This window comes from Anomaloglossus baeobatrachus, chromosome 5 (genome assembly GCF_048569485.1).
Source record: "Anomaloglossus baeobatrachus isolate aAnoBae1 chromosome 5, aAnoBae1.hap1, whole genome shotgun sequence".
In the NCBI taxonomy this organism is placed as follows: domain Eukaryota; kingdom Metazoa; phylum Chordata; class Amphibia; order Anura; family Aromobatidae; genus Anomaloglossus; species Anomaloglossus baeobatrachus.
Genome location: NC_134357.1, coordinates 114,089,750 through 114,161,838, shown reverse-complemented (window position 1 = coordinate 114,161,838; position 72,089 = coordinate 114,089,750).

Below are 72,089 nucleotides of genomic sequence, written 5' to 3'. Positions count from 1 at the left end.
CTCCGGCGAGGCCGCGGCGGCCGCGAAGGGGGCATGGCCAGCCCGGGGCCTTCTTCTGGTGTCAGGCCTCAGGCTGGAGTGAGGAGCCCAGCGGCATCTCCCGGCTGGGAGCGAGCCCGGCGACGATCTGAGGCCAGCGGCGGCCTGGACGGAGGCGGGCCCGGCCTGCGGCCTACTTCCGGTCCCAGGCCTCGGGCTCAATTTAACAGGCCAGCGGCAGCCCGGGACCGGGGGCGGAGATCGGAGACTTCGAGAGGGGGCGTGCCCAGCCTGGGGCCTGCTCCTGGTGACGGGCACCCTGCGGTGGGACACGGCCCTGCGGCAGCTTCCAACTAGGAGCGGGCCCAGCAGTCGAATGAGGCCAGCAGTACCCCCCGTGGGCAGCGGGTGGGCCGGGCGCAGGCAGCCAGCGGGGGGACCGGTGTGTGCAGGCGGCACCTGGATACCCGTGAGGCTGCGGGGAGCGGGAGGGATGGCGGGAGTCCTGTGGTTCCCACCAGGTCCCTCAGGTCATCAGTCCTGCGCCCCGCAGCAGCGGTCTCCCCCGAGCGGGGGAGGACCCAGCGGGATGTCACGGTTGGGGCCCCTGGAGGGCTGGAGGCGACGGGGAGCCCCCTGAGCTCGGGGAGAGGCTCCTCCAGGAAGAGGATTCGGTCAGCGGCGGCCCGGGGGACAGGACGGTCTCGCGGGCTGTCGCCGCATAAGAAGAGAAGGACGCCCACCGCCAGTGCCCACGCGGCGGCCCAGGAGGGCGGCCGTGGTGGAGGGGATGCATCGGCTGCGTCCTCTGGAGCTGAGACGGTGGAGGACGACTACAGCGAGGAAGAAGAGGGAGCCCTCAGGTCGGGGGACGAATCTGACGAGCAGATGGCAGAGGACGTCGCGGTACCGATTTCCATTTCTGCGCCACAGTTGGGTGAGCTAGCCGTGAATTCGGCATTGCTTGCGGCGCGGGGTGCTGGCTTTGGGAAGGTGGCTGCAGGCACGGCAGCGCCGGAGGGGTCAGCATTGCTTAGTCAGTTGCTGGGTTGCGAGGCGGCGCCGGTAGGGACGGGGTGCGGTTGGCGGAGTAGTGGAGCCCGGGGGTAAAACAACGGTAGAAAAGGAGAAGGAAAAGGAGGATGAGGTGGTGCGTTTGGATGATAGGGCCAAGAGTGAGGTTTACGTGTGCTTTGAGGGACCGTTAGGGGCTCAAGAAAGAGGTGAGGGACAAGATTTGGAAGGGGGAGTATGTGGAGATATTTTCCCTGCTACCCCTGGAAAAATTTAATCTGGACAGGGTGAAGCCGAGCGACTCCAAGAAGGAAAGGGAAGAGGAAGAAAAACGCCGTTATAGGCTCATTCCTCGTTCCTTTTCCAATTGGCTGCAGGCGTTCGCAATTTTGGCAAGTGTGATAGGGGAAAAGGAGCCGGAGCACTGCTCGGCTCTGTTTGGTTATCTGGATGCAATTGGGGAGGCGTATCGCACGTACGGGGGCTTGTCATGGCTGCGGTATGATGAGCAGTTTAGGCAGCGGAAGGCGTTGCGGCCCGGCATGCGATGGGACCATAAGGACATTTCCTTATGGATGCGTTTAATGGCGGCCCCGAGCCAGCCCTTTCGTGGCGGCGCCGGGTGAATGGGAGCCAGGCCCTCGGGTACCCAGAAAAAGGGATTGTGCTGGCAATTTAACAAAGGCCAGTGCAAATTTGGTGCAGCATGCAGGTTCAAGCATGAGTGCTCCGGCTGCGGGGGGGGGGACATAGTTTTTCCAAATGTTTTAAAAAAGGGAAAGGCAAGGCCGGGGACGGGTCTGGTAAAAGGGAGGACGCCTGTGAAAATAGAGGCGATGGCGCCGTTTTTAAATAGGTATCCGGACGGGGCAGCGGCGTCACTTTTGCGGTTTGGTTTTTTATACGGTTTTCAGATTCCGTCGGTGGTTGAGGCATTGCCTCCGGTTTGTCGTAATTTACAGTCAGCAAGGGACCACCCTATGGTTGTGGGTGAGAAGTTGGGGAAAGAGGTTGAGTTGGGCAGGATGGGGGGTCCTTTTGAGAGCCCGCCGTGCAGTAATCTGGTGGTGTCCCCGTTGGGGGTGGTGCCAAAGAAGGAGCCGAATAATTTTCGGCTCATCCATCATCTTTCTTTTCCGGAGGGGTCGTCTGTGAACGATGGCATTGCGCCAGAATTGTCGGCAGTGTACTACGTCTCGTTTGACAAAGCGCTGGACTTGGTACAGGCGGCGGGACGCGGTGCATTGATGGCAAAGGCGGATGTAGAATCGGCTTTTCGTGTGCTGCTGGTGCATCCGGAGAGCCAGCACCTTCTGGGTTGCTGGTGGGGTGATAAGTTTTATGTTGATCGTTGTTTGCCTATGGGCTGTTCAATTTCTTGTTCGTATTTTGAGGCGTTTAGTTCCTTTGTTGAGTGGGTGGTGCGGGACGTTTCTGGCTTGTCCTCCATTATCCACTATCTAGATGATTTTCTTTGTGTCAGTCCGGCAGGATCCATGGTTTGCGCTGGCTTGTTGTTCACCTTACAGAGAGTGGCGGATAGCTTTGGGATCCCTTTGGCACAGGATAAAAAGGAGGGGCCGGCGCCGGTTATGCGGTTTTTGGGGATTGAGATTGACTCTTTGGCTATGGAATGCAGGCTGCCGGAGGGGAAGATTGTGGACTTGCGGTGCGTGGTAGCAGCAATGCTGGCAGCACGGAAAGTGCGGCTGAAGGTGGTGCAGTCTTTGCTCGGGAAGTTGAACTTTGCATGCAGGATTATGCCAATGGGGCGGGTGTTCGCCAGGAGGTTGGCTGCAGCTACTGCAGGCGTACGGTCCCCGGCGCACTTTGTGCGGGTCACGCGGGAGATCAAGGAGGATTTGCTGGTTTGGGATGTTTTCTTGCAACGTTTTAATGGCCGAGCCTTGTGGTTGAAGAAGGTGGTGCCCAATGGTGCGCTGGAACTGTACACGGACGCGGCCGGGTCAGCGGGTTTTGGCTCCATTTTTCAGGGACATTGGTGCGTTGGGAGGTGGCCTGAGGAATGGCGGCAGGTTGGTCTGGTAAGGAATCTGGCCCTGCTGGAGTTATTTCCGATCGTGGTGGCGGTGGAGTTGTGGGGGTCGCAATTTTTGGGACGTAAAGTGTGCTTTCACTGCGATAATCAGGCGGTTGTGCATGCGATAAACAGCTTGTCAGCAAAGTCCGGACCGGTAGTGGCTTATCTGCGGCATTTGGTGCTCAAGTGTTTACTATGGAACATTCATGTGGTTGCAATCCATGTGCCGGGGGTTGATAACGGGGTGGCTGACGCTTTATCTCGCTTTCAGTTCCACAGGTTTCGGGAGTTAATGCCGGGGGCGGACGAGATTGGAGCGGTGTGTCCAGAGGACTTGTGGAGCCTGGTGAGGCATTGATTGCGGGTTTAATTAGGAATTCGGTGACCGAGGTGACTTGGTGCCGTTATGCTAAAGTGTGGGTTGAGTGGCAGGAGATGCTGGGAGTGATGTTTGGTGACGGGCGAGCGAATTACTTGTTGGCGCTACTGTCATTGGTGAGCGAGGATTTCAGGGCTGGGAAGTCAGCATCAGCAGTGACACTTAGGGTGGCGGCTGTGGCCTTTTGGTTGAAGGTCAGGGGTGAGCGGGACGTGTCGAGGGATTTTCGGGTGCGGCAGGCCTTGAAGGGTTTTCATAAAGGAGCGAAGGAGCGGGACACTAGGCGGCCCATTTCTTTGGTTTTGTTACGGCGATTGGTGGATGGTTTGCGGGAAATTTGTGTCTCAGTTTATGAGAGGGTGCTTTTTGAAACGGCTTTTGTGTTAGCCTTTTTTGGGGCCTTTCGGGTCAGGGAGTTGGTGAGCCCTTCCAGGTTCAGGGGGGGTGGTCTGATGTCCGAGGATGTGGCAGTGGTGGGACGGAGAGTGGAGTGTCGGCTTCGGCGGTCCAAAACAGACCAGATGGGTCGAGGCAGGTTGGTTGTGATGTACGTGGTGCAAGGGGATGAGTTGTGCCCGGTGCAGATGGTGAGGAAGTTTTGCGGCCTGCGGGGCGGTCTTCTGGGCCCGCTGTTACAGCACGTGGATGGGACTTGGTTGTCTCGTTACCAGTTTGTGGCCGTACTGAGGAGTTGTTTGCGCTGTGCGGAGGAATGCCCGGGAGATTACGGGTCTCATTCCTTCAGGATTGGGGCGGCTACGGAGGCTTCGCGTTGGGGCCTGGGTGATGACATGGTGAAACAAATCGGTCGGTGGGAGTCTTCTCGTTTTCGGGGTTATGTGCACCCACAGTTGTTGTCCCAGTGAGGGCTTTATAGAGTTTGTTGGTTGTGGCATTGTCGGGGTTCCTTGCTGCAAGTTAGAGTTGGTGGGGTTTTTTGTTTATTAAAGTTGTTTCTTTGGTTATAGGAATCTGCCTGATATGGATTCTGGGGCACTCCTTCGTGTTCTGGGGGGCCCGTCGGGCCGACGCTCGCCCGAATGGTCGGCAGTTGGGTGTGGACAGATCGCTGGCGTCGGTCAAGTGGATCGTTGTGCGGGGCATAGAATGGAGCAGGGTCGTGCCGGAGTTTGAATACTATTGCAGGGTGGATAGACCTCCGAACGTGTTGGTTTTGCACGTGGGGGGAATGACTTGGGAGCGCGGGCATCACGTGATTTGATCAGGGACATCAAGATGGATTTTTTGCGTTTATGGACCAGGTATCCGGGTTTGATAGTGGTATGGTCGGATATTGTGGCCAGATTGGTGTGGAGGGGGGCACGGTCAGTTGAGAAGCTTAATCGCGCCCAGTCTCAAGTGAACAGGGTGGTTGCGCGTTTCGTGCGGAGAAACGGCGGTATTGTAGTGCGACACGTGGATCTGGAGTCGCCGAAGTGGCAGTTTAGGAGGGGTGATGGGGTTCACCTTAATGAGATTGGTTCTGATCTATGGGCCCTGGGTTTGCGTGATGGTGTGGAGCAAGCCTTGGGTGTGTGGAGGGTCCAGGCCACGTAAGGTGTCACGTGTCCTGTCCTGTGGCGGGGGTAGGTCTAGTCCAGAGGTGGTTGTAAGGGATTGGTGGCTGGACTGGACTGGCACTGTCTTGGTATGGTGTCTCCGGGTTTCGGTAAATTGCAGGCACGGGGTTCTGCAAAGTTTGGGGGGTATTAATCCACGGGGTGATTAATACCTCATCTCTGGGTCGGAGTGTTGCAGCCAGGGATATCGGTGGAGGAAGTGGTTTCTGGACCGGGCCTACATGGGGTTACATGTACAGTTATTATTTATGTGTTACCTATTACTTGTTTGGGGTCGCCCGTTGGACGGCGCCCCCTTGTGTTAGAATGGTAATAATAGGTAATAAAGGCTGCTGTGGCCAATTTGTTTAACCAAGTCGCATGCAGTCAGTGTGTTATTTATTAGGTTAAGTTGGGTATACTAACCATCACGACCGGAGAATCCTTCCTCAGTGGTCAAGAAAGCCATGGACCCCATAGGGGGGAGGGGCGACATGACCAGAGGGAAGGGAGGGAGTGAGGGGTTAATAAAGTTAATTAAAGGGCATCATGGGCCCTTATAGGGGATTGGTGGAATAGGGTCACTGTAGGGTAGGGAGGGGGCTAGTATATAAGCTATAGGGGAGGGGTCTTACCTTACAGGTTAAAAAGAGTCGTATGTTCTGTCGCAGCAGCGGGGGTAGGTCTGGTCCAGAGGCGGTTGTAAGGGATTGGTGGCTGGACTGAGAGGCACTGTCTTGGTATGGTGTCTCCGGGTTCCGGTAAATTGCAGGCACGGGGTTCTGCAAAGTTTGGGGGGTATTAATCCATGGGGTGATTAATACCTCATCTCTGGGTCGGAGTGTTGCAGCCAGGGATATCGGTGGAGGAAGTGGTTTCTGGACCGGGCCTACATGGGGTTACATGTACAGTTATTATTTATGTGTTACCTATTACTTGTTTGGGGTCGCCCGTTGGACGGCGCCCCCTTGTGTTAGAATGTTAATAATAGGTAATAAATAGTGATGAGCGAGTACCAAAAAGCTCGGGTGCTCGAGGCTCGGGCCGAGCATCCCAAGATACTCGTGTACTCGGCCCGAGCAACGAGCCCAATGTTATCCTATGGGAGACCCGAGTATTTTTGTGAAATCACTCCCGGCAGCATGGAGAAACCAGAAAACTGTAAATTAAAAAAAAAAACGTGCGTGTGTGTGTAAGCGTGCATATATATATACACGCGGAGTGGAGTGCGGGAGGGGCCGTAGCCGAGCGGGGAAGTGTCGGGCTAAAGGCACGGTCACGCTGTGCGGGCTGGCCAATCACTGCAATTCCACAACAGGGCTGTGGCATTGCAGTGGTCTGCCAGCCAATCCCTGCATAAGGGATGGCTGTAAAAAGAGCGCCAACATGAAGACCACGAGTACAGCACGAGTATCGCGAGATTACTCGGTCCCCGCCGAGTAGCCCGAGTACATTGATACTCGTGCGAGTACCGAGTAGTAACAAGCATACTCGCTCATCACTAAAAATAGTTTAAAAGAACTAATGCGGGCGTCACACGGTACGATCTATCGTGCGATCGCACAAGCGATCGTACCCGCCCCCGTCGTTTGTGCGTCACGGGTAAATCGCTGCCCGTGTCGCACAAAGTCGTTAAACTGCCGTCGCACGTACTTACCTACTGAGCGACCTCGCTGTGGGCGGTGAACATCCTCTTCCTGAAGGGGGGGAACGTTCGGCGTCACAGCGACGTCACACAGCCGCCGGCCAATAGAAGCGGAGGGGCCGAGATGAGCGGGATGTAAACATCCCGCCCACCTCCTTCCTTTCGCATAGCCGGCGGGTGCCGCGGGACGCAGGTGAGCTGTGTTCATCGTTCCCGGGGTGACACACGGAGCAATGTGTGCTGCCCCGGGTACGATGAACAACCGGTGCCATGAAAAATAAACGATTTTTTAAAAATAAGCGACGTGTATGTGAAGCCCCACAAGTGCAGTGTCGGTGCATTACCTTCAGGGACTCCACTCGGCTGGATCTTGTCACAGGTAGGAAATCTTCTATTTGTCGTGACGCCACTCTCAGAATTGCGGTCAGTGGGGACCGCCACTGCAGATTAAGGGATGCCTGGGGCTGATGGTGGGTGCAGTCGGTTGTAGTAGCCTCCTGAGAGTGAGGCAAGCCCCAGGGCCCTGTGTAGGTGTGTAGAACCACAAGGCGCAGAATAACTCCACACAAGCAGAATGTCTTTCAGGGGTTTTACTCACAGAAGATGGCAGAGTGAGTAACCCGGGCGTAGCTGGGATGAACCAGGCTGGAACCAGGTATCCTTCAGGCTGACTGATGAGGGTGACTACCGACTCGCCTTCCTTAGCCCTTTGCGTTTTGGGGTAACCCCGACTTTTAGTCCCTATGGGGGTCACCCAGGGAAGTTGCTGAAGCCTCTCTCCCCTTCGTTTTGTCCGTTTGCTTGTAGCCTGGACCAGGACACTCCGGCTGCTTGCCTCCTGTGAACTATGGGCCCTAACTGTGGCGACGTGGCTGCGGACTTTGTAGTGTGATCTTGGGGGTGTGAAGTGCCCCCTCAAGCAGGTTTGGCAAGGAAAGGTGGATCTATCCCTGCACTGGGACCTACTACCCGTTTGGGCCTGGTTACTCCCTAGCAGTCTCCTTACTTCCCACTCCGTTGCTCTCTCTTTAGCTGAAGATGGATTTCGGGTAGCACTACTAGGTGACCGTTCTCCCCCGTCGGTAGCCACTGCGCGGATGCTGTCAGACTGCAACAGCCCCAGGGGTCTGCTCCTGACGTCTGCTCCCCCTGAACTGCACACTGAACCGGCTCACTGCTCCTCCTCTCCTGTTCTTGCCTACGCCACCTAGCAACCAGGCTCTCCACCACACCCCTTGAGTGGAGATGGAGGCTTTTTACCCCCTCCACTATTCCAGTGGAGGTGAAGGCTTTTGCCCCCTCCTGGGATCCCCAGGGGTCCTCCCAAAGGTACATGTGTGAGACCTGATCACTATGCGCCTGTGTAGTCACACCTCGGTCAGCCTTCTGGATTACCTGTATTGTACTGTCCCCAGCATGGGTGCAGTACTCAGTGGTGCCTGACCAGGTCAGGGGCGCCACATGTACACGACTCACGATTTGTGACCGATTCAGCGTCGCTCGGTGTCACACAAAACGATGTCGCAAACGATGCCGGATGTGCGTCACGAAAACCGTGACCCCGACGATGCATCGCACGATAGCTCGTCTCGTGTGACGCCCACATAAGAGTTCTCAGTGGTTGATACCTTTTAATGGCTAACTGAAAAGCTGTTAATAAGTAGCAAGCTTTCCAGACTACTCACGTCTCTTCATCAAGCTAAGTAGAAGGCTGTATTCCGTGTTTAATCAGGTACCAGTCACATGAATGGTTATGGTCATACGTGTGCCAGACGTGTGTCATACGTGTGTCATACGTGTGACATCTGTGTTTGCATACGTGTGACAGGTACCAGAGAAAACACGGATTTGTGAAATAAAAAGATTTTCCATATTTACCTGTTTTCTCCGACTCTGCTGCCTCCTGCTCCTGACCCTCGCTCATTATATTCATCGATTATTCACCGCACTCGGGACCTGGAAGCTGGAGCAGCGCTGGGGACAGCGCCGGGCACAGCACCACCGAGAACAGCACCGCGGGGGCAGGTGAGTATTCTGCAAGCACAGTGACATCCAGGAGGTCATTGGAGTTCCCAATGAACTCTGATGACATCCTGATGACCCCCGCGATACCCGCGCTACAGCTTCACGGGTTCATCAGAGTTCATTGGGCACTGTGATGAGTCCCCGATGCTGTATCCGAGATGTTCAGGCTTCCAGGTTCTCATTACATACACACACACACACACACACACACACACGTATACACTGAGCACATATACACACATATGTATACACACAAAGCAGACACACATGGATACACTGAGCACAAACACACTCATAGTGCACATGCATGTGTGACACCCCTGGACTATCAGGTCGTCACAGGGTACTGCACAAGCTGCCCTTCCGAGCAGTATTCCGTCTCCCTCTTGGTTCTGGGTCCCTATTTAAATGGTTTTGCCTCCAACAGCAAATCAAATCCTAGATACACCCTGCACCACACCCACCAGACACAGGCACATCAGTTGGCGGCTTGAGTGGAATAGAGTCGCCCACCTGGGGGGTCAGGGAGGGGAGGTGAGGAGTGTAGTCAGTCTGTGAGTGGAGAGAGAGTTGGAAAGTAGCCCTTGAGCTGTAAGGAGCTCAGAGGAGGTCAGGAGTGGTGGCTCCTGGAAGAACTGTCTAGGTTGCAGACAGTGGTCTGGGCCTAGAGGAGTCGGACCCCCGGTCGCAGGGGATTGTGGCAAGGTGCCTGGACCTGTCGAGGAGGACAGCTGGCAGCCGAGCACTATCACCGGTCCCGTACCGAAGGCACGACGGGGTACATGGACCCTAGGTCGGGAAGTAGTTTCAGGCAACCCGACAATTCACCTGAGGAGAACGGAGCCTTTATGATCTGTTCCCACCTGCTCCAGAATCGGGGCATTAGCGTAACGAGGGGGATAGGACTTTCCAATCTAAAACGGTCCAGAAAATCCCAAGCGTGAGCACTGAGAGCAAGCTCCCACACTTAGCCATAGTGGGGAGCGGGATCAGGCTAGTTCCATACTACTGGGCCACCAAGTTGAAGTCAAACTTAGTGCCAGGAGGCAGGTCACGGATCACCAGGCAACACTATTGGGGACGAGACCCGGACGAGCTCCCCTCAGCGGCAGCGGTACCCAGAGACTTGGTTTACCCGGTTGTCAGCGTCTGCTCATACACTGAGGGAGTACGAGAGTGACCCCTGCATCCCACGGCACCCCTACACCGAGTCCTGGGGAATTCCCCCTACCCGTGAAGGGTTACGACACCTTGATGCCCCACTTCATCACTCCGGGTACTCCCAACAGCAGCGGCGGTACTCGCCAAGTTACCGTACACCACAGGTGGCGTTACGAACTATATATCAACTCCCCTGTAAATATCCCCCTTACATTTGAGTGGCCGCACGACCCCCGGGTCCGGAGACCCTCGAGCCACAGCGAACCTGGATCCGAGCAGCTCGGCTGCTTCCACGGGGGCGGCACACCTCAAATTCCTAGTGTCATGGACAGGATACGAGCAGGACTCACCTGGGTGACATGCGCCTTGAAAATCCAAACCGCGAGTCAAGAATCCCTTTTCCCGCCATTTCCGCCATCTTCCGCCATCTTTTGGCACCAAAACACCGACCATAAGCGCGCAAAGCCAAAGCCCCGCCCTTCGTCCTGAGAGTCAGCCCGGAACCGGAAGTTCGCAGAGGGCCACAGCGCAGCAGTGAGTGGTGGGCAAAAACCGAGGGGGTGTGACGGCATGTAGCAGCAGAAGAGAAGCAGGGACGCCAGGACTCTGCCATAACGTTCCTGAAAGCCGCAGAAGCAAGATGTCGGGAAGGCGTGAATACTCCGCCGAGGATGCTGCTCCGGAAACAGCTGCCTGGATCAAGATGCGGAGGGCGGCCGCAGCGGTGCGGGCCTGGGAAAGAGAGGCCCTGTGTGCGAGACGGGTAAGCAGAAACCCAGCTCTGGTTGACCTGACCAATTAGGCCGTGGAGTCCGGTCTGCCTCCGGCCACCGCCATCGCTCTGCCACCTCCGACCATAGCTGACCCTGAGACGCTGCCCACAACACCGGCAGCGAGCTCCTCAATTCCCACTGAAGAGGTCCAGATCGCAGCTCCTGATCAGGTCATCCCGGTTACAGTGGAATTGGAACCGGAGGAGATGGAGGGAAGCGATTCAGGTTCCAGTACTCCAGAGGCTGCATGGGTACCTCGTTTTGGGGGAAATGGCTATCGGATGTCCCTGTCATTGCGTGCAATACACGAGTTAGAGATGATGGAGATGGAAGCGGAGTCCACTTCAGATGAAGAGAATCCAGCCGAGACCATTGATGTAGTGGTGACCATATGCCGATGCTGTAGCTTACCAGGGCACTTTGCAAAAGTGTGTCCAGGAGGTGCCTGACGTTAGAGGGACTGGAACCTGCAAGTTTCTTAAGGTTTTGTGGGGACTGTCACCTTTGTTGATTGTTCTCCAGAGTTCCAAATGGAGGAGGCTGTCGGGGATCGGCTGAAGGGTCCCTGCTGGAAAGTGACAGGAAAGTTATGCTATAAATAGACTGCGCCCTTCTTTGTTGAACCTTTTTCCACCCTTTGTTATAGGGAAAAGACCATCAGAGCCTTGGATGGTGCAGTGCTGGTAGACGGCACCAGGAGGCCCCGGTGGGTGTCGGCGCAAAAGGGAAACGGTGTTACGGGGGGGCTGTCTGATAATAAAACCTAAAGGAATGTCAGACAGTCAGGGTCCACCGTGCAAATACTCTTCTGCAGACTACGGCAGAGGATAAGGGGTATATAAGTATGCCACTGTAAAAAATAATAGCACAAGTGCAGAGTGCAATACCTCTGTTAAACTCACAGAGGAATATAATTAGAAAATAAAGCAATTCCTCCCTTACTTGGAGGGTGTGTGAAATGGTCTCTGTTAAAGATCACAGAGACAAAAGCAGCGAGTGTGAAATGGCACCTACCTAGGTCCGTTCCTCTAGTGGTGCCAGGAGACGGACAGCAGCGTAAGCCGCACAAAGCTCCTACCTGCGTTCGCTCCACTAGTGTGCGAGGACACGAACCACTAGATATGGCACCTGCCTAGGTCCGCTCTTCTAGTGGTGCAAAAGAGACAGACAGCAGCGTAAGCCGCACAAAGCTACTACCTCTGTTCGCTCCCCTAGTGTGCGAGGATACGAACAACTGCCAGACGCAGTATAAGGAACGTCACCCTAGCGGCAACGTCCACCTACGAGTAGAATCACAAGGCCCAGCTGGACCATGTGCCTCAGGCACCTGCCTATGTCCACTCCACTAAGAGGTAAGGATACGGACTGCAGCCGAAGCTGTAAGGTATAAGAATGCTACCCTGCTGGTAGTGCTCACCTAACAGGGCGTCTACCCTCATGCATGAACCAAGAGGACTGAGCGCCGGGCGGAGTGCGTCAGGGTCTTATATAGACTCTGTGCCTCATCCAAGATGGAGGACACCAGAGCCAATCCGCTGCCAGAATGACAGCAATGACGTCACGCTGGCCTATCACCGAGCAAAGCGTCACAAGCACATGACCAGCGACCAATCGGCATAGAAGGTGTCAGAGACATGTGACCACGTGTCACAAGCACATGACCAGTGGCCAATCAGCTTAGAAGGTGTCAGAGACATGTGACCTCGTGTCAGCGACGATGTCACCCGCACATGTGCAATGGATCCAAGATAGGACTTAGTCTCCAGCGCTTGCACATGTGCAGTAGCAAGAAATCCAGACATAGTCTCCAGAGCCACAGCAACCGTAACAAACGGCTACCAGGTTGCTCAGGACTTCTAGCAGAGTCGTCTTTGCAACACCAGGGACCTTAACCTGGTCACAGACCCAAGGATAGGAATGCAGCGGGTCAGGTTCTTTGGGTGGTGGGTTGATGGGATCAGTGATGTTGGGACTGGACTGTCGCAGGAAGAGGCTGCAACGGAGTAGGTTGAGCCTCCACTACTAACATAACCGGTAGCGTTCCATAGTTAAAAGGATGAACTCTAAATAGTTAAAGTAACATTTAAGTAATGTGCCTCTCTAATGTGGGATTAAAAACTTGTAAATAAAATGTTACTCCTTTTTCTTGCAGTTATGAAAATAAACCTCTGGATGTCCTGTAGCTCGAGGACAAGCTACGTTTAACCAAGGGGGAATGTGACGCCCCTGGACTTTCAGGTCGTCACAGGGTACTGCACAAGCTGCCCTTCCGTGCAGTATTCCGCCTCCCTTTTGGTTATCGGTCCCTATCTAAATGGTGTTGCCTCCAACAGCAAATCAAATCCTAGATACACCCTGCACCATACTCACCAGACACACCAGCGGACAGCTTGAGTGGAATAGATTCGCCCACCTGGGGGGGTCAGGGAGGGGAGGTGAGGAGTGTAGTCAGTCTGTGAGTGGAGAGAGAGTTGGAAAGTAGCCCTTGAGCTGTAAGGAGCTCAGAGGAGGTCAGGAGTGGTGGCTCCTGGAAGAGCTGTCTAGGTTGCAGACGGTGGTCTGGGCCTAGAGGAGTTGGACCCCCGGTTGCAGAGGATTGTGGCAAGGTGCCTGGACCTGTCGAGGAGGACAGCCGGCAGCCGAGCACTGTCACCGGTCCGGGACCAAAGGCACGACGGGGTAGACGGACCCTGGGTCGGGGAGTAGTTTCAGGCAACCCGATAATTCACCTGAGTAGGACGGAGCCTTTATGATCTGTTCACATCCACTCCAGAATCGGGGCATTAGCTCAATGAGGGGGATAGGACTTTCCAATCCAAAATGGTCCAGAAAATCCCAAGCATGAGCCCTGAGAGAAAGCTCCCACACTTAACCATAGTGGGGAGCGGGGCCCGGCTAGTTCCATACTACTGGGCCACCAAGTTGAAGTCAAACTTAGTGCCAGGAGGCAGGTCACGGATCACCAGGACCCACTATTGGGGACGGGACCCGGACGAGCTCCCCTCAGCGGCAGCGGTACCCAGAGACTTGGTTTACCCGGTTTTCAGCATCTGCTTATGAACTGAGTGAGTATGAGAGTGACCTCTGCATCCCACGGCACCCCTCACCGAGTCCCCACCCGTGGAGGGTTTCCACACCTTGCTGCCCCACTTCATCACCCTGGGTACTCCCAACGGCAGTGGTTGTACTCCCCAAGTTACCATACACCACGGGTGGCATCACGAACTATATATCAACTCCCCTGTAAATATCCCCTTCACATTTGATTGGCCGCACGACCCCCAGGTCCGGAGACCCTCGAGCCACAGCGAACCCAGATCTGAGCAGCTCGGCTGCTTCCACGGGGGCGGCACACCTCTATACACTGAACACACACACACACACACACACACACTCTGCTGTATACTCACCAAGCGTTGTCCCCGCTTCCAGCTCCACAGTGGACTGAATATTCAAAGAGTACAATAAGCGGGGGCCAGGAGCCGGAGGCAACAGAGCCGGAGACAGCATCGCTGGAGAGAGGTAAATATAGAAAATCTTTTTATTATAAAGACCCCTGTTTTCTCCTGTACGTGTCCACTGATGTCACATGGATCACATCAGTGTGCGATCCATGTGACACCCGTGCTACCGGCGAAAAAACGGACATGCCTGCGTGTGTGCGTGCGGGGTCTTGAGAGCTCACATGGCCCTTGTGAAAACACGACCGTGTGACTACAGCATAGAATAACACGGGTACGTGTGACATCCGTTTTAAAAACGGATGTCACATGTACCTAAAACTTGGACGTCTGAAACCAGCCTAACACAAAATCTGACTCTCACCTGATGAAGAGACCTGAGTAGTCTCGAAAGCTTGCTATTATTACCATCTTTTCAGTTATCCATTAGGTATCAACCACTGAGAACTCAGTTCTTTTACACAATATTTCTCTACTGGCTAACACTGTACAAAGATATATCTTACCTGTATGCTATCATGCATTTGTGGATCCTTGCTGTAAAGAGAATCTAAAGCAATCATAAATATTTCTATTTTAGTAAGATTTTTGCTTATTATTACAATTGTTAAGAAAAAAAAAAGTGTTGGGTAGTAAACAGTTCAGTATCAGTTTTTCCCGGAGCTGCAAAATACACTTAGATTGTACAAGATCTCAGCGTTGTAAGGACATCCGTCATACAGCTCAGCTTGGATTGCTCAAATAATAGGTAGTATAGTTGATGGCTGTCTGCCCAGCAGGCAAATGCATAGATCCCCTTCTTTCTGCGTTTGGCAGGAGATCAATAGTTCCTGCTGATGTAAACTATTACCGTCCCTGATCCAACAGGTCCAAAAGAGACGATCTGCAGGAATGACATTTTATTGCTAACAATATTTTGCAGGTTTTGTTTGTCTACGACTATATACCGTTTGTCAACAATATATACTGTATTATTAAAAAGCAACAAAAACACCTATATGAGTAATTTGGTAAGATGTCCTTAATTTGCGTCATGATGGAGCTTGATGACCTTCAATAAGTGCCACAGGGTTAAAGAGCTGCTTATTACTCACTGCCGTTAAGCACAGGGCAATATGCCGTGCATTGAACTTCCTATACAATAAAGCAAGAAGCGAGGATCATAGACTGATACAATGGCATACAAAGCGGACAACAAAACAAGAAAGAGACATCATTTGTCCTGTGACAGTTCCCCTAACACCCTCTCTGTACAATGTAGTATTATGTATTAATGGTGTGAGATCCATGTGCTGCATATGATATTACGTCTGACTCAGCAGTTGGTTTTTATAACTAGAATCCCTAGTGGGCACCTCAGGCCTTAGTCTGACACCAGAGCCATTAGTCACAGATATCATCCCATTCAATTTACATCGAGCACATTTCTCAGCAAGATTTAAGACATATTTGTGAAATTGACTCCAAGTACTTAGACCTGCCGCTGGGCCCAAATTAATAAATGTGACTAAGCATTGCAAAAAATTGGATTCTCTAACTAATATTAATAGGAGGCTTTGAGTCGATGGAGGAACATGGTAAAATAGAAAAACAAGTATTACTTTTCACATAAATACAAACCTGACAGCAAAGTACGAATCAAAAGAAATAGCGCTTTGCCTAAAACTCTCTCTTCTGTAGACCGCCAAATAGAGACTAATCTTCACCAACCGTGGACAGAGACACGTTAAAACCAGGCTAGGCAGAAATAAAATCCTGCCACCGTGGTTATTAGAAGAATGACTCTATTGTCACCACGCGTTTTGGCGCAGTACTAGCGTGAAAAGAACCTTCAGTTGGTAAAGATGCCAGTACAGCTTCGAAATCTGTAGTATTAAGGGGTGGAATGATCACGGTTCCAGGGATCGCAACCACAACCTGGCCCGGGGATGCAGGGGGCCCGCCAGCCCCAGCCCCTGCTTCAGCTGGATGTGCGTCCGAGGCTGGAGACATATATACCAGTAGGGGGACTGTAGATACCAGGAAGGGGACAGTATATACCAGGAGGGAGACAGTAAATACCAGGAGGGTCCCAGCAGTGGGACAGTATACACCATGAGGGCTCCAGGAGGGGTACAGTAGATACCAGGAGGGGGACAGTATATACAAGGAAGGGCTCAGCAGCAGGACAGTATACACCAGGAGGGCCCCAGGAGAGGGATAGCAGATACCAGGAGGGGGACAGTATATACCAGGAGGGCCCCAGTAGGGGGACAATAGATACCAGGATGAGGACAGTATATACCAGGAGGGGCTCAGGATGGGGACATATATACCAGGCTGGGGACATTTTCACCAGGATGAGGTTATATATAAACCAGGATTTGGGCTAGAATGAGCAACATGTATACTAGGATGGGGGACATATATGCCAATATGGGGGACATACTTACCAGGATGGGGGACATACTTACCAGGATGGGGAACATATTTACGAGGAAGGAGCCCAGTATGGGGGACATTAGAACAGGGTGGGAGACATTACTACATAATGAGGAGGGAGGGGCAACTCGTATGTCTTTATAGGACTTAGAATGCTAAATGTGTACATACATATACAAGACACTACATCTCACCAACATAAGGGAGGGCAGGTCCAAATTTTGCACCCATCGAACTGCACTGGTAGTGACCCTTCTAATATCCACAGGAAGAGGATTTTAATTCTGCCCAGCCTGTTTTTAATGTGTCTAGGTCCACAGTTGGTGACGTTTATCCAATGTACTTCCTCCAGCCATGGGGCAGCAGCAGCTGGAACCTTAGACATGTACAACCACTCCAGGTGAGCACCACACATTTATATTGTGTCCTTCTCTTATATAGGATTTCACCCTATATGTGTGCTCTGTTCCCTTGTAGTTTTTCCTCAAATAGAGACTAATAGTGCAGCTTGGAGATTTCAAACTCACTAGCCCGGTTAATATAGTCATCAGTCTTTGTAACTCTGCTGTAACTTCCAGCACTGCTATCTTTAACATGTCTACATGATAGAAATGTACAGTATGTACATGAAATAATGTTTTGGGTTTTTTTTTAAATTGCTTTTGCTTAAAGGGGTTGTTTACTACTAGGACAACCCCTTCTGATTTCACATGTTTCCCCCAGGTAAAATAATAAAGCTATACTATCCTCTGTGGCTGGTAGAGTTCCAGGAGTGCCGGGGTTCAGGGGGGTTTGTGATGTAACACAATCCCCACGTCCAATCAGTGCTGGCTTCTGACCAAACGAGCAATCAGCAGGAAGTAATTGCAGCCGCAGCGCTCACTTTCCGTTAACTCGTTTGGTCCAAAGGTGGAAAGCGAGACGCTGGTGCTGATTGGATGCAGGGCTCGCGTGACATCACAACTCCACGTGAGCCCCGCCATCGCAAGCCTGGAACCCGTGGGAAGGGCGCTGGCTGCAGAGAGAATAGGCTTTATTATTTTACCCTGGGGAAACGTGGAATCAGAAGGGGTTGTCCTAGTAGTGGACAACCCTTTTAATGATAGTACTATTTAAAGGAGTTTTCTAGTTTGGGAAATCCCTTGTCAAGAGCTTCAAAATTTTATTTTAAACAGTGCCTTTCTCACCTTCCCCTGGACCAACAACATTGCTCCCAGTCTATGTTATTGCTTGCAGCTAATAACTGAGTGCAAGTCTCTGGTCACGTAGATAGCACGAGCTGTAGAGCTCACAGATTGGCTACAGCACTATCCAATGTGATGTGAGTGCTGCCAACAATAGGAGACATTGGGATTAGCGGAGACTCAGCGCAGGACCTAGGGAGGATGAGTAAAGCACTTTTTTATTTTTTTAAGGATTAACTATAGCCGGGGAAGAGGAGTTTTTCGACAACTGAAAACTCTTCTATTGAGAAGCCTATGCTCCTTTTGCCTTTATTTGCATCAGTATTTGGAAGACAAAACCTGAAGGGGGTCACAGGTCAACACAAACCAGAACAAAAGAATTGCAAATCTTCGCATTATACATTCTCTCTGTAGAAACATTTTTGCAAAACAATGACCAGATTACTGCAGTGTGAAACCGCCTAAGGCCTTATTCACATGTCAGGATCTTGCATCAGTATTTCTAAGACAAAGCCAGGAGTGGATCCTACAGAAAGGAAAAATCACCTCTCTCAGATTTCGAACCATTACAATTCTGACCTCCAAATACTGATAACATACTGACATATGAATGAGACCTTACATGATTTTTGGAAGGAAAAATAAACTGGTACCTTCTAGGATTTTACTTCATCTACTGGCAGAAGCTACAAACTCTATGCAAATGTGGTTCACCCAAATATATACAGAGCTGTACAGCCAAAGTAGTTATCAATTTTAATCAATTGTATCCATTAAGTGACACCAACTATGTGAAAACACACAATGGAGTATAATAAATCCAATATAAATTTATTAAGGTATAAATGACATACAAACACATAACAGAGTAAAAACCACTCTGTAACACAGTATAGATATCATAAACAATAAAAGGAGAGACAAATTCAAGTAGCAAGTAAATCTCATCAAGGTGGGGACCAGGTAACTACAGCAGTATCATCGGATCAATATTAGTGATAGTCTGAGGGAAAACAAAAAGCAGGCTGGATAAATGTTTAAATATCCTGCTCCACTCAGACCTAATATCATAGTGTAATCCTGCTTAAATCCAAATGGTTACATCCATTGTGATCCCCATCATCCTATGGTACATATGCTGTGATACCAAAATAAGGAGATCATCAAAGGTATTATGTCAAGATATACGAATTAATCACATTACATACCCTCCGGATAAATAAGCAGGATCTAGTAGTCCCCTGTCCAGGCCCGACGCGTTTTTCATGATCCTTTTTCAAGGGCCACCACACGTTGTCTGACTAAACCCAAAGCTTCTGCCTTTATAGTAGTAATTCCCCGCTGTTAACAGGGGAGCCGACTGTCTAGCGCACGTGGCCCTTGAAAAGGGATCACGAAACGCGCGTCGGGCCTGGACCGGGGACTACTAGATCGACATAATACCTTTGATGATCTCCTTATTTTCGTATCACATTATATGTACCATAGGATGATGTGGATCACAATGGATGTAACCATTTGGATTTAAGTAGGATTGCACTATGATATTAGGTCTGAGTGGAGCAGGATATTTAAACATTTATCCAGCCTGCTTTTTGTTTTCCCACAGACTATCACTAATATTGATACTATGATACTGCTGTAGTTACATGGTCCCCACCTTGATGAGATTTACTTGCTCCTTGAATTTGTCTCTCCTTTTATTGTTTATGATATCTATACTGTGTTACAGAGTGGTTTTTACTCTGTTATGTGTTTGTATGTCATTTATACCTTAATAAATTTATATTGGATTTATTATACTCCATTGTGTGTTTTCACATAGTTGGTATCCTTGCAGGAGTAGATTCCATTATTTCTAATCCTTTATTATGGGGGAGTCTATGGGCACTGGCAATTTATATGCAGTCTCCCAATCGTTCCATGAATATTTTGTTCATTTGTATCCATTGAGTATATTTCTACATTTTACTTTTATGTTAAATGCTCAGTTTTTTATGTTTTTAAGTGTTTCGTGTTATATGACTCATTTTTTTCTTCTAACATTACCTGATTTCACCACTAGATGTCACTGTGTCCCTTGGCATTCCAGTAATGAAGCCCATGTTCTTCGGTTCTGTTACATGTGTTTAATGTCTTGCCCTCATTAAAGTAAATACAAGCTGTTATTATATCAATGACAGGGCTATATTATTCATTATACGGACTAGAAGCCCGGCAGGGACGAGGAGGGCTGTCAATTTTTTTTTTTTTTAGTTGCAAAGACACTCTTACCTTCACCCTTTGGCTCCAATGGCTAAAGGCAATATAGTGATACGAGTATATATACAATTATCATGGCGGACCAATAGCGCACTAGCAACGTCATTCCACCTCTTCCTTTATCGAAAGAATCTAGTAGTGACCATCACGTGTGCTCAGACATTTCTTCAGGAGATCCTCAAACAGGGCTGTATTATTCCTAAGGCTGAACTATCGAGGCACTGTCAGCTGCACCCTAGTGAGCCAATGGTTAAAGGCATTTTGCATCGTAGCAGTAGATATAATTGGGGAAGGGTGCAGATCACAACCTTGACACTGGTGCGCTTTCACCTCTCCTGGAGACAGGGGAACCAACAGCGGACAAGCACCAAGGCTGTGACGTCACGCCACCTCCTCCTCTATTACTCTTCCACGAGCAATACAGTTTAGTCCTGACCTTGATCGTGTGTGCTTGAACGTTCCCATGGGCCGTTGCGACCAGCAAAAACAGTTATTATTTATCAATTTTTAAAAAGAACAAATGGCAGCCAACATGTACAAGCACAAGTCAGTATTTCAAAAGAGAAAAGAAAGGAAGAACAACTGAGGCGTGAGAAAAAAGGGTTTTAGCACTGCTGACAGCTGTAGTAGGGTGAAAGATTGAAGTACAAAATAACTAAAAGCCTAGGGGCCCAGCCATGGATGGATACGACTCTGATTAGCGACCTTCATGTATGCCCTATGATTTATCCTCTTGTGATCTCCCATTTTTTTGTATGTTATTCTTTATATTGAATCACTACTTATGATAAGCACATAACGTCTTCAGAGATTTGTTCAATAATGCATTGAACGCTGCGTTTTGCTGGATGATTAGCATTTCCTCATAAGGTTGTTTGTGTGGGCTTCCTCCCACACTACAAAGTCATACTAATAGGGAATTTAGATTGTGAGCCCCAATGGGGACAGTGATCATACCTCTAAAGTGCTGTGGAATATGATGGTGCTATATAAGCAATGCATAGTAATAAGTAAATAAGGTTGTATACACGCATTTTGGAACACATCCCAGTGCGTTCCATTTTTTGCTTGGACAGCACACTGACCCATAGACCCATAGGCACATCCGTTTTAAAAATGGATCCTCGTCTTTGGTCCCTGAGACACTGAGCATGTCTTATTCTCACACGATTTGTATCTCAGATTGGCCATTAAAGTATACAGGAATCTGTAAGACACAGATAAAACTAGGGAGACATACTGTGTATTGCATTACTCCATCTTTTGACTGATATATTGTTAAGAGCCAAAGGATAAAAAAAATTCAGACAGTCTACCTGCTCCAGCAAAAAAAGAGGATGAGAAAAAAATGGAAGCAACTGGGATGTCACCTTCTCTTCAGTGGTGATACATGTGTGGGGGGATGGGGCAAGCAACAGTAGTCGTGTGTGCAGGGGTCGCCAGGCCGTAGCGCAGCCGCTCGGTAACCCGGTCACTGCAGGGATGCTTTCACTACAGTCCACGCTTGCACTGAATCAATAAAGCAGACACAGGTATACTTTCTTCAAACAGCAAAGCTTGGCTTGAATTCTTTACAGGAAAACTTTCATATTGCATGACACGGGCGCCGCTTCTGACCCCGATGGGGTTCTTTTCAGACTTCGCTCCATGATAGTATTTACCGGCCGACCGCTTTCCTGGCACCTGAACTCCTTCGGATACTGCTAGGCCCCTCATTCTCCTGTCTGACTTCACACTGCACAAACCGATTAAAAAAGTCCTTTATCCTCTCCATCCCACCCACAGGGATTTAGCTGATGCTATTGAAGGGGCTTATTGCAACAGAATTCCTCTGCCCATGCTTCTGGCCAGGATATACTCTTCTCCTTTAAGAGCGCTCTGTCTTTCGGTCTCGCAGGGAATTTCGTTGGGTTTTCGATCCAGGAAAGACAGACGCCACCCCGACTGACCGGACGAAACCCCTCTTCTGGGGACGCAGTTTCAACAGTCCTCTCAAGAGCAGGACCCCACGTGTCCGGGATCAAAGGGTTGACCCATAGGGTCTTTAATTTAGTCTTTTGGCTTGTTCTCTCTTTCTCCTATTGAGGACTCTCCTACTTTCCCTCTACATCCTGTCCTATTTATTCCCTATCCTCTTCCCTTCACATAACCCTTGTTCTGCCTAACCAGGTGTTAGGGCAGGAGTCACTAAGCCACATTGCCACCTGGTGGCCATTTACAAAATACACACTACATTTTATTAAATCAGATAAACCGTTCTGTGTGCCGGTTACTTCTGCAGTGGGGTGGCGTAGCCTTAACTCCCCTACACATACCTGTGTAACAAGGTGACAGGGAGCTCTGTAGTCGTGGTCTAGTCTACAGGCAGATTGTAGGAACCGTGAACGTATGGGGTGCGTTCAGTTACTTGCTGCAGGGAATGTCTCAGCTCCTTCTCTTCTCTGGGATCCGATTCAAGCAAGCAGACGACAAACTGGGATTTCTCTTTAAATGCAACTTTACTTCACCATGTTTTCTCCCACACAGGTCACCATAAATGCAAACGTTTTCCTTTCTCTCTCTCTTTCTATTCTTCTTACACCTGTACTGTATTAATTCCTATTTTCTGGCTGTGCTTCCTTAACAGAAGACTGGCGTAGGCCTGCCTGTTTCTTAGGGTTCCAGCTCTGCAATGCCCCTTCTTTCAGGGTCCCACATACCCCTACATTTGCCCAGCAGTCCCACCGACAATGACGACCTGCTTATCGAGGAACCAGTCCGACCCTGGCATATCTCACACCGTCCTCCTTAAGCAGCCATCTTCTTCTCCTCTAACATTTTCCTGCCCCAGGGATTTATTCCGCTAAACCTTTTCTTTAACCCCTGGTGTAGTTGCTGTAGGATGCAGCTGAGATATCCAGTTCTGCATCCTAATCAACAGCATTTACTGGCACTTTTGCTCTTTGTCTAAATAACTCTCTCTTGTCCTAACCATTGTCATACCCTACTACACTGGAAGATTTCACTTCATACATGGTACATGAAATGCACACATTTACATTAAATATCTAGTAGTCCTACCAGGCGTCAGCACTAGGTGGCGCCGGCTAAAAACTTCTGAAGCTCTGCTACATTACAAGCAGCAGCAGGACTTACAAAATACCCAATATTAAATATAACATTATGGTCAGTGTCTTCAGGGGGATGTTTTTTATACGCCAACCACCTTCTTACACCTGTGTGAATGCAGCCTAAGACTAAAGGGTGCTTTACACGCTACGACATAGCAATTGCTAGCGATGTTGCGCGCGATAGCACCTGTCCCCGTCGTGTGTGCGATATTGTGTGATCGCTGCCGTAGCGAACATTATCGCTACAGCAGCGTCACATGCACATACCTGTGCAGCGACGTCGCTGTGACCGCCGAACAATCTCTCCTTCAAGGGGGAGGTGCGTTCGGCGTCATAGCGACATCACTGCGGCGTCACTAAGCAGCCAGCCAATAGAAGCGGAGGGGCGGAGATGAGCGGGACGTAACATCCCGCCCACCTCCTTCCTTCCGCATTGCTGGTGGACGCAGGTAAGGAGATGTTTGTCATTCCAGCGGTGTCACACACAGCGATGTGTGGTGCTGCAGGAACGAGTAACAACATCATACCTGTGGCAGCAATGATAATAAGGAAATGATCAACGTGTCAACGATCACCGTTTTTAAATGATTTTTCGATTGTTGATCGTCGCTCATAGGTTCAAATCCTAGTATCAAATCCCAAACGAATTCACTGCATTTGATATATGTGATGCAAAATGTGACAAATTATATTAAATAAGGAATTGCGACTATGCAATCAGACGTTTCGACCCACCTGGGTCTTAGTCAGGAGTCGCTGTATAGTGGGTGTCTGGAGGATGAAAGATGAGGTGCACTTTAGCACTAATGCATAGAAGAAGGTGCCTTGAGGATTGTACACAAGGTTTGCAGGGGCAGCAGCACTGTTGCTATTGATATAGTGGATACACCCACTATACAGCGACTCCTGACTAAGACCCAGGCGGGTCGAAACGTCTGATTGCATAGTCTCAATTTTATTTAATAAAATTTGTCACATTTTGCATCACATATATCGAGTGCAGTGAATTCATTTGGGATTTAAAGCCCCCTTAAGGCTAGTGTCATGCATGTAGATCAGAAACATGCGGCACTCACCAGTGGATCTGTGTAAAAATAGCACTTTATTGGAACATCATAAATATGATGTAGAATAAAAGGAGAGATAGCTGCTTCGCGTGTCCCCATCCTTTTTCCGGGTCACCTACTCATGAACCAGAAGAAGAATGGTGACACGCAAAACAGAAGTCACTCCTTTTATTCCACATCCTACACATGATGTCCCAATAAAGTGCTATTTTTAAACAGATACAATGGTGAGTGCCGTATATATATCTGTTCTACATGCATGAAATCTAACATGTTTTTTTGTCTGAGCACCACATATACTGCTCAATACCTGAACATATCATATTCTTTGTGTGCTATTTAATAGCTTTATTTGCTTACCATATATTCAGTGTTAACTATGTAGCAGTGCCGATAAACATTATTTTACTCAGGAATCACTATTGTAACATGGACGTATTTTGAGCAATGTTGTCCATTAGTATTTGTAGGCTAAAATCAGGAATTGGTCCAAAGAAAAGAAAAGGTGAAAATCTAACCTTTATCCAATTTCCCAGAGTTGGTTCCATTCCATTCCTAGTTTTGGCATTATTTGAACTTTTGTGTTTTTTTTAAATGTTTTTAAAAAATGTCACGCGGCCCCCCAATTTTGATAACCAGCTATGAAAAAAGCCTACAGCTGGGGGATGGTATTTTCAGGCTGGGGAGACCCATGCTTATTGGGCCCCCCAGCACGAAAATAGCAGTCTGCAGCCACCCAGAATTGTTGCATACATTAGATGTGACAATCCAGAAACTTTACCCAGCTCATCCCGATTACCCTGATGCGGTGGCAATTGAGGTAATAAGGGGTTAATGACAGCTCACAGCTGTTACTAAACCCTAGATTATGCAAAACAAGGAAGCCGCGGAGACACCATCACATGATTCTCAACGCTGGCAGGTAACTAGGCAGGTCTTTCACCGGGAAGGAAAAACCATGGGAAGGGCAGTCTCCGGTCAAGGAATCCACCTATGCCAAAACATGGTATCCATCCACAGACAGCTGTTTCGGGGTATTTGCCCCTCATCAGTGTGGAGTAGGACACTGGCTAGTGGGAGCAATGCTTAGTAGAAGACTATATAGGTAAGGATGGTTGACCTTAGGGAGATCAACATCCAGCACCGCGGAGCACCATCACGTGTTTTCTCAACGCAGTGATTCTAGAGCAATGATCCCTGGGAAATATGCAAAACAAGGAAGCCGCAGAGACACCATCACATGTTTCTCAACGCTGGCAGGTAACTAGCCAGGTCTTTCACAGGGAAGGAAAAACCACGGGGAGGGCAGTCTCCGGTCAAGGAAACCACCTATGCCAAAACATGGTATCGTAGTATTGGCATAGGTGGTTTCCTTGATCGGAAACTGCCCTTCCCATGGTTTTTCCTTCCCGGTGAAAGACCTGGCTAGTTACCTGCCAGCGTTGAGAAACGTGATGGTGTTTCTGCGGCTTCCTTGTTTTGCATATTTCCCAGGGGGCATTGCTCTAGAATCACTGCGTTGAGAAAACACGTGATGGTGCTCCGCGGTGCTGGATGTTGATCTCCCTAAGGTCAACCATCCTTACCTATATAGTCTTCTATTAGACATTGCTCCCACTAGCCAGTTTCCTACTCCACACTGATGAGGGGCAAATACCCTGAAACAGCTGTCTGTGGATGGATACCATGTTTTGGTATAGGCGGTTTCCTTGACCGGAGACTGCCCGTCCCGTGGTTTTTCCTTCCCGGTGAAAGACCTGGCTAGTTACCTGCCAGCGTTGAGAAACATGTGATGGTGTCTCCACGGCTTCCTTGTTTTGCATATTTCCTAGGGGGCATTGCTCTAGAATCACTGCGTTGAGAAAACACGTGATGGTGCTCCGCGGTGCTGGATGTTGATCTCCCTAAGGTCCACCATCCTTACCTATATAAACCCTAGATTAGTAATGGGAGGAATCTATGAGACCCTCTCATTACTAATGGGGGAGGTGTGCACAGTCAGAGGACATGACTCCATTATCTAGATAAGAAAACCGGCCATTTTTATATGCTAAATATCTCAATTTTTCCTAGATTCCCTTGAGCAGTAATGCATGTCTATGTCTATATTTTTACATTCGTGGTTTGCATGCTTTAGCATTTCAGAGCGCAACTGTTTTTTTTTTTTGCTTTTTGTTTTTTTCTGGTTCCGTCCGCAGCGTCATGATGGGGGGGAGTAACCATTGTTAAGATTATACTATAATGGTTACTCCGTATTTAAGGCTTCAAGTGGCAAAAACAGAATACATGCGTTAGTTGTGACTTGCTGAGCATGTATCCATACATTCCTCCTTAGAAGCAGTTCATTAACATATATAGCACAACTATAGCACTTTCTTTCAGGAATTGAAATATTTTTTACATAGTTACATACTGTAGGTTGAAAAAAAGATCCTGTTCCATCTAGTTTAACCTTCATTCACCAATTCTACATTTTGTCACTATGTCACTTATAACCAACAATGTTGTGTGTACTGAGGAAATCATCCAGCCCTTTCTTAAAAGCTGTTATAGTATCTGCCATTACTACCTCTTGTGGTAGTGTATTCCACAGTCTGACTGCTCTAACTGTAAAGAACCCTTTCCTATTTAGCTGCCGGAATCGCTTTTCTTCCACTCGCAGTGAATGCTCCTTGGTCCTTAGTATTGTCTTTGGAAGAAATAAGTCATGTGCCAGTCCTTTATATTGACCACAAATGTATTTATACTTATAAATGATATCTCCTCTGAGACGTCTTTTTTTCTAAGCTAAACATATCTAACTTTTACAATCTCTCATCATATGGGAGGTCTTCCATTCCTTGTAGTAGTCTACTTGCCCGCCTTTGAACTGACTCTAACTTCTGAATGTCCTTTTTAAAATGTGGTGCCCAAAACTGGATCCCATATTCCAGATGTGGCCTTACAAGTGATTTATAGAGGGGTAACAATACGTTGGGATCACGGGATCTAATCTTTCTTTTTATACACCCTAAAATCTTATTTGCTTTAGCAATCTATACTCAATGTGTCTAGATCAATTATATACTGAACTACCTGTAGTACCCGGGTGTTGCCCTGGATAGTAACTGTCTCTCTGTTTCTCTCCTAGTCTCTGTCTGTCTCTGTCTGTCTCTTTGTGTCTGTCTCTTTCTGTCTGTCTGTCTCTGTGTGTCTGTCTCTCTCTCTGTCTCTCTCTGTCTGTCTCTGTCTGTTTCTGTATGTCTGTGTCTCTGTCTGTCTCCGTCTGTTTCTGTGTGTCTGTCTCTCTGTCTGTCCCTTTCCCTGTCTGCCTCTGTCTTTCTCTCTGCTTGTCTCTTTCCCGGTCTGTCTGTGCCTGTCTCTTTCCCTGTCTGTCTCTCTCTGTTTCTGTCTGTGTCTGTCTGCCTCTGTCTGTCTTTCCCTGTCTGTCTTTCCCTGTCTGTCTGTCTCCCTCTCTCTCTGTCTGTCTCTGTCTCTTTCTGTCTCGCTATCTATCCGTCTCTCGACCGACATCATATTACCTCACATATAAGCTTCTTATACTAACAATTTATTTTGTTCCTATAGCAAACAATCACAGCTCCTTTTAATAACCTGTAGCTCGCAGCTCCATTCACTTTAATGGAGGCAGGTTTTTTGGAGAGTAACTGTAAAGCGCGAGGTTACATTTTCCGGTCTACACATAGTCTATGACGTTCCCTTAGTCACATGGGGTATCTGTGCAAAATTTCGTGATTGTAAATGCGAAGGTGCGGATTTCTTTAGCGGACACACACACACACACACACACACACACATACATATATACGCTCAGCCTTATATATTAGATTACAACTTCTGCTGTTGTGATGATTGGTTTTATCTGGAGCTGGATCAAAATTAGCCCCCTAGCTTACAAATCTTTGCGTGGTGTGATGGAAGGAATTCTACATCTCCCACAGGAACCCATTCAGATAATGCATTTGCTGGTATGGGCACTACATTGTTGATCGGCTGGGATCATGATGATGTCTATGGACATTAACATTTTACACAAATGACCATATTTTCAACCTAAAGTTTACAGGATACACGAGTAATACTTACATCAATATCACTGACAGTCTGAAAGGGGACACACCTAACCACTGAAAAAGTAATTACCAGTCTTTATTGTAGGCTACAAACAAGCAATATCTTAATAAATGCCCATGGCTATCATGCTAGTCACACAATAAGGGTCTGTTCACATCTGCGTACAAATATGCAAAGCGCAATCTAATAAAAAAAATGGCATAGCACTCGCACCACTGTTGATAATAAAGCTGTATTGTTGATTGTTTGGTCCTGAGGAAGAGGTCCCATGCCTCGAAACGCGTAGACCTATGGAATAAAAGAATTATTAGTTAATCAAGAAGTTTACATCTTTTCTGGCGAATGCATGGCGTTAACCCCTTCTCCTCTCCTGCTTTGAAGAATAGTAAAGCAGGGCTGATCTGAGGTTTTTTTCATCAGCCATTTTCAGCAGGAAACCTTTGCAGCATGCAGCATATGGTCTGTAATATGGCCAAGACTCACCAATGCAAGTCAATGGCTGCAAGAAAAAAAAACGGACAACACATGGATCATCTGTATGCCCTCTGTTTTTACAGATACATTACCATTCTGTAGCATAGAACACTGTAAATGATTGTAGAATAATAGCTGCTGAGAAAAAAACGTATTGTATATGGATGGCATACGAATGCTAGGAGAAAAAAAAAACAAAATCGCACCCTCACCTGACATATGGAATACCATACGGATTTCACCCGTCCAATTTTTATGGATGAAAATTAGAGCCATTTTTTATGTAGGGATGTGAGCGAATCCTAACAGCTGTACCTGGGGGGAAATACACAGGAGCCAGACCTACATATTCAGCCAAAGATTTTGAAGCCACATGTTGAGATCTTAACACAAGACTAATAAAATGAGGATAAAAATGAGGATGCTAGACAGAGCTGAAAACAGGAAAAACCAAAACACAGAGGGAATTGTTGCAGAACAGAGAGAATAGGATGAAACAAACACCATCATTCATTTTTTTCAACAGCGCACAGCAAAAGTCTCATAGATATACAACATATTTGTTATAAAAATCTTCCTGTTCTATACGGTGATGCGAAACTGAAGACAAAAAATATTAGCCAAAGGTGTGGAGTGTGTAGCGAAACAAGGCGAGTCACTAATATCAGGTTTATTTACTACCACAGGAATTATCTCTAATAAAACATGGTGGTCGCTAAAGAGGTGTAAGAAATGTGGTGGTTCCTAGTATAATGTGTGACACTACGGTCTGAATATTACACAGCTGCTTATTGTGGTTTTGATAAAATTACTGTTTAATCAGCAGGAGATTATCATTACAGGACTACTTGGCGTGCTGCCAGGTAGTCCAGCATATTGATGAGCTCTGTATAAGGCCGGAGTCACACTGACGTATGACTCGCACCAGTGCAGTGAGAAAATCTCACATTGCACTTGGCCCCATGTAAGACAATGCTGCAGCTCACATCTATGAGTTTTTCTGCAGCCCTAAATGGACTGAGGAATATATAACAGCATGCTGTGATTGTCTGCGAGAGATGTGTCATTCGCACCCATGCAAGTCTATGAGTGCGAGAGAAAAATCAGACTGCACTCGGATGACATCCAAGTGCAGTGCGATATATGCACAGGCTGACAATGGAGGAGATGAGGGGATTAACCCCTCCCTTTCCTACGCAGCTGTGATCCGATTTCAAGATCAGATCATAGTCGCATGACACTCGGCTCACGCTTGCAGCAGAGCCTGAGCTGATGGTCATTAGCATATTGCATTCGATGCTCTCCCATCGGATGCCATACAACAGTGTTACACAACACTGCCCTAACTGCTAGATCTGCAGCATAAACAACATTGATTTTATAAAAATGACAGCAAACAGCTCAGTAAGTGACACATCGCTGGAATCAGGGTCTCTCTCTCTAAAGTATGCTACTCTCAGATAAGATAGCAAAAACCTGGTGAAAGATTCCTTTTAATAAGAAAGAATATACATTTGTGTTCAGTCATCACCAGCGGCGGAGAGGATTGTAGCAGAATACATCTGTTTTATTAAATCTTCTTAATCATTTAGGTTTATTTTCTCATTGCTGATAATTTAGACAAATAGAACTAATTATTGAATAATGGGCTCACTATTAGGATTCGCTCATATCTTTGTATAAATACACCCCATGCAATCAGATAAAAAAAATTGCAGTGCACTTGCAGCAATGTTAACCAACGAGGCAGGGCTGACCTACGATTTTTCCTTAGCTGTTTTCGGCCTGAGAAAAAAAAATCGCAGTATGTTGCATATGGGCGCGGAAATGTCCAAAGCTTACCAATCCAAGTCTATGGGTGCAAGAAAAGAAAAACGGACGTCACTTAGACCATCTATATTTTGTGTGTTATTTTTACAAATACATTACCATTCCATTCTGTAGCTCAGAACACTGTAAATGATTGCAGAATAATAGCTGCTGACAAAAACCACATTGTATATGGAAAATGACATATAGAATACCAAAACACCTTCACTCGTCCAACTTTTCTGGATTAGAATGGGATAAATATTTTATATACAGATGTGAGTGAACCCAAGGGGTTTTTCTAGCACCAAAGTTAATTTTAAAGTTAATTTTGATCAATAGATCTTGGCATAATAATAATGTCCATAATTGGATGTGTTTTAAAAAAAATGTTCCTGTGCTGAGATAATGTTATATATGTGCCCCTGCTATGTACTGTGTAATGGCCGTGTCTGAGCATAGAGGACATGGTCTGATCATACCACATCTCCTGCGAGGACGTAAAGAAGTCTACAGACATTACAGCATGGGATCACAGATGATTCTTTTTGTGAGGTAAAACATTTCCCTGTTTATTTTTTAAAAATGTTTTACCTCAAGGATATAATTATCCCGTGCTGTAATTTTTGCATAATTTTCTACTTCCTCCCCTTCCCAGGAAATGTAGGATGATCAGACCATGTCCCTGTTGGAGTAAGAGGGTGCTAGGCCCATGTGCCCTACCCTGAAGATACGGATCATTGTTGTGTTATAATAATGTGAATTGTGATAATATAGGCAATGTGTTTATGCATAATGTGTAAATGTGGCCATCTAGTGGCTGGTTTAGGTACTGCTCCCTGGTGTCCAGAATGGATAGGGAACAGTTAACCTCCGTGGGTCTCCCACAGGAGGAGGAGCAAGCTGCAAGATTTAGGCTGGCTCCATCTTAGTTTTAGTCAGAGAGAAGCATTATGCTAAAGAAAGCTGTATTTCTGGGAGATTTAGAGAGAAGGAAAAATGTGCAAGCCAGTTAGATACCTAAGGAAGTGCATGTCTGTGGCAAAGTCAAATTGACCTGACCCTCAGGGTCATCCCAGAGACTCCAGATCATGCGGGAAGGACTCCAGTAAGTACGGGAAGAGGGTCACCTCAATCCTGCAGCAATGATTATTAGGCCCAAACTCTAGTTTCCAGGGTTGTGACTGACTTCAGCCTTACTAAACCTAGAGCGGAGGTGTGGCATAGACTTGGGCAAACAGAGTGGCACAGAATCACCAGTAGATGAGCTGTGTCCGATGGATGACAATCACTTTTATACAGATTGGGTCCCTGTGGGTGGGATGAGACTGGATGCAGGACTTTATGTGTGCCGCTCCCGTGCCAGCAGCCGGGTTGCTCGGATCCGGATCCGCGGTGGCTCGAGGGGTCTCCGGACCCGGGGGTCGTGCGGCCACTCGAAAAGAAGGGGGGGGACTATGTACAGGGGGGAATGAGCAAGTTTGTGACGCCACCCACGGTGCGTGGTAATGTGAGGGATCACCGCTGCGGTTGGGGAGCCCGGTGATGATGGTGTGGCAGCCTGATGTTTTAACCCCTCCGTGGGTAGGGGGTTGGTGTCCAGGGGCCCGTTGGACGGTTGGTGAATGGTGCCACTGGGGTAGGAGCAGGGGAAATTTAGTGTACTCACTCAGTCCAGGAATAACAACAACAACAGCTTGTAAACCAGAATTCTGAGCACCACTGCAGCTTGTAGGGAGCACGCTTGGGTCCGTGCCCTTGGTGTTGTTGTTAGTCTGTGGCCCTGTCCTTGGCACCTCTGTCTCTGTTGGACCCGTGGGTATAAAACTCTTTGGGTCCCGCTCACCCGTATGGCAAATGGAGTGAGATTGCTCTCAGAGTTCACGCTTATGATTTCTGTGGACTGTATTGGGAAAGTCCTATCCCATCGGTGCGCTAGTACCCCGATTTGTGAGCTGGTTGGGGATGACACTTGAAGTCTTCACCCCCGTTGGGTAAATTACCGGAACATGTGAAGCTACTTTCCGGCCTAGGGTCCACGTACCCCGTCGTGCCCTGGCCCCTGCACGGTGATAGCTCACGGCCGCCGGCCGCCCTCCTCGGCAGTCCGTGCCCCTTGACACTGTCCCCTGTGACCGGGTTCCAGCTCCTACCAGGCCCAGACCAACGTCTGCCACCAAGTACACAGGAGCTCTTCTCCGTGGCTTCTCCTCACGAGAGTCACCACTCCACCTCCTCTCCTTTCACTCTCCACTGCTCAACTCCAACTGCTCAACTGTCACTTTCCTCACTTTTCCCTCACCAACCCCCCATGTGGGCAGCCCTATTCCCTTCAGGCCCCCCAATGGTGTGTCTGGTAGGTTAAAGTGGGAAGTGTTCCTAGGATTTTGATTGGCTAAGCTGTTAGCAACACCAAAGGACCAGGATCCGTAACCAAGGAGGGTGGATACTGTGCAGAAGGGCAGATTGCACAATACTCTGTGACGACCTGATAGGCCAGGGTGTCACATATGAATTATTGAGTGAAACCGGGGTGTCATACAGCGAAGAGGAGGATGTGCAAACAACAGGAACTATGGAGCAGGCTGCAGTAAAAGTGTGTTTTGCCTTTGCCAAATGTGCTGTGCTGAAAATGTTCCAATGTTGTGTCCACAGTAATGATGTAACTGCACGTACCTGTTAGTAAAAGACTAAAGATGGGCGAACCTGCACATGTTTGGGTTTGGCGGATCTGGCCGGAGTTAAAAAAAAAAAAAAATGTCAGATTCTGAGCCATAGTTGAACCCAATCTTGACTCTGAACCCCATATAAGTCTATGGGAACTTGTGTGCTGTATAATGGTGGTAGTAATGTCTAGGAGGTTACAAAAGGAAGCAAGATAGAGATTAAACCAGAACTATTATACTTACCGAGTTTCCATGTGGCTGTCACGCTGCTTCCGGGTCTGCTAATTAAAGGTTATGAATATGCACTGCTTGGCCAATCAACCCTCTCAGACAGCGTCTGTGATTAGTTGCAGTCAGACTGTAGCTGTCTGGGTCCCGGAGTGGAGTGTAAAAACAAAAAATAATTATAAAACATTATGTGCAGTCCCCCATAATTTGATACTCAGCACAGATAAAGCAGACAGCTTGAGGTTGCAGCCTCCAGCTGTGGGCATAATCTTGGCTGTGTATCAAAATATGAATAATTTAAAAAATGGATTTTGTTCCTCCCTTAATTTCCCAATTTTCATACCCATTAAAGGCTCCAATCTTGGAGCTTTATATGGCTCATCCTGATTGCCCTGGAGCAGTGGCAATCAGGGTAATAAAAGGGGTTAATGACAACTGTGATTTGTCAAAAATTCACAGCTGTCATCAAGCTTGAGGTTAGTAATGGGGAGAGGTCTAAGAGACCCCCCCATTACTAATCGTGTAAGTAAAAAGATAAAATAAACACAGAGAAAAATCCTTTATTTAAAAAAAACAACATTCTCTTTCTCCATTTCATTAACCCCCAAAACATTCCTGCAGGTCCAACGTAAATCACGGACATGACATCCCACGACAATCCCGGCTCTGCTACATCTGAGTTCACAGTGCGCTGTCACATTAGAAAACGTGTCCAATCACTATGGCAACAGGAACACACTGACGAAGCCGCAGGTGTGAGAGCGGTGATGTAAGTGAGTTCGCCCGAGATCATAGCTGTCAGTTCCCATGGCATCCCAGCTGTGACCTCAAGTGAACTCAGTGAACTCAATGAACTCACCTTAGGTGAACTATATGAACTCACCTGAGGTGAACTCAAGGCTTGATTAACGGCTTAGGCTATGTGCGCCCATTGAGTAGTTGGTTACAGAAAATCTACATTTCCTGGCAGATGCAGATTTAGTGCATAAATTGGTTGCAGAAATCTGCACCAAATTTGCATCTTCTGGTAGAAAAACACACCAAAAATCATGATGCGGTTTTGACGCATTTGGCCAGGGGATGAAAAAAATTTCTGCATCAAAACTGCATCTCCTGACTGAAAAACGGGTTAAAACCGAGTCAAGATTGCATTGCATTTTTCTGCCAGGAGATGCACATTCGGTGCACATTTCTGCAACAAATTTCTGCACCATATCTGCATCTCCTGGCAGAAAAATTCATCAAAACCGCATTGCATTTTTGGTACATTTTTTGTGCATTTTTTTTTCTGCCAGGAGATGCAGATTTTCTGCAACCAAATACTCAACGTGCGCACATAGCCTATGCTTGTAATCTTATATTGAGCTCATTCAGTTCACCTGTGGAGAGCTCATAGTGTTCACCAGAGGTAAGTTCATTGAGTTTACCTGAGCTCACAGCTGGGGTAGCATGGGAATAGCCAGCTGTGATCTCATGTGATCTATCCAACATCACAGGTTTGGCTTCATCAGTGTGTCCCTGCAGCTGCTGTGATCGATTACTTTTCTAATGAGACAGTGCACTGCGACCTTAGGATGTAGCAGTGCTGGGATCGTCGTGGGACGTCGTTTTATGGATTACATCGGGCCTGCAGAGGTGTTTTAGGGGTTAATAAATTGTAGAAAGAGGGTTTTTTTTTAAATAAAGGATTTTTCTTTGTGTTGTATGTCTCAAAGACCCCTCTTCATTACTAACCTAGGGCTTAATGATAGCTGTGATTTTTTGACAAATCACATCTGTCATTACCCCTTATATTACCCCGATTGCCACCGCTCCAGGACAATCAAGATGATCCGGGTAAGCGCCAGGAGTGGTGCCTCTAATGGATGCCCCAATTTTTGGGCAGCTGTGGATTGCATTTTTTTAGGCTGGGCTTAGGCCAATAACCAACAACAGGCAGGCAGACAGGGGCGGAAATAACTAGCAAAACCCACCTCTCATCAAATAACAGTGAATTTCACAAATTTTACTTGCCTATATTTTAGAAAGTATACATCTGATCTCACAGCTAAATGTATGTATAGAAGCAGCATGATAGCACCAGCATAGCACTGGCTTTAGAGTATATGGCAAAATCCTGGTGGTTGGTTCTCTTTAATGCTCCTCCCAAGAGTATACAGCACCTCAAATTCTGGGTATAGGAGACATAATGGAGAGCTCTGGGGAGCTCTAAGCACACACTAGTTTTATAGGCATCTAATTCAAACATTGTTTAAAGTACTTCTGATGATAACACTTTAAAGGGTAAGAGTAAGAATACTTACACACTAGGCTGATTTTTACACTATAAATTTTATGGTTTAAACAAGACCTTCAACCAATCCATATCTACCAAAATATTGTATGTAAAATATAGAGAAAAATCATGATGTGAAAAATCTGGAAGGACTAGGGCTAGTCGCAAAATTACACAACAAACAGGGAAGGACGACCAAGAAGCCCAAATGCTGAAAAAGTGAAACTTTATTGGAGGGTGGGTGATGAGCGGTACAAGAACAAGAAAGACAGCAGCACCAGGAGAATCCCGGCTGAGTGAAAGATAATACAATCACTACCAAATCACAAAGGACATTAAATAGCCATATACACAGTATAGAAAAATGAATAGAAACACCATATACATAGTATGGAGGCTAAACACCAATTGATGTCAGGCATGGGAATATAGTGACTGATTCTATTGCCCAATCCAGAAACCAGTGAATCACATATATCAGTAAAAATACCTAAATAGTGACTGAAGTGTCATATATGGTATAATGTGACTCACTGGATATGGAGACCTCAGTCGAGATTGCAGACATAAGGCTTATAGGGCCAATACCCATCTAAAATAAGAGCATCAAGGTGTAGACATACCTGGGGAGGAAAAATCCGGGAAACAACCTGGTGCCGGCATCCACCCGATGGCGTTTCGGCAGGAAAAGCCTTCGTCATGAGGAAGGGGATGTTTTGGTTTGTTTCACCTCAAATCCACACCAAATCAACTGCAAAATTGTCACTGTGCAAAAGTTTTAGGCAGATGGGGAAAAAATACACTTATGTTCTAAGCAGCTCTCTGCCTGCACTGAGATGGATATTGAGCGCTTCTTTCATGATTGCTGGTCTGTAATGCGCATGCTCTATATATCTCTGTCTGAACTAGGCAAGCATTAAAGGAAGAAACATTCACCTGACAGTGCTGTATGCCTGCCTCATTGGAACATGCTGATGTTCTCCTTGAGCAGCGTGATGAGCGCGGCCTACAGTGGGTTATGTGTGTTCCTTGGTTTCCGACCCCAAAACCCAAAATCCTATTTACTAGTGAAAACCACCTGCACATGCTTGACCAAAGTAGAAGACCCTTCTACTGGATGAGCTATATAACCATAGCAGCATACAACAGGAACATTCTGTATGTTTGAAAATAGATTGAATCTCAAAAGCTTTTTTTATTCTTTAAAGCTATTTTACATAGAGTGCATTTACTGGCGTGAGAAAACCCCTTGAAGCTAATATGTTACATGTGCAGGTCAACCTAAAGAAATTCTCATTTGTTTTATTTTAGTTTCATTAATTTGATTTAGTTTTCTTTTCAGTCAGTTTAGCTATTTACGTTATTATTATTATTATTATTATTAGTATTTTTAACACCCTCACCCCTGTCAGGGGAAGTCATGTTGGTGAAATACTTTACCATCCTTTATTTTCTGTATATACTGTATTGCACTTTTTATTTGGTTTATAGCAACTGTAATAAATGGGTGCTAACGGACAGAGGTTATTACAGCCTCCGTAATGTAATAAAGTAAAACTACCTAACGGGTGACCTCAGAGTGACAGGGAAGAGGAATATAAAACCTTATCTGTGGGTTTTGCTTGCTATTCTGCCTTTTTTTATAGCTGTATAGTAGAGTTGCGTTAATATGTAAGAATTAGGGTTGATCGAATACCTCACATATTCGGCTTCGTGAATATTTCCAGAATAGGTCGCCGCTATTCGACTATTTGCGAATATTCGATGCGCAATGTAAGTCTATGGGAAACCCGAATAACAACTATTCGGAACTATTCGGGCTTCCCACAGACTTACATTGCACATCGAATATTCGCATAGTGGCAACGTATTTGGAAAATATTCGCAAAGAACGAATATTTGAGGTATTCGATCATCCCTAGTAAGAATGATGAGTTGACTCCACCTGCTTGCCCAGTCTACACAGCAAAGCTGACAAAAAATGTCACAGGAAATGTAAAGTCTTCAGTGTCGATAACAAGAGGCCTCCTATGGAAGAACAGCATGTGGGTTGCTTTCAGACTGCTTGTTTGATGGCAAGAATTGTATATTTACATATATACCTCCTGTATTTCGTTGTGATACCACAGTAGCTTACCTGATTGGACCAAGTTACAATGCCACATTAGCTTTCAGATTGAAACTACTTATGATGCTATAACATCTTACCAGAGTTGTCATGTCACAATCTTAGGCTGGGGTCAAACGAGTGTATAGCAACCGATGCGAGAATATCGGATGCAATATGCTAATTGTTACAGATATAATTGCAAATGTATAAGAAGTCCCATAATTATCATAATGATTACCAAAATAACGCTAACACTCAACCTCAACATGACGCATATGCAGCTGACCCCATCCTTTAGGAAACAGGTAATTAAAGATATAGGATATGTAAACCTAGCCTTAGGGTGAATGAACAAGAATCTGGAAAAGAACAGATTTAGGACCAATAGAGATAAGAACAGCAGTTGAACAGAAAATTAGCAGATAAGTTCAAATCCTTTGTGTCCCCTTCTAGAAGTTATGAATTGAGGTTTATGAACTGCATCGATATAAAAGACAATAAAGTCATATTTGTGAATTCAAAACAAAGTGGAGAATGCAAAACATTGATCCCCATTGGACAATGGACGGATTCCCACCAAATGGATATCGGCCAGATAGATGGCAATATCTATGCCGTGTTTTCTATCAAAGAACAGATAAAATCGTAATAGTAAAGCTGATGATAATATCTCCCGCCTGGAACCTCCATGGGTGAAGATATAGTGAAAAGTGGAGATCTCATAAAATTCTGAAGTGCCAAGCACATCCCAAATACAGCCCCCACTTGAGATTACCAAGGAGAGTTATGAGGGAGTGTTAGTTAATAAATACATAATTTTTAATTGACTCCTTGTTCAATGCCAGTAAGGTACATTGCCTGTAGGATTGCTCCAAGTTGTATTGGAGTCCTTCCCTCCATAAATTTGAAGCCATGGCAGGGATATCAGGTTTAGTAATTGTTTTTATCCCTTTTTTATGTTATATAATTGTATATTCTGTATTGTTTTGTAACATCTTTTGTATATAAACACTGCCTTCTTTCTGATTAAATACATAAAATACATAAAAAGCTTTGTTCCTCTTGATCCATAAACTGCATCTCCGAAGACAAACACTATTTGTAACGGATGTCCAATCAGCCTGTAAAGCAATTGGTGGTGGCAGCAAGTAGTACCTCTTGTTATTGTGGAGTTGGCAGTGACTGTACCAAGGTATATATATAGTCCATGCTTTGGAATCGATTGTATATATTCCATACCCTGACTGTGAGCTCTGCAATAATTGGCCTATTAATGAAAACAGCCGCAGCCTTGTCCATTAATCATCATTCAATTGCGTAATTGTCCTAATACTTGAGGGCAGCATACTGCTGTCCTTGACACTAATAACATTCTGTTCAAACTCTCCTGCGAGCATGAGCTGAGTGTAATTGTACAGTGCTCTAATTCTCTAGCATGCGAGAATTGGAGCTCAGGTGAGGAGAAGATGGAGAGATTAATCTCTTCATCTTCTTCATTGCCTGTTCCGGTTGTGCACATGGATGACATCTGAGTACAGTCCGATGTTCCATATGCACCCATAGACTTGTATGGATGATCCGATTTGCGGAGGCACTTGCAGCAAGTTGTGATTTTTTTCTCATGCCTTGTTGACTAACATTGTCCGATTTATACGCTCATGTAAGCGAGGCCTTAAAATAGGTTTAGATGGCATGACCATAACTGTTAAACGGCTGCCAATCGACTATTTGTAAGCTGCTTGGAGGTTGTTTAATAGCCTACTTCCTTTGACAGACCTATCAGAATTGTCTGCGCAGAACAATTGTTAATACGATCATTCTGCGACGTATTAAAATGTAAGCTCAAAGAGCACAAAATGAGTGGTATAGTAAAATAAGTATTATTTATTAAGTATGTAGAGCTTGACAAAACAAGGTACAATACAGCAATTCACAAATCAAACACAATGAAATACAAAACTGTCTTTGTAGTCTGGTTTTCCCCTAATGGATATTGTCTGTTCCTAACTCTGTCCTTATTGCCCTAAACACTGTCCTATAAACTAATAAACCCGGTGCTACCATAATTACCGTAGAAGTTCAACACTTATAGGCTAACCATCAACTAGCTATCCCTAATTTTCCCTGAGCCAAATAACCCTGTCTGTCAGAATTCTCAATATAACATATGATACACAAACCAGTTTACTAACTTAGACAGTATTATACACTGAGCAATATTATGAAGAATATACCAGTCTGTTAACTGAGCTGAACCTGCAAGGCCTTCCTTTGACCTCTATCTTCCGGTAGCAGGTGCCTTTTTAGGACCTATCAGGAGCCCAACATGTGCTCCTGCTAGGCTGCAAGTCTTGTTCTGTAGGCCACTGGTCTTTTTTTCTGTCACTGACCTGTTCCTGTGGCCTTCACTTCCTAAGGGGACTGCTCAGGTCCCTCTCCGCGCACTCGATAGGGGATTCTGTCCCTTTAGTCAGGCTTCCGTACCTGCTGATGCTCACTTCATCGAGGGTTCCATCCCTTTATTCAGGCCTATGTGCATGCTGCTCATTTAATCGGGGGTTCCATCCCTCTATTCAGGCCTCTGTGCCTGCTGCTTATTTGATTGGGGGTTCCGTCCCTTTATTCAGGCATCCATGCCTGCTGATAACTTGATCAACGAGGACATCCCTTTAATGAAGACTACCAGTATTCTTTATTCTTCAGGAAAGTCCTGCACCCTAGAGTTTTTCCACTACCATTTATGAATCTGTATCTCTTAACACGTTTCTCCTAGAGATTGGTTATAAGCTGGTGCACGTCCTATCCCACATACGTCTTGCTACAAGTCTGGATGAAGACTGATATCCTGCCCTGGCCCTTGTAGTTTATATATTTTCTTGCTGCACCACAGCTGATCACATGTCCCCCATGTCCATTCAATTTCAACTTTTCCCAGTGCAACAAATCCTTCTGCTTTTGGTTCCTATCTCTATCACCTCTGGTCACTAGATGGCAGCATCTTCCACAAATACTGCACAGCACATTCCTGTTGTTTCAGTCACCTCAATTATTTTCAAATATCAGCATGTATTCTGTTTATGCAGTGTGATATGCTGCTGATAACAATGATTTTTAAGCCTACTTAAAAATCAATGCATTCAGTGAACAAGTGTTTTGCTAATTTGTCAGGTGTTTGTCCGTCTTTTCATATGAGTTGCTCCCTGCAAACACTTGTTTCTTGATTATTATCTTGTCTAAATAGACCTTTATACCTCATTTAAACGTGCTTGTGATGTCATACTTACGTACATAAGTCTTCTTTCAGATCAGGTATCTGACTTACCTACTGAAAGGCACTTGTGAGGTCACAAGAAATTACCTAATGAAAACACAACTATCATGTTCAAGTAGCTTACCAAACTGAAAGTTAAGATGGAAAATCTAACTTTCTGACAGAAAGCTGTCAATTGCTACAGTATGTCACAGCAGTTACCTAAATGATGCACATTGTTTATGTCACAATATGTTACCTGTGTAAAATAATTTGTGATGTCAACTTGCCTGGTAGGAGCTTAGGGGCTTGATTCATCAAGATCACCATTGTTTATGCCAGTCTGGATGAAGGACATACTGGAGTCAGATGCTCATAATTCATGAGTGGGTACACACCTCGTCATGAATCTGGAGCGTCTGAAAAGAGGCATAATCCTCCTTGAGCTACTTCAAAAATCTCTTTACTGTCCGTTAATGGAGTGATATTTCTAGAATACAGAATGCTACAACTCATCATGAATTAATTGAGCTGTGCCTCCCGAACCTGTTACCCACTGTACGCCCCAACGCACCCCATCTTTGCCCATTTTGTCAAGCTGGGAGAAACTAGTGTGAAAATGGCAAAAGTCACAAAATGTAGGTAAAACTCCTAGTTGCATCTTAAAGTTGCAAGTTTTCACAGCTTTCACGCCAGAATTCTGGTGTGAAAGCGTTGTTGAATCAGGCCCAGATTACTGTACCTGATGGAAACACACTTGTGATGTCACAGAGACTTTGAGCTGCCCCCAATCGTTAGGACAATTATGCAACTCACCGACAATTTGTGGACGAGGCTGCGGCTGTTTCCAGTACTAGCCCGATTACTGGCGAGCTCAAAATGAGGGTATAGTGTATATAAACAACTGATTCCAACACATGGAATATACAGTTAGGTTCAGAAATATTTGGACAGTGACACAAGTTTTGTTATTTTAGCTGTTTACAAAAACATGTTCAGAAATACAATTATATATATAATATGGGCTGAAAGTGCACACTCCCAGCTGCAATATGAGAGTTTTCACATCCAAATCGGAGAAAGGGTTTAGGAATCATGGCTCTGTAATGCATAGCCTCCTCTTTTTCAAGGGACCAAAAGTAATTGGACAAGGGACTCTAAGGGCTGCAATTAACTCTGAAGGCGTCTCCCTCGTTAACCTGTAATCAATGAAGTAGTTAAAAGGTCTGGGGTTGATTACAGGTGTGTGGTTTTGCATTTGGAAGCTGTTGCTGTGACCAGACAACATGCGGTCTAAGGAACTCTCAATTGAGGTGAAGCAGAACATCCTGAGGCTGAAAAAAAAGAAAAAATCCATCAGAGAGATAGCAGACATGCTTGGAGTAGCAAAATCAACAGTCGGGTACATTCTGAGAAAAAAGGAATTGACTGGTGAGCTTGGGAACTCAAAAAGGCCTGGGCGTCCACGGATGACAACAGTGATGGATGATCGCCGCATACTTTCTTTGGTGAAGAAGAACCCGTTCACAACATCAACTGAAGTCCAGAACACTCTCAGTGAAGTAGGTGTATCTGTCTCTAAGTCAACAGTAAAAAGAAGACTCCATGAAAGTAAATACAAAGGGTTCACATCTAGATGCAAACCATTCAACAATTCCAAAAATAGACAGGCCAGAGTTAAATTTGCTGAAAAACACCTCATGAAGCCAGCTCAGTTCTGGAAAAGTATTCTATGGACAGATGAGACCAAGATCAACCTGTACCAGAATGATGGGAAGAAAAAGTTTGGAGAAGAAAGGGAACGGCACATGATCCAAGGCACACCACATCCTCTGTAAAACATGGTGGAGGCAACGTGATGGCATGGGCATGCATGGCTTTCAATGGCACTGGGTCACTTGTGTTTATTGATGACATAACAGCAGACAAGAGTAGCCGGATGAATTCTGAAGTGTACGGGATATACTTTCAGCCCAGATTCAGCCAAATGCCGCAAAGTTGATCAGACGGCGCTTCATAGTACAGATGGACAATGACCCCAAGCATACAGCCAAAGCTACCCAGGAGTTCATGAGTGCAAAAAAGTGGAACATTCTGCAATGGCCAAGTCAATCACCAGATCTTAACCCAATTGAGCATGCATTTCACTTGCTCAAATCCAGACTTAAGACGGAAAGACCCACAAACAAGCAAGACCTGAAGGCTGCGGCTGTAAAGGCCTGGCAAAGCATTAAGAAGGAGGAAACCCAGCGTTTTGTGATGTCCATGGGTTCCAGACTTAAGGCAGTGATTGTCTCCAAAGGATTCGCAACAAAATATTGAAAATAAAAATTTTTTTTTTGGGTTTGGTTTATTTGTCCAATTACTTTTGACCTCCTAAAATGTGGAGTGTTTGTAAAGAAATGTGTACAATTCCTACAATTTCTATCAGATATTTTTGTTCAAACCTTCAAATTAAACGTTACAATCTGCACTTGAATTCTGTTGTAAAGGTTTCATTTCAAATCCAATGTGGTGGCATGCAGAGCCCAACTCGCGAAAATTGTGTCACTGTCCAAATATTTCTGGACCTAACTGTATGTATACCTTGGTGCAGTCTCTGCCAACTCCATAATAAGAGCTTCAAAAAAAAGGAATGGCGGAAACTCACTGGTAGATATGAAATGAAATGCGCCATTTCATATCTTCCAGTGAGTTGCCGCCATTCCTTCTTTTTTGAAGCTCTTTTTGGATTCTCACCTGTTGACAGAGCACCACGGAGATCGGCTGGAGGTCCGTGTTCCACGTGAAAACCACAGATCAGTGAGTACACACCTGGGCTTGCAGTGCCTAGCTTTCTTTTCTTTTGACAACTCCATCTATATATATAATTGCCTTATTCTGTCTGTCTGTCTGTCTGTCTGTCTGTCTGTCTATCTGTCTGTCTATCTGTCTGTCTATCTGTCTGTCTGTCATGCTCCGAAATTGTGTCCTTAAGGTGACACAAAGCTAATTGGCCGCTGGGCTCGCCATGGCCCCGCCCCCCCACACGGATTGGCCTCTCGCCCCGGCTCTCTGCAGGCCCCGCCCCCCTCACGCAATGCACGCTCGCTCTGGCCCAACTGACACGGAGCCGCGACTCCCAGGTGAGTACACACACACACATCAGATCACACTCACTCTCACACTCACTCTCACACATCACATCCACACACTCACAACATCCTGGGATATCGCTTGCTTCTACACCGGCTCCGTCAGGATCCCAGCAGCGCCACACATAACCTTGCGATGCTGGCATCTTGACGGAGGCCGTGAAAGCTGGTAACCATTATACACATCGGGTAACTAAGGTCCCTTAGTTACCCGATGTGTATCATAGTTACCAGTGTACACCGGCTCCCACTCACTCTCATACACACCTCACACACACATCACATCGCATCCACACATCAAGGTCCTGCAGCGGCGGAAAATACAGACACATAACAGCACACACACACACATACACACACACACATACACACACACAAATCAGATCACACTCACTCTCACACACACATCGCATCCACATACTCACAACATCCTGGGATATCGCTTGCTTCTCGGCGGCGATACTGTGCTGTTGTGAGCTTCCAGGACCTGCGGGAGGATCACATGGCCAGAAGCATGTGATATCCCCGGATGTTGTGAGTATAAGCGCGTATGTGCGATATCGTCAGTGTCTGTGTGTGTGAGTGTATGCGATCGGGTGTGTGTGAGTGGATGCGATCGGGTGTGTGTGAGTGGATGCGATCGGGTGTGTGTGAGTGGATGCGATCGGGTGTGTGAGTGTCGGCAGAGGAGCACGGCGTGCTAGAGGAGGCTGGGAGCAGAGAGGCTGATCATGGGGAAGGCTGGGAGGAGAGAGGCTGATGCTGGGGGAGGCTGGGAGGGGGAGGCTGGGACGAGGGAGGCTGATGCTGGTGGAGGCTGATGCTTGGGGAGGCTGATGCTGGGGGAGGCTGGAAGGAGAGAGGCTAATGCTGGTGGAGGCTGATGCTTGGGGAGGCTGATGCTGGGGGAGACTGGGAGGGGAAGGCTGATGCTGAGGGAGGCTGGGAGGAAGGAGGCTGGGAGGAGAGAGGCTGATCCTGGGGAAGGCTGGGAACGGGAGGCTGATGCTGAGGGAGGCTGGAAGGAGAGAGGCTGATGCTGGGGGAGGCTGGAAGGAGAGAGGCTGATGCTGGTGGAGGCTGATGCTTGGGGAGGCTGATGCTGGGGGAGACTGGGAGCGGAAGGCTGATGCTGAGGGAGGCTGGGAGGAAGGAGGCTGGGAGGAGAGAGGCTGATCCTGGGGAAGGCTGGGAAGGGGAGGCTGATTCTGCGGGAGGCTGGAAGGAGAGAGGCTGATGCTGGTGAAGGCTGATGCATGGGGAGGCTGATGCTGGGGGAGACTGGGAGCGGAAGGCTGATGCTGAGGGAGGCTGGGAGGGGGAGGCTGGGAGGAAGGAGGCTGGGAGGAGAGAGGCTGATCCTGGGGAAGGCTGGGAAGGGGAGGCTGATGCTGAGGGAAGCTGGAAGGAGAGAGGCTGATGCTGGGGGAGGCTGGAAGGAGAGAGGCTGAGGCTGGGAGGAGAGAGGCTGATGCTGGGGAAGGCTGATGCTGAGGGAGGCTGGGAGGGGAAAGCTGATGCTCGGGAAGGCTGGGAGGACGGAGGCTGGGAGGAGAGAGGCTGATCCTGGGGAAGGCTGGGAGAGGGAGGCTGATGCTGGCGGAGGCTGATGCTGGGGGAGGCTGGAAGGAGAGAGGCTGATGCTGGTGGAGGCTGATGCTTGGGGAGGCTGGGAGAGGGAGGCTGATGCTGAGGGAGGCTGGGAGGAGGGAGGCTGGGAGAGGTAGGCTGAGAGAAGAGAGGCTGATGCACACACACACACACACACGCGCGCGCACTGCACAACACACCACACACACACACACACACACACACACTGGGAACCACAAACAACTGCCCTACACAGACACCCACACACACAGACAACGCTGCACACACACAACACCCAACACACAAACACCGCGGCACACACAAATATACGCACATACCGCACAACACACACATTGCACAAAACATACCTCCCCCAAAACACACCACACACACACAAACCGCGCAACACACACACACAACGCTACAGACACACAGCGCTCCACAAACAACGCAACACACGCAACACACATACAACACCGCTCTCACCCCCCGTCACACCCAGACAACACCCAGAACATGTACAGCGCCCTACACAAACACTTGTTAACTACACACAACAACATCTCTATATATATATAACAAAAATCATACATGAACTACACAATACGTAAATTCTAGAATACCCGATGCGTAGAATCGGGCCACCTTCTAGTAATAACATAATGAACTACTAGCTGTCACCACCAATCGCTTTACAGGCCAATTGGACATCCATTACAGTTACCGTTTATTTTCAGGGATGCAGTTTATAGAGCAAGAGGAACAAAGCTATTACATTTTATATACAAAAGATGCTACAAAGAAGAACAAAACAATACAGGGTATACAATTACATAAAATAAAAAAGGGATCAACAAAAGAAAATTGCTAAACCTGATGTCACTGCAATGACTTCAGATTTATGGAGGGAAGGACTCTAATTTAACGTCTAACAATCCTACACGGCAATGTACCTTTCTGGTACATTGAACAGCTGTGAATCCATACTGTCCTGTCTGAATAGTCCCCTTTGCTTCCTCCCTGGCCCAGGAGACCAGACCATATTCCTGCATGGTGAGACACAGCCAGTATACAGGTGCACATATATAAGATTATCTCAGAACAGGAACATTCTTCTTAACATATCCAACTGTGGAAAGTATTAGTATTCCAATATCTATTAATTAAGATATTATTATTTATTTGTGGGACAATCCCTTTAAAGAAAATGCACAAAAGCAGTGTCCGCTTTATGAGCCCACTTAACTTTATATGAGCTAACTGGGAGGGTAATATTTAGTTGAATGAACCTTTTCCTTCTCCAGGCCTATAAATAAAATGGATGGGTAATATACTAGAAAAATTGGTAAAATGGGTGTGAAAAATCGAGCAAAGTGAACAGAAAATAGGCTATGATCCAACAAAGATAAAGCATAAAGTACAGCGCTGGCAATGTACCAAGCATTACATGATTACTAAATTTTTCAGTGCATGGATCTTAAAACTGAAATGAAATGTTAATAATTTAAATATGTGCTATAGGAATGATATGTTTAACACCTCTGATTTATGTCGTCTATAGCTTAATTTGATGAGATGAAATAATATTAGAAAAGCCCAAGTTCTTTCAGTGGTTTCTTCCTCAGTGGACGAAAAGAGGAGCTGTCATCTCTGCTTACTTTTCTGGTTTAGTTACTTGTTGTTTTGCATGAAATAAAAATTCTGGAATACTTTTTGCACTGTTTTGTGTTTTTTCCTACATTATTTATCTGGAATTGTCTGAAGAAATTAGCAACTAGTCATTAATATTTACCCGATTGCATAGTATCCGATTGCCACAAGGGACAAGGGCAATAGTTCCACCCAGTTGACAATTTATACATACATTTACCAGCATAATCCAATGAATGTCTGATCCAAAATATTTATTTAATTGGGAATCTAAGCCTTTACTAAAAAAAAAAAAACGTGCTAGAAGAGATCAAAAGCTAATCATGTCAATTTCAAAGGAAAGACGTGTAATAACACTTGAACAGATTCCTGGAAGCTTCTCGACCAGATGTTCTTTTTTCCATTTTTTTTGCCTGCTGCCTCACCTGAGCAAGATGTTAATGTAGATTATGAAATAATGATGGGTTTAATTGGTTACACATACTGTATCTTTGTGTGTCTGATTTTGTATGGAAGAAGACAGTGATGTTTTGCCACTAATTCTTTGTAAAGCAAATATTAAAATATTGCATGCAGCACTTGCATGCTCTAAAGTGTGTGTATTGTGTATCATTAATATGGGAGAGTACAATACTTTATAGATACAACACACATAGAGACCTATTTTTCCATTCTGATAGTAAAGAATATATTTCCTTTTAGATACACTAAGCAGATATGGACCTTTAGGGCTAGGACACACGGCGAGTAAAACAGACTGAGTGGAATGCGATAAAAAAAATTGCATTCCACCCAGACCCATGTTCCGTGCTGTTCCCATCTGCGATTAGTTTTTCTGCCCTAATCGGAATGAGAAAATAGTGACAGCATGCTGCGGGGGGAATTTGATCTCTATTTACTCGCACACATACAAGTCTATGGGTGTGAGTGAAACATCGCACTGCACTCGGATGACACCAGAGTGCTGTGCAATAATCGCATCAGCTGGCATTGGAGGAGATAGGGAGATTAATCCCTCACTCTCTTCTGCAGCACCCACCCTTTCCGCCACAGCTGGGATCTGATCGCAGGATTGGATCACAGTGGCATGACACTTGTCTTACACTCGGAGCACAGTGGGAGCTAGCTATTGCATTCAATGCACTCGCATCAGATGCTATAGACTCGTGTGGCCCCAGCCTTAGGCCACCATATGGGTCTAAGATAGTCTAGAGACAAGTGTGCGAGTCTCTAGACATGTATTGTCACTGTACTGGTAGTGGAGACAATGTCCCCTATATTATTAGACCAGGTAACATTCATACTCTGCGCACTGCATATAGATTTCTAGCTGATAAAGACAAAAATGTGATTCAGACGGATCTGTCACTGGCTCCATACAGTATTATGAGGCAGGCATAGGCATATTGGACCCCAAATCTGGTGGTGTCTATCTTTTTAAGTAGACATCAAAGCATAGTCTACTATGCTATTAAGAAATATGGACACGGCCAAGCAAAGGCCAAAGTTCAAAGGCCTCAATATACTGAATTGCTCCATCTGGGGTTCCATTTGAATCCCTTTTTTGGGGGTATTTAGATAGGAACCCTGACACAAGTGCTTAGTAGAGAAAAAAAGTATTCAGCTCACCCATGTAAGGTCCTCCAGTCTGCGGTTGATGCACGTAGTCCTGCGGACAGGCAGGTCCATCTTCAGAGTAAACGGTAATAGAAAATGAGTGGGACTCAGCACCAATATGGATGAATAAAATTCTTCATGCTTTATTTGAAAAGTTTAAAAATAAAGAAAAGGGTCACAAATCATCCAAAATCGCCATGCGACTTGCCGTGCGGCTTGACGCGTTTCGGACACAAAAGGGGAATATAAAAGCTTAAATTGGCTTATGATTAAGGACTGTTTTTAAATTCCCCTTTTGTGTCCGAAACGCGTCAAGCCGCACGGCAAGTCGCATGGCGATTTTGGATGATTTGTGACCCTTTTCTTTATTTTTAAACTTTTCAAATAAAGCATGAAGATTTTTATTCATCCATATTGGTGCTGAGTCCCACTCATTTTCTATTACCGTTTACAAGTGCTTAGTACAGCACTACAGTGGGGAAATTAAGTGTTTGATATACTGCCGATTTTTCAAGTTTTCTGACCTATAAAGAATGGAGAGGTCTATAATTTTTATTGTAGGTATACAGGATCCCCTCAAAAAATCCAGAAAAATCACATTGTATGATTTTTAATGTATTTTATTGCAAAAAATAAGTATTTGATCATCTACCAACCAGCAAGAATTCCGGCTTTCAAAGACCTGTTATTTTTTCTATAAGAAGCCCTCCTACTCTGCACTCATTACCTGTATTAGTTGCACCTGTTTGAGCTTGTTACATGTACAAAAGGCACCTGTCCACACCTCAATTACACTCCAACCTCCACCATGGCCAAAACCGAAAGCTGTCTAAGGACATCAGGGACAAAATTTTAGACCTGCCCAAGGCTGTGATAGCCTACAGGACAATAGGCAAGCAGTTCGGTGAGAAGGCAACAACTGTTGATGAAATTATTAGAAAATGGAAGAAACACAAGATGACTATAATGCGGGCGTCACACGAGGTGATCTATCGTGCGATAGATCGTCGGGGTCACGGTTTTCGTGACGCACATCCGGCTTCGTTGGCGACGTTGTCCCGTGTGACACCTATGAGCAATTGCAAATTGGTGAGAAATCGGGTATCGTGTACTCTTCATTTATTTTTAAAAAATCGTTTATTTTACTTTGCGCAGGTTGTTCATCTTACCTGGGGTAGCACACATTGCACTGTGTGACACCCCGGGAACGATGAACACAGCTTACCTGCATCCCGCAGCACCCACCGGCTATGCGGAAGGAAGGAGGTGGGCGGGATGTTTACGTCCTGCTCATCTCCGCCCCTCCGCTTCTATTGGCTGGCCGCTGTGTGACGTCGCTGTGACGCCAAACGTCCCACCCCCTTCAGGTAGTGGATGTTCGCCTCCCACAGCGACGTCACTCAGCACGTGACGCGCAAACGACAAGGGCGGGTACGATTGCTCGTGCGATCGCACGATAGATCGTACCGTGTGAAGCCCGCATAAGTCTTACTCGGTCAGGGGCTCCATGCAAGATCTCACCTTATTGGGTAAGGATGATTCTGAGAAAGGTCAGGAATCAACTCAGAATTACATGGGAGGACTTGGTCAATGATCTGAAGAGAGCTCGGACCACAGTCTCAAAGATTACCTTTAGTAAAACACTTCGCCATCATGGATTAAAATCCTGCATGTCACGCAAAGTCCCCCTGCTCATGCCAGTACATGTAACGGACAATTTTGACCATCAATCTCCTTCCTTCACGGTGAGGTCTTTCAGCATGATAATGACCTGAAACACACAGCTAGGGAAACTAAGGAGTGGCTCCGTAAGAAGCATTTCAAGGTCCTGGAGTGTCGAGGCCAGTCTACAGACCTGAAGTAAATAGAAAAACTTTGGGGGCAGCTGAAACTCAATGTTGCCAAGCAACAGGCCAGAAACCTGAAAGATCTGGAGAAGATCTGTATGTAGGAGTGGGCCAAAATCCCTGCTGCAATGTGTGCAAACCTGGTCAAGAGCTACAGTAATTGTATGACCTCTGTAATTGTAAAAAAAAGGTTTCTGTACTAAATATTAAGTTTTGTTTTTCTGTTGTGTCAAATCCTTATTTCATCCAATAAAATGCAAATTAGTTATTTAACCCCTTAACGACCCATGACGTACTAGATACGTCATGGATCGTGTTCCGGTAAGCCCCGCCCCCTGCCGCCGGCGGGCGGCGGCGATCGGCACACATATCAGCTGTTATCAACAGCTGATATGTGTGCCTGCTAGCCGCGGGTGGAATCGCTTCCACCCGCGGCCATTAACCCCTTACATTTCGCTGCCAAAGTCTTGGCAGCGATATGTATATGGGCGCCGCCATTACAGTGACTTACCCCGCCCCCACCGGAAGTCACGTGACATGATCACGTGACTTTCGGCGGTTGCCATGGTAGCACAGGGTCATGTGATGACGCCTGTGGCTAACATGAGTCACTTCCTCTCAATGCCGGAATACAGCCGGCATTGAAAGTGAAGCAGCAAATCTGCAGTTCTCAGCTCTGTAGCTGAGATCTGCAGATTGTGCAAAGCGATCGGATTGCTGATCGCAATAGCCCCCTAGGGGGACTAGTAAAATAAAAAAAAAAGTAAAAAAAAAAGTTTTAAAAAATTAAAAAAAAATAAAAAAACCTAAAAGTTCAAATCACCCCCCTTTCACCCCATTGAAAATTAAAGGGTTAAAAAAATAAAAAATACACACATATTTGGTATCGCCGCGTTCAGAAATGCCCAATCTATCAAAATATAAAATCAATGAATCTGATCGGTAAACGGCGTAGCGGCAAAAAAATTCCAAATGCCAAAATTACGTTTTTTGGTCACCGCAAATTTTGCGCAAAATGCAATAACAGGCGATCAAAACGTAGCATCTGCGCAAAAATGGTACCGTTAAGAACGTCAGGTCAAGACGCAAAAAATAAGCCATCACTGAGTCTCAGATCCTGAAAAATGAGAACGCTACGGGTTTTGGAAAATGGCGCAAAACGTGCGCCACGTTTTTCGGACAAGCTTGTGAATTTTTTTTAACCCCTTAGATACAAGTAAACCTATACATGTTTGGTGTCTATAAACTCGCACCGACCTGAGGCATCATACCCATACATCAGTTTTACCATATAGTGAACACGGTGAATAAAATATCCCAAAAACTATTGTACAATCCCACTTTTTTTGCAATTTTTCCGCACTTGGAATTTTTTTGCCGTTTTCCAGTACACTATATGGTAAAACTTATGGTTTCATTTAAAAGTACAACTCGTCCAGCAAAAAACAAGCCCTTATATGGCAAGATTGATGGAAAAATAAAAAAGTTACGCCTCTCGGAAGAAGGGGAGCAAAAAACAAAAACGCAAAAACGGAAAGTGCCCGGGGGCTGAAGGGGTTAAAAAAAAACATATAAAGTGATTTCCTATTTTTTTTTTTGGGGGGGGGGGGATTCTGTCTGTCACAGTTTAATTGTACCTACTATAAAAATTACAGACCTCTCCAATCTTTGTAGGTGGGAAAGATTGCAAAATTGTCAGTGTATCAAATACTTATTTTCCCCACTATATATAAATGTGAACAAGACCTTATATCAGCATGGCCTGTTTGAGTTGATTTCATGGGCTTGCCTGAGCAGATAATAGGATTAATTATAGTAATAATAGGCTTTGAATATATTCAGTTTAGTTGAATTCTTGCTAACAACAATAGACATTCAACTTATTTTTTATATCATTGCTGCTTTCCACATTTAAAAGCCATGCAGTTATTATTATTTCATTCTGCCTCGTGCAATGTTATAAAAGGCTGGACACATAATTACTTGGTTTTCAGGCACATTGAAGCATAAATTCTATTTTGTGGTGTTTGGTCATGATGAAACAAAGTTACATATTAAAGCTCACAAGAGACTTGTGGTAAAAAGGGTTTTGTTTGTATATTCATTATTTATATGTTTGAATTCATACAGTATACAGAAAGGACTATGGTACTTATTTTATATTGATATTAATTGTAACACTTAATATTAAGCAGAATTAGGTATGCTGACAGCCACCTATATGCAGTATGAGCTCCCACACAAGCCCCTATATACAGCATCAACCCCACACAGTCCTACCATATACATTATGAGCATCCCTATATACAGTATGAGCCCCCACATAGCCCCCTATATACAGTATGAGCTCCCACACAAGCCCCTATATACAGCATCAACCCCACACAGTCCTACCATATACATTATGAGCATCCCTATATACAGTATGAGCCCCCACATAGCCCCCTATGTACAGTATGTGCCTCACACATAGTATTCCCTATGTACAGTATATGCCCCACACATAGTATTTCCTATGTACAGTATGAACCACACAGTCCTCCTATATACAGTAAGAAGCCTTGCATAACCTCTTTATACACAGTATGAGCTCCCACATAACCACTGTATATACAATATGAGCAGCACATATTTTCCTTATACACAGTATGAACCTCTACAGTGAAGGAAATAATTATTTGATCCCTTGATGATTTTGTAAGTTTGCCCACTGACAAAGACATGAACAGTCAAATAAATTTATATAATTTATACAATGTGATTTTCCGGATTTTATTTTGGATATTCTAACTCTCACTATTAAAATGACCCTACCCTTAAAATTATATACTGCTCAAGTCTTTGTCAGTGTTCAAACTAACAAAATCAGCAAGGAATCAAATAATTATTTCTTTCACTGTATATACAGTATGAGCCCTCAAATAGACTCTTTATACACAGTATAAACCCCTACATAGTCCCCTATATCCAGTATGAAACACCAATTAGTCTCTTTATACACAGTATGAGCCTCCTTATAAACAGTATGAGCCCTCACATAGCCTCTCTATATATAGTATGAATTTTACAGAACCTCTTATATACATTATTAGCCCCTAGATATATATATATATATATATGTCACGCTCCCCGTGTCCCAGCACCACTCCTTACCCACTGATCCAGTCCACGGGTCCACCGGTCATGGCTGCCGCTCCCGCTCTTGCTCCCCAGAGTCCTGTTCCTGGTCTCAGGAGTCTGATTCTGACTAATGTTCTGTATAGGACCGGGCCGCGCCCACTCACCTGGTCTTATAGCCCCAGCACTGCTGCAACAGGAAATGACCGGAGGCTGTGCTGAGTATATAAGACTGGCCTCTCCATGTGGGAGGGGCCTGATCATCGTTTGTGTTTCTATGCCTTGTCTTGTGAGCGAAGTGCTCAGGTCTTTGTTCCTGTTTCCTATTACTGCCTTAAAGTACACTGTGACCTTAGTGACCTGGTCCTGTCTTTTCTTCCTGATACCTGCACCCGTTCCTGCCACGTTAGTGCTCTAGCTACCGTGTACCCTGCCCTCCAGGTGGGGTGCTCGGTCCAGTGGATCCACCTCCTGGGCCTACCAGTCCTCCCCGGCCCTCACAATATATATATATATATATATATATATATATATAAGAGCCTGCACACAGCTACACATCTCACATAGGAAAAAAAACCACCCCATACTCACCTCACTTCTGTTCCCCCAGCAATGCGCTCTGCTCTGATCGCCAGTGCGTCTGATGTCTCAGTTGCACGCGGTGATTTGTAGAAGATGGAGCTGACGGCTTCGTCCTCCATCAATCTATTTCGGGATATCGGGATGCCCATTTCAGACAGTTTGACACCATCACTAGTATTTGCACCATGATGGGCTTTTGACATATCAAATGATCTCTATAGAAGCGCTCCCCCTTCTGTTAATATCTAGTATTGGAGCATTCTATTATAAAAAAAACCCCAGGCAGTATTATGTTCAGTAGACAGAAACACAATTGTCTGCCTCTTTGGGCACAATTGGACATATTATTAAATAATATCTAAATCTTAAGGGTACTTTACATGCTTCGATATCGCTAGCGAGCGTACCCGCCCCCGACGGTTGTGCGACACGGGCAAATCGCTGCCCGTGGCACACAACATCGCTAACACCTGTCACACATACTTACCTTTCCTGCGACGTCGCTCTGGCTGGCAAACCGCCTCCTTTCTAAGGGGGCAGTTCATGTGGCTTCACAGCGACGTCACACGACAGCCGTCCAATAGAAACGGAGGGGCGGAGATGAGCGGGCGGAATCCCGCCCACCTCCTTCCTTCCTTCTTTTCCGGTGGACGCAGGTAGGAGATGTTCGTCGTTCCTGCGGTGTCACACATAGCAATGTGTGGTGCCACAGGAACGACGAACAACATCGTACCTGCAGCAGCAACGATATTATGAAAAGAAGCGACGTGTCAACGATCAATGATTTTTGAAGTTTTTGCGATTATTGGTCGTCGCTCCTTGGTGTCACATGCTGCGATGTCGCTAACGGCGCCGGATGTGCATCACTAGCAATGTGTCCCCGATGATATATCGTTAGCGATGTCGCAGTGTGTAAAGCACCCTTTAAGCAGTGCAAACTCAGACAAGACAGTTGTAAAATGCAACAAATTTATCAGATTCTCATGCTATGTTATAAACTTGGCATATTTTTAGATTGTCTAGTCTAAGGATTCTTTTACACTAAACCAGAGGTCCCCAACCTTTTTTACCTTGAGAGTCACATTCAACTTTGAAAGTTGGTCGAAAGCCACATCGTAGAGCTGAAGACGTAGTCAAAGTCAATTTAGCAGTAGAAAACAGGAAAAAACTATTGGAAATAGAGAATATTCCTCATATTGATATCAGAGAGAAAAAGTGACCTCCATGCACAACACAATCCACTATACCAAGACCAATAATACCCCATACAAAGGAGAAATACCACCACACTGTGACCAGACAACATATTACCACCACATAGCGACCGAATACAAGCACATACAAGGGACAAATACTGTGACATTATGACCAGATAATATATTACCAACACTTAGTGATCAAATACAACCACATACAAGAGAGTAATATCCCCACGACATACCGTAATTAGACCACTTAGTAACCGAATATGAACATGTACAAGGGAGAAATACCATGACGCTATGACCAGACCACATAATGACCAAATAAAAACACACACAAAGGGCAAATACCACCACACCATGACCAGACCATATATTACTAAAAAAAAGGGTCGTATAATACTACAATAATGATCATGAATAAAAACCACAATACTAATTACACTAATATTAACATCAGTGCCATTTTACACAGGAGCTCTGTATATAGTATCAGTGTATAGGTAATACAGTGATTACCGCTGACATTATACATGTCGCGCTTCCCGGTCCCCGTGCTCCGCTCTCCGGTCCCCGTGGCCCGCTCCCCGCTTCCCGGCGGCGTCCCCGACTCACCACTCCAGTCCCGGTCTCCTCTTCCTCGCCTGCGCCCTCCATGCATCCAGCTCCCCGCTCCCGGCGCTCCTCAGCGACGTGGGACACCCTGCCGGGCACCCCTGCTTCCTCTGCACCGCTCCCTGGACTGGCTTCTGGCACACGGGCCTCGTGCATGCGCATTAGGGCGCGCGGTCATTGACCCTTTCTTAAAGGGCCAGCACCTTCAAACAGGAAATTGCATAGACAGGTACAGGGTATATTAGGATTCTCCTTCCTGGTGGGCGGGGCCTGTTCTACGTGTTTAGTAAGCTAGGAGTTCAGGTCCCCGTATTGCTTTGCCCTCTATTAACCCTGTCTGTCTCGCAGAGCCTGTCCTGCCACGCCAGCCGCTCCGAACCACGTCCATTCCAGTACCCTGACGGTGACTTCGGCGGATGTTCCACCACCTCTGCAGCTCCGCCAGTCTCCAGTCCCTGGCTCCGTTGGGTGACCCGTCCCATCGCTCAGCAGGTTCCGGATCCCGCCTGACCCTTCAACCCGGCCTTGGACCCTGAGCCTCGTCACCCGGACTACCGTCCAGAACTCTGTGTGTTCAGCAACATCCACCTTTCCAGCTCCCCTACGGACTGTCTGGCTACCAATAGTGCTTCGGCTGCCGTGCATCAAGACCCTCTGGCGGGGTGACCGGCCTGGCTGCCTCCTCAGGGGAAACCGGTGTACGGTCCAGAGTTTCCACCACCCGGACGTAACAATACACAGGAGCTCTGTATATAGTGTATAGTTTGTGTATGTGTACATGTAATACACTGTCTTACCAGTGACATTTCTAACTGAAGTTATTCATCTTCGCTTTTCCTCTTCATCTGGAGCTGACCGCTATCACGTCTTCCTGCCATAACTTGACTCTACAGAAAATAATACACAGTCACCTATAGCTGATTGCTTCCAGAGTACATTCTACACTTTTTCACCACTTTTTACACTACATCAGACTTTTGTTCCACCACTGAAGACGGTATCCTCAAAATTAAATTATATCACAGCAGTAATCTTGTCCCCTAAATTGCCCCTACAGTAATTGTGCCCCACTTGCTACCATAAAACAGTAATGTATGTCCCGCATTCTGGCCTCATATAGTAATTATGTCCCTCATCCTGGCCTCTTTTATTTAATAATGTTCCCCATCCTGGCTCCCTTTAGTTAATAATGTCTAGGGACACTAGTGGAATCAGAAGGGTTTGTTAATTGCTTCCTGCACAAAATATTGCACCACACACTGCTCCTCTCCAAAATATCCCCACAAAGTTCCTTTTTACATAATGTCTCCCCAAAATTTGCCCCTTCCATAATATCTGCCACATACTACATCTCTGCATAAATTCGCCTCCCCACTCCTCTTTATACTATGCCGCCTTTCACAATCCGCTTCCCAATTGCCTCATAATGACCCTCATTGCCCCATAAAGTCTCTCGTTGCTCCATAATGTCCAATCAATTTAGTCCATAATGTTACCATTGCCTCAAAATTTCCCTCATTGACCCATAATGTAGCAATTTGCCCCATATTGTCCCCATTACTCCATAATGTTTCTCATTCCCCACAATATCTCAATTTACTCTATAATGTCCCAATTTACTCTATAATGTCCCCCACTGCCCTATAATGTCCCAATTTGCTTCCTAATGCTCCCATTTCCCCATAATGTCCAAATTTGCTCCTTAATGTCCCTCGTTGCCACACAATGTCCCAATTTACTATATAATGTTCTGTATTTCCCCATAATGTCCCAATACACTTTATAATGTTCTCCACTACCCTATAATGTCCCAATATGTTTCATAATGTCACCCACTCACCCATAATGTCCCTCATTGCCCCATAATGTGCCCCATAAAAGTCTGTCACTGCCTCATAATGTCCCTTGTAAAGTAACACTGCTCCTCCCCCACCACAGCGCCCTCATCTAAAATTATTGTACATGTCCTCTTCGGTACCTATTCGAGCATTTACCTGTGCCTGCACAACCTCCTCTTCTCTTCTGCAGCCACAGCTCTTGTGATGCGATATGTTAGTGTGGTGCTGAGGAGCTCTTCTGCCTCAGTTCTGTCGCTGGACGCACTGTTTAAATATATGCATACCTGAAAGATGCGCATACATTTGAATAGAGGTGGTGTCTCCAGGTCCTTGGCACCACATATGTGCGAGTCTGGACTCTCACAGTGCAGCATTAGGACCTTAGGTGAGTCACATGACTGTAATGTCACCAAAGGTCATTCCGCAAGTGCAGAAACTTCAGTCATAGTACAGAACTTGTATTATCACTGAAGCTTATGATATAAAGGCTGGGGGCTCCTCAGAGCATGGGGGCTCTGAATCAGCTGCCCAGTCTGCCCACCAATAAACGCCAGCCCTGAGAAACAGATGGCCCCACGGCCCTGTAAATCTACATTTCTGGGGACCGACTGTGAGCCACATGTCAGGAGCAGGTGAGCCACATGTGGCTCATGAGCTACGGTTTGGGGGCCCTGCACTAAACAATCAGATGTTAAACCACTGTCTATTGGCTACATGTAAGTTGATTGTCAGTTGTTTAATAGCCTGTTTAGCATGGCTGATGGCATTTTCATGCTCAGAGAACGATCGCTCTGTGCACATTGAATATCATCATTCTCTGCAGCAAATACCCTGGTTACACAGGACAATGTGCTAGAAGGAATAATAATTTTTAAGCAAGCTTAAAAACTATTTCATAGGAAGAAAGGAAGGGATCCGGCACCAATTTCTTCTTAAAATCATTCAAAAGTTTATTGGATTCTTAAAAAATTCCTGTGGACACCATGGGGGGGTTACCAGGCATGGGAACTTTACGCGTTTCGGACTTACATTAAAAACACAAAAAGTCCTTATTCATAAGTCTATTAAAAACTATTTCATCTGACTAACATGCATTTTGCTTTGTTGCCGGGTGCTTGGCAGTCTGTTTAGACAGGCTGATTTTGGCATATTTTTTGTTGTATGGTGTCCCATGTTAAGGGTGCTTTACACGCTGCGACATCGCTAACGATATATCGTCGGGGTCACGTCGTTAGTGCCGCACATCTGGCGCTGTTAGCGACATCGCAGCGTGTGACACCAAGGAGCAACAATCAACGTTCGCAAAGACGTCAAAAATCGTTGATCGTTGACACGTCGCTCCTTTTCATAATATCGTTGCTGCTGCAGGTACGATGTTGTTCGTCGTTCCTGCAGCACCACACAACGCTACGTGTGACAACGCAGGAACGACGAACATCTCCTACCTGCATCCACTGGAAAAGAAGGAAGGAAGTAGGAGGGCGGGATATTCCACCCGCTCATCTCCACTCCTCCGTTTCTATTGGACGGCTGTCGTGTGACGTCGCTGTGAAGCCGCACGAACCGCCTCCTTAGAAAGGAGGCGGTTCGCCGGCCAGAGCGACGTCGCAGGGAAGGTAAGTCCGTGTGACGGGTGTAAGCGATGTTGTGCGCCACGGACAGCGATATGCCCGTGTCACACGACCGACAGGGGCGGGTACACTCGCTAGCGATATTGATACCGATATCGCAGCGTGTAAAGTACCCTTTAGTTTGTGCCTTTTTTTTTCCAGTAACCTACACTTTTTCAGTAAGACCACACTTTTAACGTCCTGGAGGTGGATTCACGGGGCCGTGCACCGTACCCACCCAGAGAGGGAACCCGGAGCTAACCCCTATACAGGGACTGTCCGGTCACCCCACCAGAGGGCCTAAATGCACGGCAGCTGGAACACTGGGAGTACGAAGTGCAGGTCCTTCAGAGGTTGGCACGGGAGATGACTAATAGTCCAACGGGAATCGGAGGCAGAACAGATGATTGGAACCGGGTACAGGTGCCGAATAGTAACTGCAGACGGGAACCGGATCCAGCGGGACGTGCAGGCTGAAGCTTCCAAGTGAAATCCAGGTGACAAGTTCAGGCTGACGGGAGATGGCGGGATCCTCAGCAAACAGTCACCAGAACACTTCCTGGGAGATCGGCAATCTTGGACCAGGTCAGAACGGCAGACGGGCTCTGCGGAGGACACAGTGTTAGTTAGGGTACAAGGTACAGAGGGACCTGAACACCTAGCTTTGGGAACACGTTGAACAGGCACCACCCACATGAAAAAGGAAGTCTTATATACCCTGTAACTGAAATCACCCATATCCTGTTCCCGGGACGCTGGCCCTTTAAGACGAGGTGATTGACCGCGCGCGCACCCTAATGTGCATGTGTGAGGCCCGAGTGCCAGAGACCAGCGCAGGAAGCAGAGAGGAGGGTGAAGGAGATGCAGGGGAGCCAGGCAGAGAGTTCCGGGTCGCAGCAGGACGCCGTGACCAGCGGACGGGAGGCACGGAGGACGCACAGGAGGGGGGAGCGAGAAGCACAGCCGCGGGCAGGAGGATCGGGGACCAGAGCCGTGAGTGACAGGTGGCGCCGGGACCCGGGGAGCATGACAGTATCCCAACCGGGACAAGAAGTCGCGTAGCAGAGGAGCAGCAATGTTCTCCCGGGGTTCCTAGGACCGGTCTTCGGGACCGTAACCCTCCCAATCAACAAGGAAAAACTGCTTACTCCACACTCTCTTCATGGCCACTATGTCTCTTACCGCATACACATTGTTGTCAGCAATAGGAGGAGGAGGAGTACCGGTATCAAAGGAGAAGGGACCAAGGATGACTGGCTTGAGCAAGGATACGTGGAAGGAGTTAGGAATCTGCATCGTGGCTGGGAGCTGCAGTTTGTATGAGACCTCGTTGATCCGTTTGACGGCCTTGAAAGGACCGATGTACCGCGGACCCAACTTGTAAGATGGAATCTTCAACATGACGTATTTGGAGGCAAGCCGCACCAAATCCCCAGGAGAGAAGTGAGGAGAGTCGAGGCGTCTCTTGTCCGCATGTTTCTTCATCTGGGCGGAAGCACGTTCGATGGAAGTTTTGACAGAACTCCATATATTAGAGAAGTCCCTGGACAGGGCATCTGCAGTGGGAACATCAGAAGTGGAGGATACTGGTAATGGGACGGAAGGCTGAAGACCGTCGTAGACAACATAGAAGGGAGAGCTGGAGGAGGATTCACTGACGTGATGATTATGGGAGAACTCGGCCCAAGGAAGTAGCGTGGACCAGTCGTCAAGATGGACGTTGACGTAGTGTCAAAGGAAGGACATCAGCACCTGGTTGACACGTTCGACTTGGCCATTAGACTGGGGATGGTTAGCCAAGGAAAAGTCCAGAGAAACTCCCAGATGTTTACAGAGCGCCCTCCAGAAGCGCGAGGTGAACTGAGTTCCCCTGTCGGACACTATATGCAAGGGAAAGCCGTGCAGCTGAAAGATGTGCTGAATAAAGGCATCGGCGAGTTCCGGGGCAGAGGGTAGACTGACCATGGGGACGAAATAAGCCATCTTTGCGAATCGGTCCACCATGACCCAAATGACCGTATATCCAGAAGGCAACGTGTTTGGGCGTCTTGTTCCGGGCACAGGATGGACAAGCGGAGACAAAGGAGACGACATCCTTATGGAGAGATGGCCACCAATAGTGATGGACGATTGCGCCCCACGTTTTCTTCTGACCGGCGTGTCCGGCTACTTTCGAAGAATGCCCCCATTGAAGGACCTTGAGTCTGTCGGTCTCAGTGATGAAGGTCTTCCCAGGGGGTATCTGTGCCAGAGTGACGGGAGCCAATGGAATGACCTTACCAGGACAGATGATGGACTGGTTCATCTCTTCCTCTTGCTCCACCGGGACAAAGGACTGGGACAAGGCATCGGCCCGCACGTTCTTGTCTGCGGGCCAGAAATGTAGTTGGAAGTCAAACCGGGCAAAGAACAGGAACCAATGGGCTTGTCGCGGGTTCAGTCTTCGAGCGGATCGCAGATACTTCAGGTTTTTATGGTCGGTGTAAATGATAACCGGGTATACCGCACCCTCCAACAGGTAACGCCATTCCTCCAAAGCCAGCTTGACCGCCAGGAGCTCTCGATCGCCAATGGTATAGTTGCGTTCGGGTGCCGAATAGATCTTGGAGAAGAAGCCGCAGGTGACCAACTTCCCGGTGGACGACTTCTGCAGGAGCACGGCCCCGAATCCTGAGGAGGAGGCATCCACCTCCAAGGTGAATTGTCGGTTCAACTCCGGTCTGTGGAGAACGGGAGAGGAGGCAAACGCCCGTTTCAGGGAACAGAAAGCGGCGTCGGCCTCAGGTGACCAGTCTTTTGGGTTGGCCCCATTCTTGGTCAAGGCAGAGAGAGGCGCTGTCAGAGCAGAGAAGTGAGGGATAAATTGGCGATAATAATTGGCGACGCCTAGGAAGCGTTGGATGGCTTTCAGTCTGGAGGGAGGAGGCCACTTGAGGACACCTTCTCGGAATCCATCTGCAGACCCATGTCGGAGATCACGTAGCCAAGGAAGGGAAGGGACGACCGTTCAAACACACATTTTTCGTACTTGGCATACAGACGGTTCTCCCTAAGCCTTTGCAGAACGAGTCGTACGTTTTTCCTGTGGGTCGGCAAGTCCAGGGAATAGACCAGGATATCGTCCAGGTACATGACCACACAGACGTAGAGAAGATCCCTAAAAACATCATTCACCAGTTCCTGGAAGACAGCCGGGGCATTACAGAGACCGAAGGGCATCACACAGTATTCGTAGTGCCCGTCACGGGTGTTGAATGTTGTCTTCCATTCGTCTCCTGGGCGAATACGAACCAGGTTGTTTGCTCCGCGAAGGTCGAGTTTGGTGAAGATACGGGCCCCCTGAGTCGATTGAACAGCTCCGGGATGAGAGGAAGGGGATATTTATTCTTCACAGTGATCTGGTTCAAGCCCCGGTAGTCGATGCAGGGGCGTAGGTCACCTTCTTGCTTCTTGATGAAGAAAAACCCGGCTCCTGCAGGAGACGAGGATCTCCTGATGAACCCCCTTGCCAGGTTATCTGCAATATAGTCCGACATGGCTTGAGTCTCACCAGGGGATAAGGGATAGATCCGTCCACGGGGAGGAGTAGTGCCCGGCAGCAAGTCGATGGCACAGTCATAGGGTTGATGTGGCGGTAACACCTCTGCCTCCTTCTTGTCGAAAACGTCCACAAATGACCAATATGCAGAAGGCAGTCCCGGTAGGGACTCCAGTGCCGGAGACTGATGGACAGGCCATACAGACTGCAGACAGTCCTCGTGACAAGACGGGCCCCAACGAGTAATCTCTCCAGTGCGCCAACAGACAGCAGGTTCATGTAGTCGTAACCAGGGTAGGCCCAACAGGAGTGAGTGAGCCAGTTTCGGGAGGACATATAGAGCAATCTTTTCGGTATGCAGAGCACCAATACGGAGGTCCACGGGTTTGGTAATAAACAACACGAGTTCGGATAGGGGTTTCCCATCCACGGAAGCGATCGCTAGGGGTTTTGAAAGCAGGATGACAAGCACCCGGTATTTGTCCATCGTAGCCTGTTGGATGAATTTGCCCGCTGCCCCTGAATCAAGGTACGCCTCCGCCGTAAACCGGGTTTTCTCCGTCGTCACTTGGACGGTCAGCGTATCCGGGTCTGAGAGAGTTCCGGTACCTAGGGTGGCCTCTCCTACCAACCCTAGGCTTTGGAGTTTCCCGGCTTCTCGGGGCAGGAACGAAGCAGGTGTGTACCACTTCCACAGTAGAAGCACAGACCCTTGGCGAGCCGCTCTGCTCGGCGTTGCTCAGCTTGTCCCAGACGATCAATTTGCATAGGTTCGGGAGTAGAGTTGCTGGGTGGCACTGACTGAGGTACGGGGGACCTCTGCGAAGTGGAGGTGTGATGTGTCATTTGTCTCTCCCGGGATACTTCCTTGGACCGTTCCTGGAAACGGAGATCAATCTGGGTTGCTAGAGAGACCAGGCCATCCAAGGTAGGAGGTACATCACGACCGGCCAACTCGTCCTTGATGCGACCGGAGAGGCCCTCCCAGTAGGCTGCTGTCAATGCCTTGTTGTTCCATCCTAACTCAGAGGCAAGTGTATGGAACCGGATGGCATACTGGCCAACTGTTAGGGTTCCTTGGCGTAGCCGGAGGAGCGAAGAAGGGGCCATGGTGGTGCATCCCGGTTCATCAAAGGTGTTACGGAAGGCCTCAAGGAATCCCCAGATGTCGGTACTCACCGGATCTTCCTTCTCCCACAAGGGGTTTATCCAGGCCAATGCTTCACCCTCCAGATGGGACATCAATAAGGTCACCTTTGCTTGATCAGAGGCAAAGAGGTGTGGAAGCAACTTGAAATGCAGCGAGCATTGATTTAGGAAACTTCTACAGGTCTTGGGATCCCCGGCGTACCAAGGCGGAGAAGCTGGGCGGAGTCACGAGGTTGAAGAGGAAGCCACTACGGAAGCCGTTGCCGTGTTCTGATCCGACAGGGATGTGGCTGTTGCTTGGAGATTATTCAGACGGGTGTCCACGGACGACATAAAGGCCAGCATGTGAGATTGGGTCTTGCGTTGTCGCACCAATTCTTGTTGAAATCTGGCCAGCTGGGACGCTTGTGCTCCGGCGGAATCCATGGCCTGTTCAAACTGTAACATCCTGGAGGTGGATTCACGGGACCGTGCACCGGACTCCCCCAGAGAGGCAACCCAGAGCTAACCCCTACACAGGGACTGTCCGGTCACCCCACCAGAGGGCCTAAACGCACAGCAGCTGGAACACTGGGAGTATGGAGTACGGGTCCTTCAGAGGTTTGCACGGGAGATTACTAATAGTCCAACGGGAACCGAAGGCAGAACAGATGATTGGACTCGGGTACAGGTGCCGAGTAGTAACTGCAGACGGGAACCGGATCCAGCGGGACGTGCAGGCTGAAGCTTCCAAGTGAAATCCAGGTGACGGGTTCAGGCTGATGGGAGATGGCGGGATCCTCAGCAAACAGTCACCGAGACACTTCCTAGGAGATCGGCAATCTTGGACCAGGTCAAGACGGCAGACGGGCTCTGCGGAGGACACAGTGTTAGTTAGGATACAAGGTACAGAGGGACCTGAACACCTAGCTCTGAGAACACGTTAAACAGGCAGCACCCACATGAAAAAGGAAGTCTGGCCCGAGTGCCAGAGACCAGCGCAGGAAGCAGAGAGGAGGGTGAAGGAGATGCAGGGGAGCCAGGCAGAGAGTTCCGAGTCGCAGCAGGACGCCGTGACCGGCGGACGGGAGGCACAGAGGACGCACAGGAGGGGGAGCGAGAAGCACAGCTGCGGGCAGGAGGACCGGGGACCGGAGTGACAGGCGGCGCCGGGACCCGGTGAGAGTGACAACACTCCTTTGTCAGAATGGCCCCAAATGTCAAAAGCAATTAATAATTATAGTATAAGTTATGAAAGACAGTTTTTGGCACAAATTATACCAGACAAATTTAGCTTGATAAATTTCCTCCAATATATTAAATAGATGTCGTTTAATAGATTAATCCTATGAGAATATATTGTAATGTTCATTGTAACTGAAACAAATGAGAAATGCTTTTCTGCGCTGTGGGTTTTGGTTTTATATTCGCTTAGTTTCTTTCTCTATGTTCCCCAAATATACAGTTAGGTCCAGAAATATTTGGACAGTGACACAAGTTTTGTTATTTTAGCTGTTTACAAAAACATGTTCAGAAATACAATTATATATATAATATGGGCTGAAAGTGCACACTCCCAGCTGCAATATGAGAGTTTTCACATCCAAATCGGAGAAAGGGTTTAGGAATCATAGCTCTGTAATGCATAGCCTCCTCTTTTTCAAGGGACCAAAAGTAATTGGACAAGGGACTCTAAGGGCTGCAATTAACTCTGAAGGCGTCTCCCTCGTTAACCTGTAATCAATGAAGTAGTTAAAAGGTCTGGGGTTGATTACAGGTGTGTGGTTTCGCATTTGGAAGCTGTTGCTGTGACCAGACAACATGCGGTCTAAGGAACTCTCAATTGAGGTTAAGTAGAACATCCTGAGGCTGAAAAAAAAGAAAAAATCCATCAGAGAGATAGCAGACATGCTTGGAGTAGCAAAATCAACAGTCGGGTACATTCTGAGAAAAAAGGAATTGACTGGTGAGCTTGGGAACTCAAAAAGGCCTGGGCGTCCACGGATGACAACAGTGGTGGATGATCGCCGCATACTTTCTTTGGTGAAGAAGAACCCGTTCACAACATCAAATGAAGTCCAGAACACTCTCAGTGAAGTAGGTGTATCTGTCTCTAAGTCAACAGTAAAGAGAAGACTCCATGAAAGTAAATACAAAGGGTTCACATCTAGATGCAAACCATTCATCAATTCCAAAAATAGACAGGCCAGAGTTAAATTTGCTGAAAAACACCTCAAGAAGCCAGCTCAGTTCTGGAAAAGTATTCTATGGACAGATGAGACAAAGATCAACCTGTACCAGAATGATGGGAAGAAAAAAGTTTGGAGAAGAAAGGGAACGGCACATGATCCAAGGCACACCACATCCTCTGTAAAACATGGTGGAGGCAACGTGATGGCATGGGCATGCATGGCTTTCAATGGCACTGGGTCACTTGTGTTTATTGATGACATAACAGCAGACAAGAGTAGCCGGATGAATTCTGAAGTGTACCGGGATATACTTTCAGCCCAGATTCAGCCAAATGCCGCAAAGTTGATCGGACGGCGCTTCATAGTACAGATGGACAATGACCCCAAGCATACAGCCAAAGCTAACCAGGAGTTCATGAGTGTAAAAAAGTGGAACATTCTGCAATGGCCAAGTCAATCACCAGATCTTAACCCAATTGAGCATGCATTTCACTTGCTCAAATCCAGACTTAAGACGGAAAGACCCACAAACAAGCAAGACCTGCAGGCTGCGGCTGTAAAGGCCTGGCAAAGCATTAAGAAGGAGGAAACCCAGCGTTTGGTGATGTCCATGGGTTCCAGACTTAAGGCAGTGATTGCCTCCAAAGGATTTGCAACAAAATATTGAAAATAAAAATATTTTGTTTGGGTTTGGTTTATTTGTCCAATTACTTTTGACCTCCTAAAATGTGGAGTGTTTGTAAAGAAATGTGTACAATTCCTACAATTTCTATCAGATATTTTTGTGTTCAAACCTTCAAATTAAACGTTACAATCTGCACTTGAATTCTGTTGTAGAGGTTTCATTTCAAATCCAATGTGGTGGCATGCAGAGCCCAACTCGCGAAAATTGTGTCACTGTCCAAATATTTCTGGACCTAACTGTATGCAGTGTTTTTGCAGTACAGCCGGTCAATTGTTTCTATGATAACAGATCCACCTTTTTTTATGATCAGTATGCTGATTAATGGCTTATCGAATATTTCCCCATTTTCTAATACCGCACGATCATTCAACCAAAAACCTTTCTGACATTACAATCCCCCCCCCCCAAAATAATAATTAGGACAATGTCCATTTATTTTCCACAGTGTCTTGTGATAAACATGCAAGTGGAATTTGTGGCACTCAGTTTTATACTTTTTGAATAAAAATGTTAAAGAGGGATTTAAAAAGGATGTTGGGACAGATTTATCAATGTTGTTTTATTTTTAGACAGTGCAAGAATCAGGAAAGTGGTTCCTATTGTTTGCTAAACATGGGGAATTTTAAGACTATCCAGTGTTGTATGTGCTCCACTCTGTATAGGGAGGCTGGGCAAAGTAGACATGAGTTCTTTGGAAATTTGGAGGATTAAATCAGTGCACACTTAATCAGCATCTTCTATACAGATGTAACAGTTCCAGCAAACACACAGTTATATAACACTGTTCCAGGCAATAGTAGATTGAAGGCTTTAATTATCTTCACACAGGGCTTCCAGAATAACACATATGACAGTCTGTTCACAGATTGTCTTCTGTGCTTACACAGAGTCTTTCTCCTAACACAGTGGATGTATACAGAGCAGAACACTGTACCTTATCATTGCAGTGAGGTGGGTAAGGAGGAAGGGTGAATCCTGTGCTGGTCACTCTTCTCTATCCTTGTGCTGCACAGAGTTTGCTTTTGAACTATCCTCAGCTGTTCTCCACTACAGACAGTCTCTGTCCTGAACTGCCAGATCTCTGTAGATTCACTATTCTCAGGATACATACTTTTCTTTGCAGAGAGACAAAAAGACACTTCCTTCCCTTTTGCAGAGGCAAATACATGCTAAATGCGTAAAGGGAACCTGTCAGCTCCAATATTCACCCAAAACTACGAGCAGTTCTGGGTGCATATTGCTAATCCCTTCCTAACCATCCCTGTATACACTAGCATAGATAAAAAGATCTTTAGAAAAAGTATTTCTAAAGATCTCTTAAAGTATGCTAATGAGCGAGGTGCCTAGTCCCCTGGATGTTAGTTCACTGGCCAGTCGCTCCTCGTTAGCATGTTACTACATACCTGTGAGCCCCTGAGGGCGTGCTATCATGCTAAAGAATACACAGCGTCAAAGGATGATCTCACTCACCTCCCCGCCATCATTGCCGCTCGACAGTGGATTTTGGCTCAGTGCGCATGACCCTGGAGTTTGGGTCATTTGCACTATAAAGCCGGATGTACACGTACTGGCTTCAAACTGAAGTAGTGCGCATGACCCACACTCCGAGGTCATGCGCGCTGGGCTGAAATGCCCCGTCGGACGCGATGGCGGCAGAGAGGTGAGTGAGATCATCCTGTGATGCTGTGCATTCATTAGCATGATAGCACACCCACAGGGGAGCACTAACATGCAAATGCTGACTGGTGAGGTAACTAACGCCCAGGGGGCTAGTGCCCTTGCTCATTAGCATATGGTAAAAGATCTTTAGAAATACTTTTTCTAAAGATCTCTTTATCTATGCTAGTGTATACAGGGACGGTTAAACAGGGATTACCAATATGCACCCAGAACTGCTTGTGGTTCTGGGTGCATATTGGACCTGACAGGTTCTCTTTAAATCCCACCTTGCTGGATGATTTTAGATCATCTGTACATTTCCTACTTGTCATACCAGTCCAAGTTTACACCACTTATCAGTTTGTTTACTTTCTGCCAGAAATTTGTACCCAATTTAGGCACATTTTAAACAAATAATGGAACATGTTAGGCTACTCCCTTTTACCGTTAAACACCTTTTTCAGTGAGGCCCCACTTTATTGTTGGAAAAGATGTAAGATTGTCTAAAACACATAATTAATATGCATTATACATCTCCCTTAAGCCCGCTTTACACGCTGCAATGTATCTTACAATGTGTCGGCGGGGTCACGTCATCAGTGACGCACGTCCGGCATTGTAGGTTACACTGCAGTGTGTGACAGGTACGTGCGATTGCGATTGAATGAAAATCCGTTCATCGCATGCACGTCGTTCATTCCTCATGAATTGAACATGAGGTTGTTCAATGTTCCCGAGGCAGCACACATCGCAGTGTGTGACATCCCGGGAACATTGAACAGATCTTACCTGCCTCCCGCGGCTCCAGCCGGCTATGCGGAAGGAAAGAGGTGGGCGGGATGTTTACGTCCCACTCATCTCCGCCCCCCCGCTTCCATTTTCCGGCTGCCGCGTGATGTCGATGTGACGCCAAACGTCCCTCCCACTCCAGGAAGTGGACGTTCGCCGCCCACATCGAGGTCGTATGGATGGGTAAGTACATGTGACGGGGGTTAATCGTTTGTGCGGCACGTTCAACAAGTTGAACGTGCCACACATACGATGGCGGCGTTGCAAATCGCATACGATATTGTATGCGAAATTGCAACGTGTAAAGCAGGCTTTATTTTGTCAAATGTCAAGTTCATATTGAAATGCTGCTTGTAATAAGAAAAAGTCAAACAATATGAAAGAGTAATGAAAGTTGAGTATATATTCACTTTTTGGGGGTGGGGGCATTTTTTTTGGGAAGACTGTAGACATCGAACTTAAGAAGTTATTCTCAAGTTCTTAAATTGCTTTAATTAGTTAGCATGAGCATAACAAAGTTTGCAATTAACTTGCACTTGCAGTGAGAGCTTCTATCTTTTATAATGTACAGTTGGTTTCCATGGAGCTTATACTCCAGATCCTGGCTGACAGTGTGCAGTAGTTACATTCAAGAATAGAGGTGAACTCATAAAATACCAGCCACCTCTCTCCAGCCCATTGATTTTTACTCGCATATCTCCCAGTACATCTCATCTGCTGAAGAGATGCAGTTATAAATCACCAGCTCCCAGCTTTCAGTGCAGGTCTGCTAATCCCAGTTCTCTGCTCTCACTGTCCAGAGGTGTGCGCTTGATCAAATACCCTTTTACTTCTATACATAAAAATAGTGATAACAATGCATACTCCAGAAGAAACCATTGATGGCAGTGAATGTGTCATAGGAAAATTGTGCTGAGCTTCAAAGTTATACTAATTATAGAGTTCTACTATTCACCAGAGCTGTCAGTCAATGATGTGAGCGCTTCATGCTAGAAGCCAGGAAGGTAGGACACGGTTAAGCGGGCTTTACACGCTGCGATATCGGTACCGATATCGCTAGCGTGGGTACCCGCCCCCATTTGTTGTGCGACATGGGCAAATCGCTGCCCGTGCCGCATAACATCGCCCAGACCCGTCACACATACTTACCTGCCCGGCGACGTCGCTGTGACCGGTGAACCGCCGGCTTTCTAAGGGGGCAGTTCGTTCAGCGTCACAGCGACGTCACAGCTGCGTCACTGAACCGCTGCCCAATAGAAGCGGAGGGGCGGAGATGAGTGGGACGTAACATCCCGCCCACCTCCTTCCTTCCGTATAGCGGCCAGGAGGCAGGTAAGGAGAGGTTCCTCGTTCCTGCAGTGTCACACGGAGCGATGTGTGCTCCCGCAGGAACGAGGAATAACTTCGTTACTGCTGCAGTAACGATATTTGAGAATGGATCCCCTTTTCACCGATGAGCGATCTTGCACGTTTTTGCGACGATGCAAAATCGCTCATAGGTGTCACACGCAACGGCATCGCTAATGCGGCCGGATGTGCGTCACCAATTCCGTGACCCCAACGACTTCGCATTAGCGATGTCGTAGCGTGTAAAGCCCCCTTTAGTAGACTGCATAGCCCTGAGCTGCTTAAGAGACAACTTGAGAAAACCCTTTTAAATGTGCATTTTACATAGAATTTTATGTAAAAAAAACCCCATTCGTTTTCTATCTCTTTGTATTCCTGTTTAGTCATGTTTTGGAAAGTCTTTTGTTTTATAAAATAATTTCATCAGGTTTGTTAAAGAAGCTTACGAAGCATATTTGTAAATACTCCAAGTCATACTGTGATTTTAATAAATTTCTACTGGCCTCAAAAAATGCAAACAGCCAAAACAGTGTACATTTATAGACTTTCATTAAGGAGCTCATCCAATACCTACAGTGGCATACAAAAGTTTGGGCACCCCTGGTCAAAATGAAAGTTATTATGAACAGTTAAGCAAGCTGAAGATGAAATCATTTCTAAAAGGCATAAAGGTGAAGATGACACATGTCCTTTGTATCTTAGGCAAAAAAACATAAATCTTTTCATCTTTTACATTTTAAAATTAACGAAAAAGGAATATAGGTCAGTGCAGGTGTTGCGGGCGGGGGCCAGACCGTAGCTAGGGGTCTGCTCGTGGATGCTCGGATCCAGGGCTTTACTGTGGCTCAAGTGGGAACCGGACCCGGGCTCGATCAGCGGTCCGCTGCCCACAAGTGAAAAGGGAAATATTTACAGGGGAGATTCTGTGACGCCACCTGTGGGTTGCGGTGATGAGATGGTGGCACCGCCGCTGCCTCTGGGG